The 70972-nt window shown below is 42.8% G+C and overlaps 5 protein-coding genes across 13 annotated transcripts in view; 3 read left to right on the top strand and 2 right to left on the bottom strand.

Moving 5' to 3' along the window:
• LOC112070440 (protein FAM199X) overlaps positions 1 to 7517 on the bottom strand; it is a 10267-nt gene extending 2750 nt beyond the window's left edge. Inside the window, exons 1-6 of one of the 3 annotated variants that reach the window (XM_070438972.1) lie at positions 7322 to 7517; positions 1126 to 1310; positions 791 to 1010; positions 546 to 698; positions 300 to 461; positions 1 to 164 (exon numbers count right to left, since the gene is read on the bottom strand). The exon at positions 1 to 164 is cut by the window's left edge and continues 106 nt beyond it. In XM_070438972.1, coding sequence (XP_070295073.1) covers positions 1 to 164; positions 300 to 461; positions 546 to 698; positions 791 to 1010; positions 1126 to 1310; positions 7322 to 7378 — 941 coding nt within the window. In that variant the 5' untranslated portion in view covers positions 7379 to 7517. The other 2 variants (XM_024137867.2, XM_024137868.1) reach the window with 2 other exon arrangements.
• Positions 7518 to 9339: 1822 nt separating this feature from the next.
• On the top strand, positions 9340 to 16784 carry commd5 (COMM domain containing 5). Its single transcript, XM_024137866.2, has 7 exons — positions 9340 to 9631; positions 9814 to 9974; positions 10109 to 10137; positions 10821 to 10871; positions 15050 to 15145; positions 15413 to 15488; positions 16153 to 16784. Exons 1-7 carry the CDS (start codon positions 9493 to 9495, stop codon positions 16252 to 16254), a joined length of 654 nt encoding a protein of 217 aa, XP_023993634.1. The 5' UTR covers positions 9340 to 9492; the 3' UTR covers positions 16255 to 16784.
• Positions 16785 to 17456: 672 nt separating this feature from the next.
• LOC112070438 (LON peptidase N-terminal domain and RING finger protein 3) lies at positions 17457 to 22380 on the top strand. Its single transcript, XM_024137865.2, has 10 exons — positions 17457 to 18250; positions 18842 to 18960; positions 19069 to 19332; positions 19448 to 19670; positions 19803 to 19893; positions 20236 to 20472; positions 20628 to 20786; positions 21180 to 21342; positions 21456 to 21605; positions 21716 to 22380. The coding sequence occupies exons 1-10, from the start codon at positions 17608 to 17610 to the stop codon at positions 21875 to 21877; spliced, it is 2211 nt and encodes a 736-aa protein (XP_023993633.1). The 5' UTR covers positions 17457 to 17607; the 3' UTR covers positions 21878 to 22380.
• Positions 22381 to 31466: 9086 nt separating this feature from the next.
• Positions 31467 to 59687, bottom strand: LOC112070436 (CRACD-like protein). 6 transcript variants are annotated; one of them, XM_024137860.2, is made up of 13 exons: positions 59582 to 59687; positions 59161 to 59302; positions 48222 to 48304; positions 43484 to 43658; positions 42784 to 42916; positions 41192 to 41332; positions 40621 to 40686; positions 35694 to 35855; positions 35289 to 35379; positions 33497 to 35119; positions 32889 to 33034; positions 32501 to 32588; positions 31467 to 32201 (listed from the first exon to the last, which is right to left on the bottom strand). In XM_024137860.2, the coding sequence occupies exons 3-13, from the start codon at positions 48286 to 48288 to the stop codon at positions 32035 to 32037; spliced, it is 2859 nt and encodes a 952-aa protein (XP_023993628.1). In that variant the 5' UTR covers positions 48289 to 48304; positions 59161 to 59302; positions 59582 to 59687; the 3' UTR covers positions 31467 to 32034. The 6 variants fall into 6 exon arrangements, with proteins under 6 accessions (XP_023993628.1, XP_023993629.1, XP_023993630.1 ...); XM_024137861.2 differs by lacking the exon at positions 59582 to 59687 and having other exon boundaries at positions 59161 to 59501; XM_024137862.2 differs by lacking the exon at positions 59582 to 59687 and having other exon boundaries at positions 48222 to 48301; positions 59161 to 59501.
• Positions 59688 to 62094: 2407 nt separating this feature from the next.
• LOC112070437 (iduronate 2-sulfatase) lies at positions 62095 to 68154 on the top strand. Of its 2 annotated transcripts, XM_024137863.1 has the most exons (9): positions 62096 to 62332; positions 62652 to 62788; positions 62915 to 63092; positions 63597 to 63685; positions 63981 to 64181; positions 64553 to 64723; positions 64979 to 65105; positions 65443 to 65616; positions 66363 to 68154. In XM_024137863.1, exons 1-9 carry the CDS (start codon positions 62257 to 62259, stop codon positions 66890 to 66892), a joined length of 1683 nt encoding a protein of 560 aa, XP_023993631.1. In that variant the 5' UTR covers positions 62096 to 62256; the 3' UTR covers positions 66893 to 68154. The 2 variants fall into 2 exon arrangements, with proteins under 2 accessions (XP_023993632.1, XP_023993631.1); XM_024137864.1 differs by lacking the exon at positions 62652 to 62788 and having other exon boundaries at positions 62095 to 62332.
• The last annotated feature ends 2818 nt before the right edge of the window (positions 68155 to 70972 follow it).

Here is a 70972-nt window from a genome sequence, read left to right as displayed (position 1 = left end):
GTGGATCCGGTGGAGCTGCTGGCACTGCTGACCAAGCTAGCATTACTGCTGCTCACCCCACTCACCCCACTAGTGCTAGCACTGCTGTGGCCACTCCTCTTCCAGCTGTCTCGGGTGCTGCTGGGGCGCTGCCGCGGACTGTGCTCCCGGATGTAGTTCCTCACCTGGAGGATACGAATGTTAAAGCTTCAGGTTCAACAAACATCTGAAAAGTTGTACTATTTCTTTAGATGTGAGTACACTGCATAGCAGTGTTTTTTTTATTTTTAAAGTGTGTACCACGTGTGCTATTCACTCGCCTGTTTCAGTTTCTCATCCGTCAGGCAGTTGAGCTCAATGATGAACTCGCTGTCTGTGGGGGATATCTGTGCACACGGGTCAATGATCTTGATGATGTCCAACTGCTCTCGTAGCCCCATCTCTGTGCTGACCTTTCTGCTTAGATATTCAATATATTCCACCTGACAGAGAGACAAAGCCTATAACATCTGCAACCACTGCTTTACAATTCCTGGCATTGTGAATTTGAGAGCTGGTCTCCATACCTGTTCATCATTGGTCATAGCACTCCAAGGGAGCTCATCCAGATTTCTATGTGGTTTGGTCTTTCTCTTGGAGGAGAGGCATGGGGAGCTGGGAACACTGGGTATGATGTCAGAGAATACATCACTTCCACTGGTTATGTCACTTCCAGGCAACTGTGGATAAACAAAAAACATTAACCCAAATGGAACAACTACCAACATAACTTGACAAAAATATTTATGTTATCACATTGGGGGGCACATACCTGCCACTCAAATTCGCTGTCCGACCAGTCCCAGTAAGTGCTGATAGAGGAAGACACGTCGCTGCAGACGCTGCCCTCCGGGAACAGGTCAAAGGAGGTGAACTCCTGGTCATCCAAAAGGGAGTAGCAGTCCTCCTGGTCTCCCACAGAAACGGAGGAGAACAGCTCCTCACTGCATTCGGAGCTGGCCACACTGGTTCCACAAGAAGTCAGGTTCCATCTGAAAACAGTCAACAAAAGCAACATTTTGGTGTGGTTAGTTTAGCCTGTTCCACTAGTCTTGCATTAAAAAGTAGAATGCAAGTCAAAAACAGGTAGCTAGCCATCAGCCTTACCTGTTACTATGTAAGCGGCGCAGTTGGTCTGTCCGGTGACAAGAGGATAACTGACAGCCAAAGTCACTGACATCCAATGTGCCCGTCTCACTGATGTTCCCTCGCTGAGACAGCAGCCGTGGAAAGGGCTCCTCTGGAGAGAGGAACTTTTCATAAAGAGCTTCAGACATTTTGGTTTTCTCCACCTGAGAAAAACAGTGGGAAATAAGTATAATTAGAAAATATTTTATAGGTAGCTAGCTAGCCAGCCAAATGTTAAACAAGGCTCTTCCCACTTGGATAATTAAGCAGATTAGCTACCTACCTACACTACATGACCAAAACTATGTGGACACCTGCTCGTCAAACATATCATTCCAAAATCACGGGCCTTGATATGGAGTGGGTCCCCCCCTTGCTGTTATAACAGCTTTCACTCTTTTGGGAAGGCTTTCCACTAGATGTTGGAACATTGCTGTGGAGACTTGCTTCCCCAAGCTGTAGTATGCTGTAGCATTAAGATTTCCCTTCAAAGGAACAAAAGTGCCAAGCCCAAAGCATGAAAAACAGCACAAGACTCATCATTCCTCCTCCACAAAACTTTACAGTTGGCACTATGCATTGGGGCAGGTAGCGTTCTCCTGGCATTCTACCAAACCCAGATCCGTCGTACTGCCAGATAGTGAAGCGTGATTCATCATTCCAGAGAACACGTTTCCACTGCTCCAGAGTCCATTAGCGGTGAGTTTACACCACTCCAGCCGACACCTGCCATTGCTCATGGTGATCTTAGCCTTGTGTGCTGGTGCTCGGCCATGGAAACCCATTTCATGAAGCTCCCAATGAACTGTTATTGTGCTGACGTTGCTTCCAAAGGCCGTTTGGAAACCAGCGATTTTTACTCGCTACAAGCTTCAGCGGTCCCGTTCTGTGAGCTTGTGTGACCTACCACTTCTCTGATGAGCCGTTGTTGCTCCTAGAAGTTGCCACTTCACAATAACAGCACTTACAGTTGAAGGGGCAGCAATTTGACAAACTGACTTGTTGGAAAGGTGTCACGTTCTTCTACATTTTACTGCCAATGTTTGTCTATAGAGATTGCATGCCTCGACTTTATACACCTGTCAGCAACGGGTGTGGCTGAAATTGCCGAATCCACTCATTTGAAGCGGTAGCCACATTCTTTTGTACATAGTGTATCTGAGATTGGCTGGCAAGACAAATTAACTGGCAGCGTAGCGACTAGCGGTCTGTTAACAAAACATTGCTAACACCGGCTAACTACCTAGTTAGCTAGCGTCCCCAGCAAGCTTCCGAGTTGGTTAGTCAGTTAACTAACAAGGTACAGTAGATGGCTAACTTGTCCATTTCAAATGTTAACATGTTACATGCTAATGATCTAGCTAGCTAGTTATTTTGGGACAAAAATACATCATTTTGAAGGCAAACAACGAGGCCTCGTTAGCTAAATCCTCCGCGAAATCGAGAAGGCAGAGTTAACGTTAGCTGTCTTGTTCGAGATAATAACCCACTCGCTAATAATATGCCAAACATTATTTGCGACGGAAGACCTTGCCTGGTCGAAAGAAGTTGACCAAACAACAAACCTGCAGTTCAGAGAAAAACAGTTATTTCCTCCTCCATTTGCAAACACTACGCAACTCCGCAATCACACACGTCAATTCGACGCTTTGAAAACGACTGCGCCCCCTTGCAAGTGAAAATAGGAAGTAGATGGCATGTCATGGAAAAGACTAACGTTACTATAAGGACAGATAGATCACCGAACGTATAAATCTGAAGCATCAACTTAGCGTTTACAGAGGAAGCAGAGAGGTCGGCAGTGGGAGAAGATGAAACGAGATGGATTTTGGCCGACATTCTGAAAATGTTCTCATCGATTAAACATTTGATCTCAATACAATTTTCTGTTCTCCAAACTGGAAAACTATTACGAACAGAGTGGACTAAGTTTTGTAGACTTCACCCTTTGCCAAAATACGTTGTTTAGGAGTGCAAAGGCTAATTGCGTTATTTCGCACTATACAGAGTAGGCGTGTCCTAACGGAAATATGCAATTAAATGCTGATCCATACTTAATGAGAGACTGAGTTGGACCCCTTTGACTAATACAAATACAAGGCAGTTAACCCACTGTTCCTAGGCCGTCATTGAAAATAAGAATTTGTTCTAAACTGACTTGCCTAGTTAAATAAAGGTCAAATAAATATATATATTTGCTATAAATCTGGCTATGTGGAGAAGCGCAGCTATAGTGAGTGACAATTTACCGGTTTGGTCAGGGCCATCATGGGAGATGTTTATCCTGTCGATGTAGCTCTTAAATTAAGTTTGAGTATATTAGCAATAAAATGTGTTCTATATAGCTGTGAACATTCTACAAGGAAGACCCATTTAATCAATTAAACTGAACAAAAATATAAACGCAACATTTTCAAAGATTTTACTAAATTACAGAATTGAAATAAATAAATTAGGCCCTAATCTATGGATTTCTCATGACTGTGAATAAAGATATGCATCTTTTGGTCACAGATACCTCTAAAAAAATGTAGGGGCTTGGATCAGAAAACCAGTCACTCAGTATCTGGTGTGACCTCAATTTATCTCATTCAGCGCAACACATCTCCTTCGCAGAGTTGATCATGCTGTTGATTGTGGCCTGTGGAATGTTGTCCCACTGTTCTTCAATGGCTGTGCAAAGTTTCTGGATATTGGCGGGAACTGGAACACGTTGTTGATCCAGAGCATCGCCAATATGATCAATGGGTGACATGTCTTGTGAGTCTGCAGGCCATGGAAGAACTGGGACATTTTCAGCTTCCAGGAATTGTGTACAGATCCTTGCGACATGGGACCATATGGGAATTCTGCAAGCTCCAGCGATGCCTCATGCTTACAGATGTCGGAAAAGGATAAAATGCACTTGTGCTTATCCGAGTAGTGATTGACAAATCCGGTACATAGCACAGAACCATCCTTGCTTCTGATCAACGGAGAGACTTATGGTTAGCTAGTTAGCTTCAAAGGCTAGGGTAATTAGACCATTTTGAGAATTTAAAAAATAACGTAGCTAACGTTAGCTAAGTAATTTTCAAAATGCTAAACAAGAATACACACGAGAAAAACACTATCAATTATTTACACGAGAAACTAAAAAGGCTATAATTTCTACTTGCTAGGTTACTTGTTACTTGTCAATGAGAGTTTGCCTGGAGAAATTTGGAGTTTTTTCCCACCCTGCACATTGAGTGATTACTTCAAAGCTAGCGAAAGGATGTGTAGTTCTGTATGATAGCCACATTAGCTGCAAATTAGCATTTAATTTGAGGAGGGGGGGGGGGTGATTACAGGTGAATATATTGATAAAATTGACATTGTCTGAGAGAGATTTGGGTAGTTATCAAAACGTCACACCAGGGTAAGCCTACATGGAGCACTGACCTTATATGAAGTAGTTCTAAAATCCCCTATGGAAAAATGAATGGTCGAAAAACAATTGGAACCATTTACTGGTTTTATTTGGTATTATGACTCATACTGTGGTACTCAACAGTATCCAGCTGCAGCCCGCAGCTGCAGTATTGTGCAGTTGTCACAGCGGCAGCAAAAGTCTTCCACATCCCTCTTGTGCTGCCCCCAGTAAAAGCCCTGACGGAGGTTTTTGTGACCCCAAAGTGTCCAGTCCCCACCCCCCCATGAGTATTCTGGAGCACAGCCTCCCGCAATGCTTTTGGGACCACCACCTGCCACCTCTCCTCTCCCGTAGCTGACTCCTTCCATGCCCGCTGTAGCACGCCATCAGCCAGCCGCAGTCGCTCAAACTTTGACCACAACCCTTTGGTTGCGAGTGAGAGCGCTGTCACCTCTTCCCATGGTGGCCTCACCTGCGCCTCTACCCACTGTAGCACTGGCTGTAGGTCTGTGTCCCGTCCCTGCTGCTGCCCCCATTCAGCCACATCTGCAGCTCACAGCAGACAGGCCCACTCGCCCGACACACTGTGGTACAGACCCCCTCCTCTGCACACAGCTCTCTCTCCCGTCCCTCTCTCCGCTCACAGTGGCGGCAGCCGTCTGGAGTACAGGGCCGACGGAACATGGCGTTGGAGTGGCGTGCCCCTGCTCTGTGCACCACTGTGAAGTCATAAGGCTGAAGCTCCTCCAACCAGCGTGCCACCTGCCCCTCTGGCTCTCTGAAAGACATGAGCCACTGGAGAGCAGAGTGGTCAGTCCTTACAGTAAAGGGCAGGCCACCCAGGTAGTACTTGAAGTGTTTGACGGAAGCCACAACAGCCAAGAGCTCCCGCTGGGTGACACAGTAGCGGCGCTCATGTTTGTCAAATGTTTTGCTGATGTACGCCACCACTCTCTCCCCCTTTGGCCCCACCTGGGCCAGCACCCCACCTATGCCCACATTGCTCACGTCAGTGTCCAGGATAAAGGGCAAGGTGAGGTCAGGGGGAGCGAGCACGGGGGCCTCGATCAGTGCACGTTTGAGGGTGTTGAATGCCTCCTCACACTCCACTGTCCAAATGAAAGCCTTGTCCTTCGGCAGCAGGCGGTTCAGGGGAGCAGCGACGCTTGATCCTGGTTACCTCATTCAGCCGCCTGTAGTCCGCACAGAATCCCCCTTCTTCGGAACCATGATGACTGGCGCCGCCCAGGGGCTGTCTGAGGGCTCGATGAAGTCTGCCCGCTGCATCTCCAACACAGCCTTATCTGCCGCCTCCTGGCGTGCCAGCGGGATACGGCGGGGACGCATCTTGATGGGTCGAGCATCACCTGTGTCGATCTCATGCTGCACCAGATGAGTCTGACCCACCTCTTCCTCACTCAGCYSAAAGCTGTCTCTGAATTCAAACAGCAACTGCCACAAKCGTTCCTGCTGCTCGGGGTCAAGACCAACACAGTTCCTCCCCCATATCTCCCTCACTGCAGACAGTGTCCTCTCCTCTCCCATCTGGGGTAGCTGGGCTGGGGGGGTGCGGCCCGGGCTCACAGAGGGCTGTGTCGTGGAGGTAGCTGGGGTAATGTAACACACAGCCGTAGGTGACAGGGGGTCTGGGGAAAAGTCACACACAGATGTGGGGGAGGGGGGGCAGGCATGAGTCTCTGCTGCTTTAACTGTTGGAGTAAAGGGTTTGTTGGGTTTAGTGAATGTGACATTAGGGGGGGCCATGGTGACTGCCGGCCCACCCTGGAAGCTCAGTGTGCCCCCATTTAGGTCTAACTGGCAGCCTGTGCTCCTAAGAAAGTCCAACCCCAGTATACAAGGGTCCTGCACAGCCGCCACCCACACAGGATGACGCACAGACCTGCCCCCTACTGTCAGAGTCATTATTTTCTTCCCTTTCATGGGTGCCAGCTCACCTGTGACTGTGCGGAGCTGCACAGTTGTGGGCTTACACTGAGTCCAACCTGGCACAATATCTGGGGTACCAGGGTTACTGTGGACCCAGTGTCCACCAGGGCAGAGCAGGGCACCCCTTCCACAGTGACAGGGACATGACAAAAGTCCCAAACACAGGTCCGGCCCACCACAACAACAGGCTCCACCCGCTTGCCCTCGTCTGCAGACCTTGGGACCAGGGCGTGTGTTTCGTGCCGCCTGTAGCGACACAGCACGAATGAGTTCTGTCATTTCAGCCACCCATGCAGGCTTTTCCGGCTCCGGGCTGCTCTGCCCCCCAGCTCACACAGAGGGTCTGTCTCCCTGCACCCCCACCAAAGCCCCAGGCCACACCAGCTCCCTCTCCAAAGCCATCTACAAGGCTATCTGCAATGACTCAGGATGAGCCAGCTGGGTCTGTATGCGCAGCTCCGTAGGAGAGCGCCTGTATGAACTGGTCCCGTGCTAGCTCGCTCTGCACGGAGGGGGGCATGTGAGCATATGCCCGCCGAGAGAGGCTCTCAATATCATTACCTAGCACCCGTAGAGGCTCTCCAGGATGCCTGCGTCTATTACTCAGTTCGGAGCGCAGTAGCCCGGGCTGTACACACTGTCCATAGTGCCTTCTCAGTGCTCCCACTAAAGCACCATAATCACGTCTGTCCTCGGGGCTAATCAATATCAAACAGGCCAGAGCTTCATCCGTGAGGCATAAAGCCAACTGCAGTGCCCTATCTTCATTCGACCACCCCCTAAAATGAGCTAACAGTTCAAACTGAGCATGAAAAACTTCCCAATCCGCCTTACCGGAATACTTCGGGGTCTTAACAGATACGGACGCAGCCGGGAACTGGGCGCCGCCATGTTTGTTTACATCCTGAGCCCCAGATTCCTCGTCCCACCGCATCGACGAAACCCCTTCGGTCCGCCCACCAGAATCCGCGGGAAGCACAATCGACGAAGGACTCATGCCCGCTTCAGCCGCCATCACTCTAACGTCCTCCCTCAAGCGGCCTCTGGGCTCCGACGCCTTGGCGATCTCCTCAGTCAGATCCTCCGACGTCCATGCACACGCACCTCCTTGGCCATAATTGTCCCCTACCTCCACCTTCACTTTCGGATTTCCTCGAAGCATTTTCAACCCCTGTTCTCACCTACGGTAGCTAACCACAGAAGTCAGCTAGCTAGCTAACTTTTATCAATGTTTTTACTTCTGACACCAATGTAATGACCTGACTAGATCATAAAGGAACAATTGTCCAGACAGAGGGTTGAGTTTACGAATTGACGGTTTATTAACCCAACTTTACACAGGCTACTGTTTGGCCGTAGCCCACGCCAAATAAATGAAAGATACCCCACAAGCCAACCGTGACCTTCTCTTGTGAAGCGCAGACGTAAGAGAGAGAACAATGGCTAAACTTGGTCTTAACTTCCAATGCTCCATCCCCCTCCACGCCACTCCGCTAACTACCAGGATGCCCGGCATCAGAACATTCCAGGCATCCCCGTGATTGGCAGATAGCAGGTTGATTGGCATGTTGGACCCCGCGAACACTGGTAAGTACAATACAACCCACTAATAGCCTACCACATAACACACCGCTGTCTGTGTGGGTCGCTGAATTATATTGGCGAACGCAGAATTTAATGTGCATCCCGCCACCCACTGTGCAGGATGGAAACAGGATTCCCAAAAAACGGAACAAACTACAACAAAAAATAACAACAAAAATACTAAAATCAAACTACTTTTCTGTAAAAAAAATAAAACAGAGCTAGCCTGTTACTAAAACCCGCCTGTCACTAAAACCAATAAGCATTTCGCTACACCCGCAATAACATCTGTTAATTAACAAGTGTATGTGACAAATACAATTTGATTTGATTTGGTTTGATTTAAATATGTGAACGTGACCAATATTTGTATTTTTTTTTTAAATTACTGTCACCATCTACTGACCATGATTAACCCCTACCACATACACGTGAACTCCTTTTATTTAGTACATTCCTTTCCTCTCACCCTTTCCTCCTTTCCAAGCTTCCTTTCTTTCCCTACCTCCCTTTCCGATCTCCCTTTCTTTCACTTTTTTCCTAACTAGGAAAGGAGGAAAGGAAGCTAGACAGGAGGAAAATAAAGGGAACTAGGAAAGGAGTGCAGGTATCTAGGGAATAAAACGGAGGAAAGGAAAGGAAGCTAGGAAAGGAAGTCGGGAAGGATTTTTTTTATAAAGATGTTTTATTGTCACATACACCAGATATGTGCAGGGAAATGTGTGTTTTTTTACAGCGTCAGCCATAGTAGCAAATTAGGGTTAAATGCCTTGCTCACTTCGGGTATTCGAACCAGCTGGCCCAATGCTGTAACGCTAGGTTACCTGCTGCCACATGAAGCTAAGAAAGGAGGAAAGGAAACTAGGAAAGGGAGAGAGGAAAGAAGGAAAGTCATCTAGGAAAGAAAAGGAGGAGTTCACATGTACAGTTTGTGTAAGGGATTAACCACGACCAGTAGATGGCGATAGATAGTATTGGTTTTAGTGACAGGCTAGTGTTAGTCAGAGGCAGGGCTGTAGATGGATGCATCTCGGTTGGGGAAGGTTGGAAGGGATTCTGGAGATACAGGAGGGCTTTATTTTGTTAAAAGTTAGTAGGGCTCTTTTTTTATTTACTTAGTAGTACATGATCAGATAGGAGGGTTTAATTCTTGTTTGTATGTTTGTTTGTTTTCTTTTATTCTAAAGTCTGTGAACTATGCTTGACCACACCCTCCAGTACAGTAGGTGGCGGCAGAGGCACCTCTAATGGTTGTTTGCAGACCGCCATTAGAAGAAGAAGGCATGTCATGTGATCTACCATTACAGAAATCGTCTGGGATAAATAAACCGACAACCTAGTCAGCTCAAACACATCATCATTTGAAAATAAGTTACGCTAATTTAGGTTTGTTCAAGAAGTTTAGTTATATATGAAGTATAATGTCAAGCCATGCCAAAGTCGCGGTTGGTGCATCCAAAGACTCAAGTTTTTTGGGAGGAAGGATACCATCAGAAATTGAAATCATGGCTAAACAGCTGAAGGATTTAGACCAAGAAATGTTTAGAAAAATACTGAAAGGTTTGTTATTAAATTGCATGCCATTAACTTTGGTATATTGTAAAATGTATCCGTTTCCTTTTCCATTTCTTGGTATATTGTTAAATTAATTCGTTTCCATTTCTCTCTCTTCCTTTTGTCCACGCACACACACACACACACGTAAACCATTTTGACATCACTTTTCTTGTGTCTATTCCCAGCGGTGGTGAGTGCTATTGAGGGCAAGGACTGCAGAGAAGCAATGAAGGCTATCGCGGAAAATGCTGCCCTCCCTGAAGAACGGTTGAGTTATGTTGTGGCTGGAATGTACAGACTCCTAAAAGAGGCATTACGTATCCCCACATCATCTTTAAAACAAGAGGTAAAGAACTGGTTATTATGTTGTATTGAAACCATACTCTCATAGACCATGGTCAGGTTGGATTTCTAGATGACGTCTGATTTCATGACTCCTACATAACATCTACAATAAAATATATTTTTTACGTCTTCTAGGTCTTCAAAGAAGATCTAAGGGAACTAAGGTAGGCGTCTTCCATGTGTCACCTTCATCACCTCATCTCAAAGCTGTGAAGCATCAGTTTATCTTGCATGTATCAAGGAATTGAACAACTGATTACAATAGGCCAGAGATCATCAACTAGATTCAGCCAAGGATGGTCGGGGGCCTAATTACAAATCATTTGTAGACCGCAAATTGTCCGCGTGAAGCCCAAATAGATTTGGCCAAAACATAATTTCAAACCTTGCTTGTATTTGTATATGATCAATTCTCTCTCTTTGTGTGGGAGTACCTGGAAACATATTTCCTAAATTAAAATCACTTGAAGCTGAGTTCCTGGTGTTTTTACAGTCTATTATTTGCTCAGAGAACTTAGGGGGCCAAATAAAACCACCTGCGGGCCAAATTCGTCGCACAGGCCGCCAGTTGGGGAAACCTGCAATAGACAATCCAAGATCTCCATAATTTGTTTATCACAGAAGGAGCTGGCGGTATATTAGATCACACACATTATTACAAAATATCATTGTGTAAGTTAACCCCAAAGTTTTTTGTTGTTGCTGTTGCATTTATCGTAATATGAAACACTGACTCTACACTTGGCAGTCTACATTATTCAAAGCAATGATTCATACTGTGCCATCAAAATATTATCTGGAAATTTTTTGAATTGTTTTCAGCTGACATTCCATTCTTTCATTGTAGGATACCTGACGAATTCATCACAGACTTTGCAAGTGTGGTGTTTGGCAATCGGTATGTTGATTGTTATGGATTAACATTAGCCTATATTCCCAAAATTCATTTTGTTGTTATACAGTGCATTCGGTAAGTATTCCAACCCCTTCCCTTTTTACACATTTTGTTACGTTACAGCCTTATTCTAAAATGGACCAAGTAAAACATTTTGCACATCAATCTAAACACAATACCCCATAATGACAATGCGAAAACAGGTTTATGGACATTTTTGCACATGTATTACAAAAAAAACAGAAGTACCTTATTTACATACAGTACCAGTCAAAAGTTTGGACACACCTACTCATTCCAAGGTTTCTTATTTTTACTATTTTCTACATTGTAGAATAATAGTAAAGACATCAAAACTATGAAATAACACATGGGATCATGTAGTAACCAAGAAAGTTTAAACAAATATATTTGAGATTTGAGATTCTTCAAAGTAGCCATGCTTTGCCTTGACAGCTTTGCACACTCTTGGCATTCTGTCAACCAGCTTCATGAGGTAGTCACCTGGAATGCATTTCAATTAACAGGCGTGCCTTGTTAAAAGTTAATTTGTGCAATTTCTTTCCTTAATGTGTTTGAGCCGATCAGTTGTGTTGTGACAAGGTAGGGGTAATATACAGAAGCTAGCCCTATATGGCAAGAACGGCTCAAATAACCAAAAAGAAACGACAGTCCATTACTTTAAGACGTGAAGGTCAGTCAATCCGGAAAATTTCAAGAACTTTGAAAGTTTGGTCAAGTGCAGTCGTAAAAACCATCAAGCACTATGATGAAACTGGCTCTCATGAGGACCGCAACAGGAAAGGAGGACCCAGAGTTACCTCTGCTGCAGATAATAAGTTCATTAGAATTAACTGCACCTCAGACTGTAGCCCAAATAAATGCTTCAGAGTTCAAGTAACAGACACTTCTCACATCAACTGTTCAGAGGAGACTGTGTGAATCAGGCCTTCATGGTCAAATTGCTGCAGAGGAACTACTACAAAAGGACAATAATAATAAGAAGAAGAGACTTGCTTGGGCCAAGGAGCACGAGCAATGGACATGGAGGAGGAGGTGTGGGGCTGCTTTGCTGGTGACACTGTTTGTGATTTATTTTGAATTCAAGGCACAGTTAACCAGCATGGCTACCACAGCATTCTGCAGCGAAATGCCATCCCATCTGGTTTGCGCTTAGTGAGACTATAATTTTGTTTTTGAACAGGACAATGACCCAAAACACACCTCCAGACTGTGTAAGGGCTATTTTACCAAGAAGGAGAGTGATGGAGTGCTACCTCAGATGACCTGGCCTCCACAATCACCCAACCTCAACCCAATTGAGATGGTTTGGGATGAGTTAGACTGCAGAGTGAAGGAAAAGCAGCCAACAAGTGCTCAGCATATGTGGGAACTCCTTCAAGACTGTTGGAAAAGCATTCCTCATGAAGCTGGTTGACAGAATGCCAAGAGTGTGCAAAGCTGTTATCAAGGCAAAGGCGTGGCTGCTTTGAATTTTTTTTAAATTGGTTACTACATGATATTATTTATATTTCATAGTTTTGATGTCTTCACTATTTTACAATGTAGAAAATAGTAAGAATAAAGAAAAACCCTTGAATGAGTAGGTGTGTCAATTTTTGACTGGTACTGTAAGTTTTCAGACCCTTTGCTATGAGACTTGAAGTTAAGCTCAGGTGCATCATGTTTCCATTGATCATCCTTGAAATGTTTCCACAACTTAATTGGAGTCCAACTATATTTAAATTCAATTGATTGGACATGATTTGGAAAGGCACACACCTGTCTATATAAGGTCCCTCAGTTGACAGTGCATGTCAGAGCAAAAACCAAGCCACGAGGTCGAAGGAATTGTCCGTAGCGGTCTGAGACAGGATTGTGTCAAGGCACAGATCTGGGGAAGGGTACCAAAACATTTCTGCAGCTTTGGAGGTTCCCGAAGAACACAGTGGCCTCCATCATTCTTAAATGGAAGAAGTTTGGAACCACCAAGACCCTTCCTAGAGCTGGCCACCCGGCCAAACTGAGCAATTGTGGGAGAAGGGCCTTGTTCGGGGAGGTGACCAAGAACCCGATGGTCCCTCTGACAGAGCTCCAGAGTTCCTCTGTGGAGATGGGAGAAACTTCCAGAAGGTCAACCATCTCTGCAGCACTCCACCAATCAGGCCTTTTATGGTAGAGTGGCCAGACGGAAGCTACTCCTCAGTAAAAGGCACATGTCAGCCCGCTTGGAGTTTTCCAAAAGGCACCTAAAGACTCAGATCATGAGAAACAAGATTCTCTGGTATGATGAAACCAGATTGAACTCTTTGTCCTGAATGCCAAGTGTCACGTCTGGAAGAAAGCAGGCACCATCTCTACAGTGAAGCACTGTGGCAGCATCATGCTGTGGGGATGTTTTTCAGCGGCAAGGACTGGGAGACTAGTCAGGATCGTGGGAAGATGAACGGAGCAAAGTGCAGTGGTCCAGCCAGAGCCCGGACTTGAACCCAATCGAACATCTCTGGAGAGACCTGAAAATAGCTGTGCAGCGACGCTCCCCATCCAACCAGACAGAGCTTGAGAGGATCTGCAGAGAAGAATGGGAGAAACTCCCCAAATACAGGTGTGCCAATCTTGTAGTGTCATACCCAAGAAGACTCTGCTGTAATAGCTGCCAAAGGTGCTTTTACAAAATACTGAGTAAAGGGTCTTTTTAGACTTATGTAAATGTAATATTTAAGTTTGGTGTTTTTTTTTTATACATTTGCAAAAATGTCTAAAAACCTATTTTTGCGTTGTCATTATGGGGTATTGTCAGTGGTTTAAAGTACTTAGGTAAATATACTTGAAAGTACTACTTAAGCAGTTTTTTGGGGGTATAGGTACTTTACTATTTATATTTTTGACTACTTTTACTTCACTAAATTCAACAATGTAAGGAGTAAAAAGTACATTCTCCCTAAGACCCAAAAGTACTTACATTTTTTTAATGCTTAGCAGGACAGGAAAATGGTAAAATTCACGCACTTATTAAGAGAACATCCCTGGCCATCCCTACTGCCTCTGGTCTGGTGGACTCACTAAACACAAATGCTTCATTTGTAAATTATGTAATATATGGATTTCTTTAGATTTTTTTTTAGCAATTACATTTACTTTTGAGACATAAGTATATTTAAAACCAAATACTTTTAGACTTTTACTCAAGTTGTATTTTAGTGGGTGACTTTTACTTGAGTAATTTTCTATTAATACAGGATCGGTGGGTCCCCCGCGGGAGGGTTGAGCTAACGTAGGCTAATGTGATTAGCATGAGGTTGTGAGTAACAAGAATATTTCCCAGGACATAGACATATCTGATATTGGCAGAAAGCTTAAATTCTTGTTATTCTAACTGCACTGTCCAATTTACAGTAGCTATTGTAGTGAAAGAATACCATGCTAGTGTTTGAGTGTGCACAGTTGTGAACTTGGAAATGTATTAATAAACCAATTAGGCACATTTGGGCAGTCTTGATACACCATTTTGAACAGAAATGCAATGGTTCATTGGATCGATCTCAAACTTTGCACATGCACTGCTGCCATCTAGTGGCCAAAATCTAAATTGCGCCTGGGCTGGCATAATACATTATGGCATTTCTCTTGCATTTCAAAGATGATGGTACAAAAAAAACATGTTTTTTTTCTTTGTATTATCTTTCACCAGATCTAATGTGGTGTTCTCCTACATTTAATTTAACATTTTCACAAACTTCAAAGTGTTTCTTTTCAAATGGTATCAAGAATATGCATATCCTTGCTTCAGGTCCTGAGCTACAGGCAGTTAGATTTGGGTGTGTCATTTTAGGAGAAAATTGAAAAAAAGGGGCGGATCCTTAAGAGGTATCTTTACTTTTACTCAAGTATGACTATTGGGTACTTTTTCCACCACTGGGTATTGTGTGTAGATTGTTAAGGGGGGAAAAAACTATCAAATTAATTTCTTAATAAGGCTGTAATGTAACAAAGTTTGGAAAAAATCAAGGGGTCTGTTTACTTTCCGAATGCACAAAATGGCAAACTTAATGAAAAGGTTTGTCTTTCTTAAACTAAAATCCAGTTTTCCAGCACTTAAGTGGTGGGTTCATTGTGCACAGAGACCCCTGTGGTGCTCACTCTGTGATTGTGGATCAGCTTTCTCTGTTTTTTCCCCCCAGACGAACAGCACTGGAGGCAGTGGCTACACAGCAGGGGCCTCGATTACCCTCCCTGAAGGATTTTAGATGGAGAGTGGATGTGGCCATATCAACAAGGTACACTATACTTTGTTCACTATCACATAAGAGGGTCAACTTTTTGAAGGAGAAATAGAACAGAGAATTAAACTGAGATAATATTGTGAGAACTGAAAATGTGCATGAAATGCATGCAGTGTTGTCGTTATATAGTAGTACAATAAATGTTTTGATAAATAGTAAACACATTTCATTGTGTAGTGAGAATCTAAAAAGCAAACAGAATTGCTTAGAAGGCTCTGATTAATAATACATGCATCATATTGTCTGTTATTTTCTTGGAAGCTCCCTAGCTCGTGCCTTGCAGCCCTCCATTTTAATGCAGATGAAGCTCTCAGATGGAAAGGCCCATCGCTTTGAGGTAAAAACACTAACAACTTGCTGGTTATGGCTTTGATATGCACGTCTCCTCACTGGCTTACTAGGGTGAGGGTTGATTTAAGTTTGTCTAATACATGTAAAGATATGCGTAATTATTCAGCCTGTAAATATGTTGGCCTATCACAGTTGCAAGTAGTTTACTATGTAACAGTGTGTCCCTGCTTTATACAACTGTGTACAACATGGTTTAGACTAGAATATGGGCTACATCTGTTTTAGACAATCAACATCTTATGGTGAAAGATTATGGGAACTGTCTGGCATGTCCAACACTTCCCTCAAACATAAATATTGTACTGTGTTCAAACAAGTAATCAGACATTGCATTTATTCCATAGTCCATTTGTATGACAGAGCTTGATATCAGCATTCATAGTGTTAATAATAGTGTTATTTCCTTCAATACAATTGGGTAATTTTAAAGGTAGACTCAGCAAAATGACCTAGATGCAGAAAGAGAACAGCATAGTGGGTCAATTTCCGCAACAACTAAAGACGTTGAAGCACGAGGCTCATCTTCTCCGCTGTTTTGGTTCCGTGGCTCCCACGTTGTAAATGAGTGAAGCGAACCCGGTATGCTGCTCATGGCAATGTCATTCTACCAGTCTACCTTTTAAATTTTTTCTCGTTTTTTTTCTCTCTAGGTGCCTGTTTCCAAGTTTCAAGAACTCCGATACAACGTTGCGCTTATTCTTAAAGAGATGAACGATCTGGAGAAGAGAAGCGTTTTGAAGATTCAAGATTAACCGTCCATGTCAGTAAGGTTATTAGAAGACCAGTAAGTGGTTTCATCAGGCAGGGTTTTTGCCATAAAATGGATTTATATCATTTTGGCATGTCATACTGTAGATATTAAATATGATCAATTGTACTAAAATGGGTGTTGTGTTTTAAATATCAGATATTTTTATTAGCGCTTGACTTAATAACGGTGTTAACAGTAAATGTATTGTTTGTGTTTATAACCATGTGGTTATTTAAAGTACAATTCAAAGTAAAGTTGACCTAGAATTGCTACGGTGACATGGGGGAAAGATATGGGTCAGCCACAGGATTTAGGCTCAACCTCATCCAGGTCTAGACTGACTGGGTTACACTGATGGCCCACTTTCAGAGTCACTGTAAAAGAAGTTTGAACTGTCCCTGGCTGTCTGAAAATGGGATTGAGTTCATTTGCAAGCTCAGATGACCTACCTGTGTGGAGGAATTTGGGTAACCGTGTAACCCACGAACTGTCTTTAGTCCTTGAATGAATAAAAACACATTTTCCATGTAATACTGCCTCTAGCACAGTGCCTAATTAATGTGTCACATTAGTAAAACAAGCTTAAGAATTTGTAATTATAATAGACTATCTATTATGCCACTTTATAGCCTACTGCAACATACTCTCAGAAAGAGTGCTATGTAGAAACTTTTGTCCCTGTAGGAGAACCCTCTGAAAATAAGGTTCCAGATAGAACCCTTTTCAGTTCACATAAAACCTTATTTGGTAGCACATAGAACATCTGCTTTCAAATATCACCCTTGAGGTGGTTCTATGTGGAACCAAAAAGGGTTCTCAGAATCCTATTTTAGAGGGTCCTAGGAACAGTGGGTTAACTGCCTTGTTCAGGGGCAGAACAACAGATTTTTACCATGTCAGCTCAGGGGATTAGATCTAGCAACCTTTCGGGTAACTGGCCCAACGTTAACCACTAGGCAACCTGCCGCGCCATATGCTCTACTGTCCAAGAGACCAGTTATGGAATGCCTTCAGCCTACGTACATCTATACAAGTATTACGCATTAGACCCATTTCAGCACATTGACCGACTTCTATCCTCAGTCCAGACGCTCTCTGTTACAACTGAATTGTTATTAGGTAACCGCGTTAGAAACCTGTCCAATAGAAACAGCTGGCTGTGGTCACATGACAGTTTATGTAACATTTATTAAAAAAAAAAAAAAGTGAGAATATTATTTATGGTGCGCTATCATATCGCCTGAGTAGTGAGCTGAACAGGCGCAAAGACCTCAGAAAATGAGATGGAGAAGGACCTGTTACTTCCAAAAATGAAATATTAATTTCGCGAGACTACTACACAACAGCAGTCATCATGGGAACGGATAGTACAGATTGTATGCTGCTTCTTGCGGTAGAAGCGTTTAAATCTAAAAACTTCGGGCTCGCAGCAGACATATACGAATGTCAAATGCTGCACCTCCGTGACCCTGGTAAGCAGCAAGATCTGTTGGTGAAACGAGCCGATGCCCTGGCATTTGCTGGCAAATTGAACGAAGCTTTCGAAATCTACCGAAAAGCGGCTGAAATCGAGAGACTCCGACCAGTCCATCTGGAGAATCTTATTAAATATCTCTCTAACAGTATTAAAAGAAATGATGGGACAGACAGTCAAAGCAATAGGCAGGAGACGAACTCCTATTGCGTTGGATATGATGCATTTACCTGCAGAATATGTTATAGATTTCTATACGAGCCAGTTACCTTGCCTTGTGGACACTGCTTTTGCAAAAAGTGCCTGGACAGAGAAAAAATGCCTGTCTGCTGCAAAGAGTGCAATGACATGACCAAATTCAATGATGTGGACAATTATAGAGTAAATGTTGTTCTTAGTAACTTGTTATCAAAGTGGTTTCCAGTTCAATTACTTGCTGTTCATCTGAGACGTGAGGGGAATGGACTATATTCAGAGAAAATGGATTCTGCTTTGGAAAAATACAACGAAGCAATACAAATAGGTATGGTATTTTACCTTTTCATTTCAATCAATATTCAAAATGGAATCAAACTCATTCTATATGGAATTAAATTAAATCAGTGGCCTATATCCTATGCAATGTTGCAACAGTATGTAGGGTACTGTTTTCAGTGCCCATGGGCTGATTTAATTGACAGCTGAATCACTGTTTTACTAGGCTATAACCCCTTAATTCGGAGAGAGTCGTGCTTATGTCAGACATGGGCGTGTGAAGGTTAAATAAAATGTTATGTAGGCTAGGCCATGGTTACCAACACTGGGCTAGGCGACCAAACATTGAGTAACATGTGAGCCATGACATTTTGTTGTGATTGTGTAACAAACAGTAAAATAAATGTGGGTCAAGGGTAATTAATGTTCAACAGTAGACACAGGAGTATTGGTTCCACTGTCATTATTGATTAAACATATACTTCTTCAAATGTTGAACAACAATCTCTCTCAACAATAATCCAAAATCCCCACATTTTCACTGTGATCTAAAGAACACTGGTCTTGTGTGACATTCAATGATAGAATGATGGAATAATTAATAGATTATCATTTTCAGTATGTTGTATTTATTTTCCAGCTCCTAGGGACCATGTTCTGTACAGCAACCGATCACAGATCAATTCCAGTCTGAAGAATTACCAGGATGCCCTTCATGATGCAGAGATGGCATGCAAACTCATGCCTCTTTGGTCCATGGTGAGGGTTGGATGTTTTGCCATGTTTAATTTAGATCTATCATCAGAACTTCACAATGCAAAGACATTGTAGGATTGTACTGATTACTAAACATTATTTTTCTTCCAGGGACATATTAGAAAAGCACAAGCTCTTGTCACTCTGGGGAAATGTGAAGAAGCGTTAAGAGAGTACCTGATCGTCATTGCATTAGACCCTGAGAGTAAACTGGCAAAAACAGAGGCGCAAAAGATTCTGAGTGATCTCCTGGCCCCTGTCACTGATCAAGTACACAACAGAATCCTGGACTGCACAAGTCTACTATCTTCCAGAAGTAGATTTAAAGGTGGCGCCCTGAACACCTCAAGCTGCATCATCACCACATCTTACAAGGTAAGAGAAGTCATCTATCTTCTGAGTTTTTCTATATAATACAGTACTATCATATAGTGCCTGAAGTTGAGCTTATGAACTTACTAAAATGTCCTATCATCACCCTTTCTCACAGGAATACAAGAATATCATCGCCTCTGACGAGAAGTTGACGTTGTCGCCCGCGATGAGTGAATCTAAGACAGATGGCTCATTTGAGACATGCAGCGGAAAGAAAAGAGAAAATCAGGTGAATGTCTGCCATCCCAGCGTCACCAACAGGAGCGTCTTCCTCAAACGTAGCTCATCCGAGGACAGCCAAGTGGACAGTAGTGACATCTGCAAGCGTTCAAGATATGGTAAGTTTAAATACCTCTTGTCTCACCCCTTAAATGCTCTTTAATTCAATGGAGCTTTATTGGCATGATGTCTACTGTAAGTGAAGTAGTCGTTGAGATTCACTATCTAACTCAAATGGTTCTCCTTTACAGAAGTGACCCAGAATGAACAAGCAACTTCCTGGAGTACAGTGCTTGCTGGCCTCATAGACCCGACTGACCTGGAGTGTTCTCTGTGTATGAGGTGAGTACTACCATCCATGACAATACTTGTAGCTGAATTGTAGTATTTGCCACTTAAGGCTAAATGGATAGTAATATAGTGTTCTGCTTTTGATTCTGATATTCTAGGATTAAAAGTTATTTTCTCAGCCTGACACAAGATATCAATCTTGCTTTCTGATAGTATTAAGCAATAAAGATGAATAGGTAAACATCTAGCCTTATTTTCACCGTTATAGCTTACATTTCATTATCAAACATTCTAATTGAAATGCTATAGGCTATAAAAAAGAACCTGAAAGTAATCAACAATAGAGTAGTGTGAGACGTTCTGAGCATCCTTTCTCTCCATGGTATACCCTAGGCTCTTTTATGAACCAGTCACCACTCCTTGTGGACACACCTTCTGTCTGAAATGCCTCGAGCGATGTCTGGACTACAATCCCAAGTGTCCTCTCTGCAAGATGGATCTGAAAGAGTATCTGTCAGAAAGTAAATACAACAAGACTGTCTTGGTGGAGAACCTCATCTGCAAGTATCTGCCATCCGAGCTCATGGACAGGCAGAAAGTCAACGCAGAGGAGATTGCAGACTTATCGAAGTAAGAATCACGTCAGCATACAGACACTACCCCATTGATCCAGTACTGTGTAACAGAGACACGTAACATGGCATTTATGTTTCTTCACCTGTAACTTTGGATATATTATTTCCTCAAACGAATCATTTTCTCTACTTTGATTTCTTCTTTTGCAGTCTAAACAAGAACGTGCCTATATTTGTTTGCACCATGGCCTTCCCCACCGTTCCATGCCCTCTTCACGTCTTTGAGCCCTGCTACCGGCTGATGATCCGCAGGTGTATGGAGATGGGTACCAAGCAGTTTGGAATGTGCCTCGATGATAACCTCAAAGGGTGAGTAAAGCCTGTACAAAGCAGAGAGACATTGTGTTGCATGTTCCTCAGTCAGACAGGGGATATCGGCATCATCTGGCAGTTCATGTTAACAACTCAGAAGCCCCATTGGGTCAACTCTCTTGTTTGTCCCCATTGGGTCAACTCTCTTTTTTGGCTCCATTGGGTCAACTGTCTTGTTTGACCCAACTCTCTTGTTTGTCCCCATTGGGTCAACTCTCTTGTTTGGCCTTAGGCTATTATCAGAACTGAGCAGGTCTTGCATGTCATTTTGTATAATCAACTTCAGATAGTTGATATAGCCTACTTTATTGTTTGGTCCCCCTGTGAATGCCTTAAGCACATTTTTGGTGTTATTTGCTTACCATATCTACTTTTTTTCCTTCCCCATAGATTTGCAGATTACGGTTGCCTCCTGGAGATCCGAAACGTGGAATTCTTTGCAGATGGCCGCTCCGTTGTTGACACCATCGGGAAAAGAAGGTTTAAAGTCATTGAGCACCACCAGAGAGATGGGTACAACACAGCAGACATTGAATACCTGGAAGACATTAAGGTCATTGTTATTCACATAAACTCAAGCATTTGCGTGAATGTTCTCTGAACTTGTTTGAACATGTTTAAAGTGTATCTCGTTGTGCTAATAAAGGCTGTTCTTGTTCTGTATAGGTGGAGGGTGTGACAGAGAAGGAGCTGCAGAGTCTCCATGATGCAGTGTACGACCAGGCCTTAACCTGGGTCAACTCCCTCAAAGCAGAACAGATGGAGAGGATCGTGGGTCACTTTGGGCCCATGCCGGAGAAAAACTCTGAACCACAGGTAAATATGTGAACCCTGGATACAGATCGTATATGTGTTAACTCTATTTTGATACGACACAGTTTGTATTGAACAGGTTATGGATGGATTCTTCTCGTTGTCCCCTGTAGGCCAGTCCCAATGGGCCATCCTGGTGCTGGTGGCTGCTGGCAGTCCTTCCTCTGCAGGGTCGAGCCCAGCTGCCCTTCCTTGCCCTGACCTCCCTGAAGGACAGACTCAGTGGCATCCGCAGAGTACTCCTCTTCATGACCCGCAACCGCTCCTCTCGGTGACTCCAACCCTCACACAACCATCCATCTCCTCCATGTGGATGTCTGTTTTGTCAGAAAGACCAAATGTTAACGAAAGCCTTCTGCGTAAATAGGTTATTGGCAAGTGGGCTTTGATTAGATTACCAAAATGTGATGCTGATTATTTCTTCCTTCCAAGGATTAGAAGAGGCTACTTATGGACTGAATCTTTTAATCAGTGTGCTTTAAAGACAATAATGATTGATTTAGTTTTTGTTATTATTTATAAACACAGCGTGTGCATGCAACATGTTTACATCCCTGGGAGGGATGACAAACTCTAAACTATTACATAAATAACTTTTTATTTCCATAGGGTTTATTAACCACCACAAATGACATATCAAAACCAAAACCCCTGAAAATGTAGAAAGTTAGTTAACAAAATGACGATACAGAACAGTACAGGTTCTGCTGCTGCTTTAACTATATCATTCAGATAATGTTTTGGTGTAGAGGAGTGTGATACACCTCCAGTTGAAAGGCGCTATCTCCTACTTACGATGGAATATGTATTGTTATTTATATTACCTACTTTGCAGCAGCAGCATAAGTGATACTCACATGGTGAGCAAAGATGGGTCGTGAGATTTGCCTTTAAGAAAGGAAAACATTTTATTGTTTTGTTGGATGTTACATGATTCGTTGTCTGACTTTTTAAAAATAGTTTTCTACTGTTATTTTTTATGTTATGATGATCACCTTTTTATACAGACAATGTTGAACCAGGATGGTTATGTTGTTCAATCTTGTGGAAATGTGTTAATGAACAACAATTATGTTTTGTATTCCAAGGGCCAATTGGAAGTTATTGTATTTATATAGGGCTGCCTTGTCTCTTATTTGCAACATATATGGTCATAAATTAGAGATGTGACACAAGTGACCAACAAACTCAGAGTGATTGCAATAACGGTTATCACTTGTGCAGCGTGATTCCTGGCTTGTATACAAAAGACAACAACATGAATGTGAACATGCAAATAACTGTAGAGATGGGAATTATCAACTTGTAGAGCGTGCAGGATTTATCAGCCTTGCCACTTTTACCACTTTCCAATATTCTCAGTTTGGTTTTAGAAAAACATTTTGCATTTGGTTGTCCTGACCTAAGCCCAAAACACTCTGAAATTATTCTCCTAACACACATTACAGTCAGATGAAACAGGCAGCAGTCTAACCATTCTAAAAGCTCATGAAGGAGTTGGAATACTTATTTCTGACATTTGAACTGTCATCTTGTCATTCCAGTTATTGTCCACTGGAATCATAAACGGTAGCATCAAGCACTCAGTGATTTCTAATCTTTTTCAACATTTAGTGCCTTAAGTTGGATTTCCTCCATGATGCCAGTACCATAAAGCTCAAACTATGTAGTAGAATTCAGGGTTCAAGGTAGAGTTCCATTGAGGAAGACTAAAGTCCAAACTATTGCTGAGGAGACAAACAGTAATTTTAAACAATTCCAGTCCTGGTTCGTTGTGAGTATTGCTGTTACAAATATTGGTATTATATTGTGTATTTTATCCCAACTAAATTGTGTATTTTATCCCAACTAAAAATGAAAATCATCTCAATGAAAGAACACAATTTGAGTATTTTCAGCTGGACTTTCATATACAACAACAACATTGAACCTTAGTTGAGTGGTTGAATTAAAAAATGTCAGGATAAAAGTTAATTGATTGGCATGTCAATCAATTATTATTTTTTCTCTCCAACATCACATATTTGCATGTATATACATTTGATATGGCTGTTGCATGTAAGCCAAATTCTATGCAAAGATGCATTTTTCTCATTTACATCAGAAAATGCCAAAACAATAGAAATTCAACGGTAGTATCTTCCTGCCTTTTTTGAATTCCACATTGAACCTTGCTCTAATGATTGAAACCTTCTACCTCTGACACACTGACCTGTAGCTCTTCCACCACAGAACATGCTAATTAAAATTGACATGTCATTTGTTTCTATGGAGATGAGGTGACCATGGATGGAGTCTTTTTTTGGGTGATTGTATAACACAGGTATAATTGCCTCTAACTGTATGTGTTTACAAAAAAAATTGAATGTATGTTGTAGGCATCTTATCTGACGTTATATTTCTGTTTTGATGGAAATGTAGTCATTACAATGTTATACAATGTACAGAAAACACACTTCTGAATAAAAAAGGCTCTTAATTAGTGGAATAAGAGCTAAACCGATGGTCTTTCATTTGTCTCGTCCTGTGTTCAACATTTTTCTCCTTTGGTTATGTGTTAGTCTAAAGTAGTATCAATATAGGTCTTTAGAAACGTCTAGAATGTTGAGACATAACAGAAAGCTTATGTAAGGCTGCATTGACTTTACACAACAGTGTGAATGTAGGTCACGGTTTAGGAGGAAGGAAACACTATTCCACTCCCCTTGCCCCACTGCCCCACATTCTGCATCTCTGCCTTTTTGCTGGAGGAGATGACCTTACCCATACCGAACCGCACCTCTCTGACTGGGAGGGATAATGGACTCTGAGGAAGAGGGGACAAGTAGCACCAATGTAATTAGCAGGCTGTCTGTCTGGTGGGAGTGAGGGAGGGAGAAGCCATGGGGATATATTTAATAGGGCTTACATAACGGGGCAGTCAGACGTTACGTAAACTTTGAAATGGGGTTAGCATCTGCAGAGGATCAGGGTATCTTGTTCTGCCTTTGAGAAAGGGCATTTTTCAGCAGTCGGTCCAGGAATAGTGCCAAAATGGCAAGGGACTCTTTTTTTCCCCCCATCTTTGTTATTTTGAATAAGGTGTCATGCTTTGTTTGTTCAGGACAGACAAATGCAGAAACAAACTTTAGTGAGTGACAAATGGGATCTCAAAGGTGTGATGCGACTAAGCCAGATATTATTCAACTGTACTGAGAGCCCCACTGGAAGTAGAGAGTATAAAGATACTCTTTCTCAGCATATGCCTTAAAACAGATCCCTCATCAGCATGCCCTAGCCAGACTGGCCACATAACACTAGTCCTATGTTACACGCCAAGTAAGGTTATGTAACTGAAATGATAAGGTCACTAGAGGGGTTGCTATTGGAACTTGGCTGATACACCTTCCCCCAATTTTATAAAACATGTAGCACACTGACAGAAGTAGGGCAAAGCAGTGCATTGTGGGAAAACTGGTTACCTAACTTACCCAGAAAAGGCATCTGGGAGGTTAAGTGCCTGTCTGTGTACTGATTTGACGACAGAACTCCCACTTAGTGCTAGATCGTCCATTGTAAACAGTGTGAGAAACTGCGTGAGAGAGAGGGCAGTGTGTCAAAGGGCTAGAGTGTGCCCATGTGAGAAGTGTGTGACTGTGTGTGCCACAAGCTCATATGATACAGTGTTAGGTGCTCAATGTATAGCCCTGAGATGCTGCTGCCTGTGGCTGATAGCTCTGAGATGCTGCCAGTGGATGGATGGCACAGAGGGTGGGCTCTGGCTTCGATACTGTCTCCTATCACTTCAATGCTGCCAACACTTCCATGCTGTCACACTGTGCTGGCTGTGCTTGTAATGTGCAGACAGCCTGCCCTCAGCCTTAAGCTGCTGAGAATAAATGCATGCTATTTTAATGTGGCTAATCAAAGTGTTGTATAATGGTTATCATATTGCAGCGGATATTGCAGGGTTTGTCTTTGTATTCCTCAACGCTTTGTCTGTGATGAGGAAGAGTCAAACTAAAGAGTACACATCCTAGTTTACAACACGTGACAACAGTTGTGATACAACAGAGAGTTTGTCCGCGAAAACATTTTTACACAGGCAATGTGGAGACACCACCCAATGATTGTGTAATGATTTTTGTGCAGGCAGACTTGTATCACAACCATTGTGTCAAATGCATTTTACATCAGTTGTACAAGTTGTATTGTGTATGTGGCCATAGTCTTATCTTGCATTACACTTGTCTACTCTAATTAAATTAAATAAATACATATTCTTTAAACACCAGATGAGGGGGCCATTAGATTGCAAAGGATTTTCAAAAGCAACGTTTGAGAGGGCTATCAACACGAGCTGAAACACAGGAAACATCTCTGCCACTGAAACATTCCTGACTCTTGGGAATGTGTGGTCTGTGCCTCCAACAAAACACCTCATGCACACGAGCTTAACCCATGGGCTGAAATGGAAGGTTGTGGAACACAAGAGATTTCATGAGTCAGTGCCTCGGTTATCTCCCCTCTCCGAAACACTTTTGTCATCTGGAAGTATAATGCCATGAAAAAGTATTTGCCATGTCTGATTTTCTCTGTCTTGGCATATTTTTTATACTGAATGTTATCAGATCTTCAACCAAAACTTGGTTGATTAGATAAAGGGAACTTGAGTTTACAAATAACAAAAAAATATACTTATTTTATTTATTTAATTAACAAAGTTATGCAACACCCAATGCCCCTGTGTGTAAAAGTAATTGCCCCCTTACATTCAATAACCGGTTGTGCCACCTTTAGCTGCAATCAAATCAAACTTTATTTGTCACATGCGCCGAATACAACATGTGTAGTTGTTGATCAGTCTCTCACATCGCTGTGGAGGAATTTTTGCCCGCTCTTACATGCAGAACTGCTTTAACTCAGTGATATTTGTGGGGTTTTAAGCATGAATTGCTCGTTTCAAGTCCTGCCACAACATCTCAATTTGGATTAGATCTGCACTTTGAGTAGGCCATTCCAAAACTTCACATTTAGTTTTCGCCAGACATAATGGTGGCGGTAGTGTGATGGTTTGGGGATGCTTTGCTGCCTCAAGACCCGGACAACTTGCCTAAATAGAAGGAATCATGAATTCTGCTCTGTACCAGAGAGTTCTACAGGAGAATGTCAGGCCATCCATCTGTGAGCTGAAGCGCAGCTGGGTCATGCAGCAAGACAATGATCCAAAACACACACTCAAGTCTACATGAAAATGGCTAAAAAGCAACAAATGTGAAGTTTTGAAATGGCTCGGTCAAAGTCCAGACCTGATCACAATTGAGATGTTGTGGCAGGACTTGAAATGAGCAATTCATGATTGAAAACCCACAAATGTCCCTGAGTTACAGCAGTTCTGCATGGAAGAGTGGGCCAAAATTCCTCCACAGCGACGTGAGAGACTGATCAACAACTACAGGAAGTGTTTGGTTGTGGTCATTGCAGCTAAAGGTGGCACAACCAGTTATTGAGTGTAAGGGGGCAATTACTTTTTCACACAGGGGCATTGGGTGTTGCATAACTTTGTTTATGAAATAAGTAAGTCATTGTTGTGTTATTTGTTAACTCAGGTTTCCTTTATCTAATATTAGGTTTTGGTTGAAGATCTGATAACATTCAGTATCAAAAATATACTAAAGTAAAGAAAATTAGAAGGGGGAAAATGCTTTTATGTGCATGATGTAACAAATACCCCCTCTCCAGCCAGGTCACTGTCAGTGGGGTCCAGTAGTCATAAAGTGGACACTATGAACATCAGGAAAACTGTAGAATCACACTTCTTTAGTGAGGTGAAGCTCAATTCACTAAGTTGTCAAAAGTAAATAATACCTTAACATTCTGACCATAGAAGCAAATGTCTGGGCTGACATATCTGCACTTCGACAGCTGCAGCTGAACAGCCTTTATATAACAGTACCTGGCCCGGGCCATCCACTGGGTGTGTAGGTGCCTTATTCACTAGACATAATAAAGCCCTTGATGTGAGTAATGTGCTTGTGTAACACAGCAGAAAATGGCACAGAGGTTTGCAATGGCAGCGCAGCCCAAGAAGGTCAAGCGAGCCAAGCCGTTCCAAGTGTGGTTGTATAACATGTAATTAGGTACAGTAGGCTACTTAGTTATAAATACTAGTCCACAGGAAGGAAGATAGTGTGCCTGCTTAGTCATATCATGTACAATTAAGTTCCATCTAAGTCATTACAAACTAAAGGGTATTTTCAGGTAGTATGTGGAATGTGTACTGTGCAATGCAGGAATGGCTTAATAGCCACAGGCAGTGTTAATACTCTCTCTGACTTCGTTTCCATGCTACTGCAGTTCTAATGAATCAACACGCTATGCTTTGAGTTTTATATACAGTACCAGTCAAAATATTGGACACACCTACTCATTCAAGGCTTTTAAAAATATTTTTATTATTTTCTACATTGTAGAATAATAGTGAAGACATCAAACTATGAAATAACACATATGGAAACATGTAGTAACCAAAAAAGTGTTAAACAAATCAAAACATATTTTATATTTGAGATTCTTCAAAGTAGCCACCCTTTGCCTTGATGACAGCTTTGCACACTCTTGGCATTCTCTCAACCAGCTTCATGAGGTAGTCACCTGGAATGCATTTCAATTAACAGGTGTGCCTTGTTAAAAGTTAATTTGTGGAATTGATTTCCTTCTTAATGCGTTTGAGCCTATCATTTGGGTTGTGACATGGTAGGGGTCATATACAGAAGATAGCCCTATTTGATGAAAGACCAAATCCATATTATGGCAACAACAACTCAAATAATCAAAGAGAAACAACATTCCATCATTACTTTAAGACATGAAGGTCAGTCAATACGGAACATTTCAAGAACTCTGAAAGTTTCTTTAAGTGCAGTCACAAAAACCATCAAGCGGGCTCTCAAGAGGACCGCCACAGGAAAGGAAGACCGAGAGTTACCTCTCCTGCAAGTTCATTAGAGTTAACTGCACCTCAGATTGCAGCCCAAATAAATGTTTCACAGAGTTCAAGTAACAGACATCTCAACATCAACTGTTCAGAGACTGCGTGAATCAGGCCTTCATGGTCGAATTGCTGCAAAGAAACAGCTACTAAAGGACACCAATAAGAAGAGACTTGCTCTGGCAAAGAAACACAAGCAATGAACATTAGACTGGTGGAAATCTGTCCTTTGGTCTGATGACTCCAAATTTGAGATTTTTGGTACCAATCGCCGTGTCTTTGTGAGACGCAGAGTAGGTGAACGGATGATCTCCGCATGTGTCGCTCCCACCATGAAGCATGGAGGAGGTGTGATGGTGCTTTGCTGGTGACACTGTGTGATTTATTTAGAATTCAAGCCACACTTAACCAGCATGGCTACCACAGCATTCTGCAGCGATACGCCATCCCATCTGGTTTGCTCTTAGTGGGAATATAATTTGTTTTTCAACAGAACAATGACCCAACATACACCTCCAGGCTGTGTAAGGGTTATATGACCAAGGAGAGTGATGGAGTGCTGCATCAGATGACCTGGCCTCCACAATCACCCGACCTCAACCCAATTGAGATGGTTTTGGATTAGTTGGACTACAGAGTGAAAGAAAAGCAGTCAACACCTGCTCAGCATATGTGGGAGTGCAGACTGTTGGAAAAGCATTCCACATGAAGCTGGTTGAGAGAATGCCAAGAGTGTGCAAAGCTGTCCTCAAGGCAAAGGGTGGCTACTTTGAGGAATCTGAAATATATTTTGATTTAACACTTTTTTTGGTTGCCAAATGATTCCATGTGTTATTTCATGGTTTTGATGTCGTCACTATTATTCTACAATGTAGAAAATAGTAAAATAAAGAAAAACCCTTGAATGAGTAGGTGTATCCAAACTTTGACTGGTACTGTAGGTCAGTCCAGCTCATCACAGACTCTGCTTTAAATTGAGGTAATAGTATTTAATCAACATTTCTTGGTAATTCAGAAGAATTTTTGTAGTTACATGAAATAATTGTGGGTTGCATAAAATGAATCAAAGCAAGAGTTCGTCACTCTGTGTCTTGAATAGACATTTTCTCAAAACAAAGATTTGTTTATTTTTATTGCAATGCTCAAGCATGTTTTATTGGGTTTTCCCCTTTACTATTTTTGTATTATGTTTACGTTGCAACCTTGGCTGCATCCACATCAAATAGCAAACCTTGCCAGTGACCGTAGATACTGGAGAACGCTTGAGGGTGACAGTTCTGCAGCCGAACAATGACGATGATGATGAAACCCTCACTTAACAGCCTTTTGAAGATGAGGTTGAGCACCAACATATAGTAGAAGAAAGCTAACCACAAGGACAACATCCTCAGAGTGGCAGTAGCTCTGCTGTGTGTGCTAGTGGTCATCCTGCGATGGGAAGGAGAGAGAAGAGTCGCAGTTGCACTAATCTCGATGCTCTGCTGGACCGATATGGATCTAGCAGCAAGTCCTCCAATGCTCTGAGCTGAAACAGTTATTTGGCATTTGTTGATGCTCAGATTCCATCCTTCACCTGGCAGCTCTGTCTCTCTGTCAACCTCTGTATTTTTATCAGCCTGGTGGCCCACATCAGGAGCTGGGTGGGTTCTTAGGTAGGTGTTCAGTCAGTGTTCCATGTCACTGTCTCTTCAATTCTCCCTCAGCACCTGCAATACGTCCCAGCGCCTTCAGTCTGGACTCCACTGGTGGGCAGAGTGATATCACTATAAGTTCCGCTGCCACTGAATCTAGATGGTATCTGAGTCCCAATGATCTGTTCCCTTGTTTCTGAAAAAAGAACAATAATTGATTGCTTAGATTCTCCCTCAACGTCAATGTTTGACAAAGATATGATGACTACAAAACGCATGGGTACATCAACTCTCAAGACACCCTATAATGGAGTCACATCATTTGTGTAAATTTTTATTTTATTTTTTACCTAGAAAGTTAGTGCAAATATATAGATGAAGATGGTGGTAAAGGTAATGGTTGTTGTGGGTACGGTTGTCATGATGGACAGCTCTCGATAATGAAGTGTCAAACTCACAGGGCTATAAATACTCCCAGAGCACTGAAGCATGTGTTGCAGATGCAAAGTGTCCACTGAAGTGTGTGCTGCCAATGCAAAGTGTCCACTCCATGCAAACATCCTTTCTTGGTCCCACAAGGACACAGAAGAGATCGATATGGGAGAGCAGCAGCATTTTAAATGTCTCCAGACCTGAACTTCAATGAAAACCTGTGGTTTGAAATGAAGAGCTCTCGATAAGAACAGACGGATATCAAGGATCTGGAAAGATTCTGTATGGAGGAACGGTCTAAGATCCCTCCCAATGTGTTCTCCAAATTCATAAAACCTTTTTCTAAAAGGCTCAGGTTGCTAGAACACTGAAAACAGGGGAGCCAATCATTCCAAGATTCACTTCGCTTTTGTGTGGTAGTTCGGATTCGGTTAAATCGTGTTGGATCAAATCATGGGTAGTGATTCCTAAATTAAATGATATTTTTTTTAGGTAATGAAAAACAATCTCAAAGATAGYYSRRCTATCTTTGAGATTGTTTTTCATTACCTAAAAAAAATATCATTTAATTTAGGAATCACTACCCATGATTTGATCCAACACGATTTAACCGAATCCGAACTACCACACAAAAGCGAAGTGAATCTTTCGATTCGTCAAAAAGAATAGTTGAAAATAAATCGTTTTTTCTATTTTGGGGGAGGAGGGGGGGGGGGTTAAAATGTGAAGTGGGGCATCAGTTAAACAGTAAAAAAAAGAAGATCTATCTGTGATGCACTATATTTGTCAGCTCGATTGTCAGTAGGTACAAAGAGGAGCAACTGTCAGATGTAACTTCCTTGTATTTTACTGTTCTTGAGTTCAGATGACAAAGAGAAACAGCCTTTGTTCATTACCGCACATTTTATGTACAAGTCATGTACACACGTTTAAAGGTAATACAAAAAATAAAATACATCAAACATGAGAGATTTAATAAATAAAAAGAAGAAACCTTCATCTCTTTCTTTCCATCCATGCTTATCCATCCCCAAATCAAAGATCAAGGCTAGGTTTAAGGTTTTGACACACCTGAACCTCACCTCATACAGACTGACATTGTCAGTTAAGAAATTAAAACAAATAACTAATTTAGTCATTGGTCTGTCTTACTTAAAGACATATCATGTCAACTGAATCCAATTGTATGCCGTATCAATCAATAATTGAAAACCTTTACTCATTTGGCCCAATTCCCAACTCACTCCTTTCACTGCAGCGTGTGATTTGAGGGTTTCAGTGTCTGACCAATCAGAAGCTTGAAGGTATTAGAACAGCAGAAGAAGTAGAAAACAAAAGTTATACTCTGGGTGTGCAAATGCATTCTGATCCATCAGCGGACGGATGGTCTGGCCCATCTTCACTGCACTATCTGGGGCATCTCGCTCCAGGCTTTGGCCTTCTTCTTAGCAAGGGCCAACCACGGGGGCTCGTCCTGAGCCAGGGCTGTAGGGGCTGGGTGAGCCAGGGCTCTCTTCCCTTCCTTCTCAACCACGACAGGCTTGGAGATCTCCAGGGAACACAACACTATGGACAACGAGCAGAGAACATCTTTAAAGATACAATCACTTTTAGCATTGTCCCCAAAAAAGTAGTCCCACCACAAAGTACATTTTTATCAAAATTGCCTATAATATTTTTGTTGTTGTCTTATTTCAGGCATGTACTTGAAGATTAGTAGTAGTCATTATAAATGGGAACATTCTATTTGCAGGTGTGGTCCACAAGGGGGCAGCAGTAGATCAATCACACTTGTGAGAACAATGAAAACACTTAAATTAGAAAGCGATGCATGTGTGGTAGAGTGGGATACTGATGAGTCTAACCTTTAACAGGAGATCCTGGAGGCTTGGCTTGGTCTTTGTTGACAGGCCTTGTCAATGTACGAATGTTTTTTTTTCTGTTAAGCTCCTCCTGGAAATATAGGTTTTGTGAAGAGATTGAATTATGTGCTTATTCATTCCAATATAACAAAGTAAATTGAACCTATACAACTTTATAGCCAGTCATAAAACATCTAGTCATTGCGTCAAAATAAATGATAAAGAGCTGCCCAGTGTGCACAAGATCAAAAATACGTATTTTGCTCAAGTGTGAGGACTGGATGAATAAATTAATGGATGGATTGATTGACGCATCAACTGTTTTCCTCTCTCAAACAGTAGGCTTCTCGGTAAACAAAAGAACACATGAAACAATATGCACCATCCCCACCATCTCTGCAGGGACTTTGTTATCCGTGGTTTCCTCCAATGAGTTCTCTTTTAAGATCCTCTGCTTTTGTCTGGCCACTGAGATCCAGCTTGGCGATTGAGATCCCCCACCAGGTCCCCCACTAGGCTCTCGACCCCCAGACAGATCTGAAACGAAAGAACACAGGAGAAATGTCTTCAACTGGTGTGGAATATATAGGAGCAGCCTGGTAACTTCATTTGGCATAATGAGTGGAAGTGGAAGATAGAGGTGCGAATGAATGAAAGGCAAAATGTAGAAAAGCAATAGAATTCCAGCTAATTTGTTGCTCTAAATAGTCATATGGAGGAATCTCTCCTTGGTGTTAATGAGTCTATGTTTAGATAGCTCTCAATAAGTCGGCTCTCAACAGCACTCATGGAGCTGTTTCAGTATGAATTGTTAGTCCACAGCAGGAGTCCATATTCCTATAACATATACAGGCTAAATGTTTTGTCATCTGAAGTCTTAAGTTCAACATTGTAAAATAGATATAAACAAAGATGACCTTGCAAGTGAAGGATATGCCAACTAGCACACATGTCTGTAAACACTGACTGGTGTGATGGTGACTAAGATGGTTTTAGTACCTGGTATTCTCTTTGGCTTGACCATACCATCCAGCTCTGAGGGCTTTCTAGGCAGGGCAGGTTTGCTGTTTGGCTGTGGTTCAGTGAACGAGCCCCTCTGTGGCTCTATGGGAAGTGAGTGTGCTGGGGATGCAGGGGGAGTTTCACTCTCTGAGCCTAAGCGAAGCATACCCACAGAGGTCTTCCTCAGCCTGACACCAAACAGATTCTCAGGGGTCTCTTCCTCCTGGGCTGCAGGGGGAGTGTCTTCAGGTGACATGATGGGTGCTGTGGTGCTCTGTGTTGGGATGGGACTAGCAAGGACATCAGGGCTAAGTGGCTCCACTCCACTTGGGGGGTCTCTTTTTGCTTCCACAGCCCCAGGCACAGTGACCGAGGGAGATGGAGAAGGGGAGGTTAGCTCTTTGGTAGCCAACCTTTGCCAGGCAGGGGCAATGGTGTACCTGGGTCTATTATGTTCAGAACCACCAGATGGTTTCCCAGGATCCTCGGTGGCAGTTGGTCCCCTGCAGTGCTCCTGGGGGCTCTGCTCTGGGCCGGCGGCTGCACTGGGACTGGTTATACAGGGCTGGTCAGTTGTTACACTAGGCTCTTCCTGGTCCTGTGTGGTGTGTGCAGGGGCCTCAGGCTTGTCCAGGGACTCTGGAGGAGGTGTACTGCTGTTTGGCAGCTGGGGGGGACAGGCTTGGTCTGTGACTGTTTGGTCAGACAGTTCAGTGGTGCACTCAGGGCTCTCACAAGCTCTCTCAGGGTCTCTGTCTGGAACCTGCTGGAAATCATTCTCCACAGAGGTTGGCGTTACATCATTTTCCTCCCCTGGCTCCAATAAGGCTGTCTGCACTGGCACATCTGAGACTGGCTCCATTTTGTCCTCCTCTTCCCTCCTCTCATCTTCCACAACCTCCTCTGTTTCCTTCTCCTCTACCTCTGCCCCCTCCTCCCTCTCCTCTTCCTCCTTTTCCACTGAAGGCATGTCCTGATCTTCTTTGGTTAAGTACTCAGGGTTGATTTCCTCTGCATCTTCCTCTTCCTCCTTTGGATGGAAATGTTCCACCACTAACTCCTCCTCAGATTCATAAGGCTCACCCTCCACCTCCTCTCGGGGCTCTGCTGAGCAGTCCGGTCCATCACTGGGGAGACACACTTCTTCCTGTGGGTTCAATGCCAGCTCATCCACCCCGCTCTCAGCCTCTGACCCCTCCATATTCACCTCCACCTCCAGGAGCACAGCCTCTGTCTCCAGCCCCAGGACAGATGTCAGTGGACCCTTGAGGGAGCTCAACACCTCCTGGAGTAGAGAGCCTCCCTCCACAGCCACCTCACACCCAGGAGGGGCCAGGAGGAAGTCATCTCCAGCAGGGGGCTCTAGAGACTTCAGGGAGCCAAGCAGTGGGGCGGTCTGGAGCCGGGGAGCTGGAACCTCAGCCTGGCCTGAAAGACATTCCTCAGAGTCAGAGTCATTCTGTATGGAGAGGGAGGGGGCATCCTGAGCATGAGACACTTCCTGTTGGACACTCTGCTTATCCTCTTCATCTGGGGCTGACCGCTCGGCCTGCTGGGACACCACGACCCCATCTGTCTGCTCCTCCTCCTCCGCAACACCAGCCTGCTCACGTTTCACATCTGGAGCATACATAACTACGTCAGAGCAGAGCCCAACTAAGTTCCTATATCATTATCCTGTCATCAGTCATTGTATTGGGTAAGAATTATCATCTTTCTGATATTTTACTAATATTTACGCTTTTGTATATCTGTGTAATGTTACTGTGATAAGGATAATTTATATTACCTTCCTCATCATCCTCCTCCACAGATTCTGGAATGATACAATTCTGTCTTTCCTCCTGGATTGATTCTCCCTCAGCCCTGCCATCAACCCTCTGAACAGAGAAGAGTAATTTCATCTTAACAACAATACAGTTCATTTAAAGATCATTAAGCTTTCCAGCTTCAGTCATATGGACATGTTTTACACAGATCTCGTAGACCCATGAGCCACGCACACTGATGGCAGGCTGGTGCGTTGTGTTTGGGCTACATGGGCTGGACTCTCTTGGCTCATTGGATAGATTTTTTGAGGGGTTCTGCTCTAGTGATCAGAGTTAGGCTCGGCATGAAACAGGGGGTGGTGGGGGTGTGTTGGCTAGGGAAGTGGAGCGAATGGTTGTGTTGGAAGGGGATGGGTATATCTTACAGTGGTGGGTTTCCTCGTCTTGGCACAGGCCTTGTGTCGGACAGCCAGGCGGTGGCGAGCGGCAGTGTTGTCCAGGCAGCCCATGGGACTTGCAGGCTGGCTGAAGTCTACAGGCAGGAAGACCAGGGGACTGACCGATCTGGAGCCCGTCTCACAGGACATCTACACATGATACATGATACAGTAAATACAATTATTACAACCTCAATGTCTTCAGACATCTCTGTCTACACACATCACAACTTTCTGCTGATGCCAGATACCAGCTAAACAGATTCAAGAATGCTGTATTGTGGTTCTCCTGATACAGATGAACCCTATCCTGAGACATGGCTCAGTCTCCTACTCAAGACGAAGGAAAAACATTCAGACAAACAGAGGGAGGACTGACTGTCTAAACAGCTGGAGAAACAATGTCAAACAGAGGGAGGACGACTCAGCTAAACAGCTGGAGAACAATCAGTCAACAGAGGGAGGACTGACTGTCTAACAGCTGGAGAAACAATGTCAAACAGAGGGAGGACTGACTCTAACAGCTGGAGAAAACAATGTCAAACAGAGGGAGGACTGACTGTCTAAACAGCTGGAGAAACAATGTCAAACAGAGGGAGGACTGACTGTCTAAAACAGCTGGAGAAACAATGTCAAACAGAGGGAGGACTGACTGTCTAAACAGCTGGAGAAACAATGTCAAACAGAGGGAGGATGACTGTCTAAACAGCTGGAGAAAATGTCAAACAGAGGGAGAACTGACTACTAAACAGCTGGAAACAATGTCAAACAGAGGGGGACTGACTGTCTAAACAGCTGGAGAAACAATGTCAAACAGAGGAGGACTGACTGTCTAAACAGCTGGAGAAACAATGTCAACAGAGGGAGGACTGACTGTCTAAACAGCTGGAGAAACAATGTCAAACAGAGGAGACTGACTTCTAACAGCTGGAGAAACAATGTCAAACAGAGGGAGGACTGACTCACTAAACAGCTGGAGAAACAATGTCAAACAGAGGGAGGACTGACTTCTAAACAGCTGGAGAAACAATGTCAAACAGAGGGAGGACTGACTGTCTAAAAAGCTGGAGAAACAATGTCAAACAGAGGGAGGACTGACTGTCTAAACAGCTGGAGAAACAATGTCAAACAGAGGGAGATTGACTGACTAAACAGCTGGAGAAACAATGTCAAACAGAGGGAGGACTGACTGTCTAAACAGCTGGAGAAACAATGTCAAACAGAGGAGGACTGACTGTCTAACAGCTGGAGAAACAATGTCAAACAGAGGGGGATGACTGTCTAACAGCTGGAACAATGTCAACACGGAGACTGACTTCTAAACAGCTGGAGAAACAATGTCAAACAAGAGGGTGACTGACTGTCTAAACAGCTGGAGAAACAATGTCAAACAGAGGGAGGACTGACTTTCTAAACAGCTGGAGAAACAATGTCAAACAGAGGGAGGACTGACTTTCTAAACAGCGGGAGAACAATGTCAAACGAGGGTGACTGACTTTCTAAACAGCTGGAGAAACAATGTCAAACAGGGGAGGACTGACTGTCTAAACAGCTGAGAAAATGTCAAACAGAGGGAGAACTGACTGTCTAAACAGCTGGAAAACATGTCAAACAGAGGGAGGACTGACTTTCTAAACAGCTGGATAAACAATGTCAGGGACGCCATTATCAAGACCACTCGGCAGCTAAAAATACCCAGCCACTGAAGTCCCAGCGAGACCTACATCCTGGCATTTTTCTGCATGGCTCCCCATACATTAGCTGACAAATACAGGCCTCTGCTCTCAGACCACTGGAATGTAGGTCTAATCTACTGTTTCTGACAGCAATTCCCCTAAAAGGTAAAGAGATGGACGGGAGACAGGAAGGGTGAATGACCCTTCAGTGACACCCTGACTTACTTTAAGTGATCTGATATGACAACCTGTCAATCCGAAAGTGAGGAATAGTGAGCTCAAAAGAAGACCGCCAATGGGCCACCTCTGATCTTGCTTTCATACTAAAAATGGATGCTTAGGATAAATAGCTATCTGGTATATACTATACAGATTAACACAAACATGAACATATTACCAAACAGGATTGCTCCCATTATGGGCATAACAGTGTATTTGCCCTGTGTACCAGCAAGAGTGGGTTAGATCATTAGATACATAGTAAATTAAATGTATCGTGTTGTTATTGTAACCAGCAGAGTGGGTTAGATCATTAGATATATAGTAAATTAAATGTATTGTGTTTTGTTATTGTATCCAGCAGAGTGGGTTAGATCATAGATATATAGTAATTAAATGTATTGTGTTTGTTATTGTATCCAGCAGAGTGGGTTAGATCATTAGATATATAGTAAATTAAATGCATTGTGTTGGGTATTGTATCCAGAGAGTGGGTTAGATCATTAGATATATATGTAAATTAAATGTATTGTGTTTGTTATTGTACCAGCAGAGTGGGTTAGATCATTAGATATATAGTAAATTAAATGTATTGTGTTTGTTATTGTAACCAGCAGAGTGGGTTAGATCATTAGATATATAGTACATTAATGTATCGTGTTTGTTATTGTAACCAGCAGAGTGGGTTAGATCATTAGATTATAGTAAATTAAATGTATTGTGTTTGTTATTGTAACCAGCAGAGTGGGTTAGATCATTAGATATACAGTAAATTAAATGCATTGTGTTGGGTATTGTATCCAGCAGAGTGGGTTAGATCATTAGATATATAGTAAATTGATGTTGTGTTTGTTATTGTAACGCCAGAGTGGGTTAGATCATTAGATTATAGTACATTCATGTATCGTGTTTGTTATTGTAACCAGCAGAGTGGGTTAGATCATTAGATATATAGTAATTAATGCATTGTGTTGGGTATTGTAACCAGCAGAGTGGGTTAGATCATTAGATATATAGTAAATTAAATGCATTGTGTTGGGTATGTGTTCCAGCAGAGTGGGTTAGATCATTAGATATATATGTAAATTAAATGTATTGTGTTTGTTATTGTAACCAGCAGAGTGGGTTAGATCATTAGATATATAGTAAATTAAATGTATTGTGTTTGTTATTGTAACCAGCAGAGTGGGTTAGATCATTAGATATATAGTACATTAATGTATCGTGTTTGTTATTGTAACCAGCAGAGTGAGTTAGATCATTAGATATATAGTAAATTAAATGTATTGTGTTTGTTATTGTAACCAGCAGAGTGGGTTAGATCATTAGATATCAGTAAATTAAATGCATTGTTGTTGGGTATTGTATCCAGCAGAGTGGGTTATGGATCGATTAGAATATATAGTAAATTCATGTTGTGTTTGTTATTGTAACCAGCAGAGTGGATTAGATCATTAGATATATAGTAAATTCATGTTGTGTTTGTTCTATAGCCAGACTATAACCAGAGCTCAACTTGGCAGGGCCTCCTGTGAGAGTTGTGTTATGTCCCCATTTGTAGCAGACATTCTGAATGCAAGATAAAACCATTGGAATGAATTCAGACCACACAGGAGACACAAAATCACCCCCCCACCTTCCTCTCTCCTAGTTAAACAATACATCCTGCAGAAACAGAGCAGTAGAATGACATGCAGCATTATTCCTGTCAGGTCAACATCTTCAACTAAAGATTTGTGCTGGGCTTCTCAGTGGTGCTCACTGCACACAGAGGAGGTCAAACCAACAGCACGCTCCCTCTTATGGCTTGAAAAACCATCTTCTAGCTTGTTACAGCTCTGGGTCAAGCTGAAACATCTCAAACAAGGAAAAACACAAGCACATGACAACTATTTGGAGGTTCAGGCACAAACTACTGCATCTGTGTGTGTGTGTGTGTGTGTTTGTGTGTGTCATTGAGGATGAACAGTCAGCAGCTTCTGAAAATCACACATAGTAAGATAGTAGTCCAGTTTTATGTGCCTATGGGACTATCCCCGATCTTTCTGACATCCCACAAGGCAGCAGTTAAGACTTTATCCCTACCTATATGTCCATAGCTATCTCAACTACCTGATATCCCTGTACATCCATTGGTACTGGTACCATGTGTATATAGCCAATCGTTACTCATTGTGGATTTATTCCTTGTGTTATTATTTTTATATTATTTCTCTCTGCATTGTTGGGAAGGATCTGTTAGCATTTTATTGTTAGTCTACACCGGTTGTTTACAAAGCATGTGACAAACAAAATTTGATTTTAAAATGCTGAATGGAGTCGGGTACTCTCTGGAGGTTTTCCACTCCCTTCTGACCTCCTGTTAAACTCATGGCTATGTGGAAAAGACAGCTGAAGAGAAAAATGGTCTACCATCATTGATAGAAAAATAATAGAAGCTGTGCAATTCTACACATTTTGCCATAGTGTGGAGGCAAAGATTTGCCGTTTTAATATGATAACTGATGATCAATGGGCCCCTGCCCGGTCGGTAATTTGACCATGCTTACTACAACTTTAGATAGCTGGCCGCTAGACTAACGTACCAATCTGACATTTTTTTGCTGACATGGGCTAATTGAGTGACTGGTGATGCACAACCAAACTTCGAAATTGCACCCCGGACCATCAGTTGCCCATCCCTGGTCTACATATTGTGGATGTATGAAGCTCAACAATGTCTCCATCCTGATTCACTCCTATTGCTCAACACCGCATCTGACATGAAAGCTTTCATACCTCATCAAAAGACACACAGCTTTCATACTTTATCAAAAGAAAGATGTGCTCTGAGACATCAACTCATGTAATTCGTCTGGAGGACATTAATTTATTATTCTTAAAATCAAATGACAAAATAACCCACTCATCTTCTGATTGGTCATGGTGATCAAATGATCAGGAGGATTGTTCACCGTGTCCACTGAACAGGAAGCGCATAACAAAGTAGTAAACTAGAGACATGGATAACTGGTTATTACCTGGTCTTCATCACTGTCGGTCCCTTCCAGACTCAGGGAGCTGTTCCTCTGCACCGGTTTGGAAGACTGGAATTAGAGACAGATGGGATGAGAGACAACGCAGTTAGAAAAAGGGTGATTGGCAGTAATAGATCTGTAGACCACATGTGGCTGGGGGCACCTTACCTTAATTGGGGAGGACGGGCTCATTGTAATGGCTGGAACGGAATTCCTGGAATGGTATCAAACACATGGTTTCCATATGTTTTAATACCATTCACCTCATTCCAGGCATTATTATGAGCCATCCTCCCCTCACCAGCCTCCTGTGCTGTATAAGTAAGCATGACTGCATGGAGTCATCCTCTTGGTAGCTTTCATGAAGCATGAATGTGTGGTATGTATTGTATATCTATTGTATGTGCCAGGGATTGTGTGACTGCAGTCACGTAGTACATACCACACAATTATAATAGGGACTGAAGACAGGAATTAGCTACATAGCTAATCTGGTGCAATGATTGCTAACATGAAGTTGACCCCACAGACCCCATGAATACTATGCCAGTCCTGACTGCATAATGATGCGTACCCTGTGGGACACCCCAGCCAGGACAGTGTGCAGGGTGGAGTACTCTGGTGGGCTGCAGGGCAGGCCGTCATCCTCTGAAAGAGTCCCTGCGTCATCCATCTTCTTCACACACAGAGACGGAGGAGAGCCTAGCCTGATGACCTGTTTCAACAGAGAAGGAGGAGACCCTCGCCTGATGACCTGTTTCAACAGAGACGGCGGAGAGCCTCGCCTGATGACCTGTTTCAACAGAGACGGAGGAGAGCCTCGCCTGATGGCCTGTTTCAACAGAGACGGAGGAGAACCTGCCTGTGACCTGTTTTCAACAGAGACGGAGGAGAGCCTCGCCTGATGACCTGTTTCAACAGAGACGGAGGAGAGCCTGCCTGATGACCTGTTTCAACAGAGACGGGGAGAGCCTCGCCTGATGACCTGTTTCAACAGAGACGGAGGAGAGCCTCGCCTGATGGCCTGTTTCAACAGAGACGGAGGAGAACCTAGCCTATGACCTGTTTCAACAGAGACGGAGGAGAGCCTCGCCTGATGACCTGTTTCAACAGAGACGGAGGAGAGCCTAGCCTGATGACCTGTTTCACAGAGACGGAAGAGAGCCTAGCCTGATGACCTGTTTCAACAGAGACGGAGGGAGCCTAGCCTTGATGACCTGTTTCAACAGAGACGGAGGAGAGCCTGATGACCTGTTTCAACAGAGACGGAGAAGATCCTAGCCTGATGACCTGTTTCAACAGAGACGGAGAAGATCCTAGCCTGATGACCTGTTTCAACAGAGACGGAGGCGAGCCTGATGGCCTGTTTCAACAGAGACGGAGGAGAGCCTGATTGTTTCAGCTGGAGCTGCAGGGGAATAACATACTTATCAGCCCCTCCTATCAGCTATTTTCAAGTTTTTTCAGTATTTTTATGTGTTCATAGGGAGTGGCTGTCATGATGTGTTTTACAGGATTAGTGTACTAAGCATAGTGGCTTTTCCTGTCAGACCAAGTGTTCTCCAAGACCATGCTATCCAACCCAGTGGTAGAGAACTCTTCTCAAAGTGGAATGATAAGTGAAAGTGAGTTAAAGAAGTAATAGGTTCACTCTAGCTGAGAAATAGACTGTGTGTGGTGAAAGAAAGCGGTACCACAGACACACAAACTGAAAAAAACTCTATTAGTATGAGCTCAGCTGCTCCCTAGGACACAGTCTCAGGTCTGTTTCCTCCAAGGCTTTAGAATCCCTATCCTTCTCCAAAATGACTGAACAACACCAGCCAAGTCTCTCTCTCGATTATCTCCTCCTTGTTCTAGCATGTTGTTGTGCCTAGCCAACACTAGCTGTATTGTGTTTCTGTACGTACACTCTGACCTTCGGTGGGATGCTGTCTAGAACAGGTGACAACTAAGGAGGAGCCTTGGCTAGCTAGCGCCCAATCTAACCGGCTTATGACCAGACGGGCTAATTTTATCCCCAGGTCCTACAGACGGAGTGGCAACGCTAATACCGATGAAGACACCTGAATGTCGGAGATAGTAAAGTATAGGACCATAGCTACAATAGGTCATATTGCAGCCAGTCCCAGTATGGAGGAATAGGACAGAGGCTCTACTACCCACCTGTAGAGACTTGACTTTCCCATGGATGCTGTCCTGAGAGACTCCCAGACCCCCAGTCACCTCTGACAAAGGAGATTCAGAGACAAAGACACTGTCATGTGACAGAGCCTTATTACCCATATTTATTTTTGACCTTTGAAAGAAAGAAATAGAAAAGATGACAGATCAGAACATTTACGCCTCTAGGCAGTGGCAGTTAGGCAGTGGCTGGGTCATCTCCATTCAATCATGTAGGACTAAGTCTAATAAAGTTTGTAGAAAAACCTAAGGAGCAGAAATGACAAGTCCCTAGCCCTGCCTGTGTACCAAATGGCACGCTACTCCCTGTATGGTGCACTACATTTGACCAGAACCATATGGACCCTGGTCAAACGTAGTGCACCAAATAGGGAGCCATTTGGGACGCACCCCCTGGGGAAGAAATCTGCAGCAGGTAGCCTATAAGGCTGCATGCTTAATGAATAAAAATTCACTAAGATCTAGAATGAGCGGAGAAGACTGGGTTTATTATTCAGGTGACTAAGTGGTAGGCAGAACGTTAATTTCCAGCAGTCCACTCTAAATTAGGACAAATATGTACCTTTAAAGTTGTAAACGTATGTAGAGGAGACTTCACACTACTCGGTAGAAATTCAATGACGCATTTGTTCCTTGGGAATAAAATTAAATTGCCTGTATTGTGAAAAGAAAAGCATCTTACCCAGAGCCCTCGTCTTTCTCAGAGAGGATGAGAAGTGCAGGTTCGGGGGCGTTGACATTGTCACTAGACTGGCTACACTTCAACCCACTGTCCCCTCCGGCAGGAGCAGCGGCCTCCTTTCTCTTCTTCTTAGAAAATAAGTTCTTGAAGGTCTGGAACTTGGACTTCTTCTTGCCTACATTGAAGATCACATCAAGAATAGAGCATGGCAGAGGTTATTCATCTCCAGTTAACAAATGGGACCTATTCCTTCACAACCAGTTTTCACCAGTTTTTAATCATATTCTTTTTCACCATTTTCCTTCACATCTTTCCACCACTGAACAAATAAGACCACCTAACTGAAAGCTTTGTAACGAACCTCAATCATTATTTGAAATGTAACTATTCCCTCATGTGAACTCAAGTGAGAGTAGTTACCCTGCTGGTCATAAACCCAGGTAGCATTAATGAGATAGTAAAAATACTCCCACTGTTCCATTGATATTAGCACCACAGTGGAAATTCTCAACACCTCTTTTTAACTACTTCAAGTGTTTTTTGTGTGAGTGTAAACTCCCTCTCCCTTTGTTGAGAATAATAGCAGGCCAAGATCTGAGACATTTGCTGGGTGATACGGGTGGTGCCTACAGCTCATGAATACAACACATCAAGCTATTTTAGAAACAATATGTTGATTACGCCAAAGTAGCAGCATAACCAGAAACAAAGCAGAATGGCCAATTCTTAAAAGAGAAGGTCAAGTTAGTTGGATCCATAGAAATGTAGCCAATATTTGGGAGGGGATGACTGCAACGTGAACAATCCTCGGATGGAGACCTTCAACAGCCAGGAATGCAATCGTCTGATTAAAGAGTGAGTGCTGCTTGGAGGATTGAAGCTTGCTAGTGAGAGACTATTTATATATAAAGCCACACTATCCCGTGACTGGCTCACATGCTCTGGAAAACACTTGAGATCCAACTGTAGACAAGGCCTAGAGCTGGTATGATCACACACTTTAAACTGGCCCACTCAGTATGGCTGGAAAAGTTCATGGAAAAGTTCATCCCAATAGGAGAAGTACTAGATATTTTGGATGCATACTGTACATATAGCTGAAAATGTAAACATGAAGACATTTTGTCCAGAGAGGGTATTTTTGTCAAACAGGCAACATGTAGGCCTAGATGGGACACATGAAGGAGATGCATGACCAGGAGATAAACAGTCTGAAACAGAAACTTTCTGACCCACTGAATTTCCTTGTTGATCTGGAGAGCAATGCCGTACCCAACCACAACTTACTCCCCTTGAGCTGATGTTAAACCTATTACAAACTGTTATCCCAGGTAAACGTGGTCCTTTGTAGCTCAGTTGGTATAGCATGGCGCTTGTAACGCCAGGGTAGGTGGTCTATTCCCGGGACCACCCATACGGAAAATGTATGCACACATGACTAAGTCACTTTGGATAAAGGCGTCTGCAAGTTGACATATTACTATAATATACACTCACTGCTCAGTTTATTGTTAGGTACACCACCCCGTTCATGAAAATGAAAAACGAGTGACCTAAGCAACTGAGCGTGGTATGATCGTCGGTGCCTGGACTTTTCAAGCACGAAAGTGTCTAGTGTTTACCGAGCAGGTGAAACAAAAAAAAGCTTGTTGATGAGAGAGGTGGAAGGAGAATGGAAAGAATCATGCAAGCTAACAGGCAGACCACAAACAAACAAATAATGATGCAGTACAACAGTGGTGTGTAGAACGGCATCTCGGAACGCACAATTCGTCAGTCCTTGTCACGGATGGGCTATTACCCGAGGACGACCACACTAGGTTCCACTCCTATCAGCTAAAAACAAGAAGTGTCTCCAGTGGGTACGCAATCACCAACACTGGACAATTGAGGAGTGGAAAAACATTGCCTGGTTCGACAAAATTCCGGTTCCTGTTGCGTCATGCTGATGGCAGAGTCAGGATTTGGTGTAAGCAGCATGAGTCCATGGACCCATCCTGCCTCGTACAGGCTGGTGGCGGTGGTATACTGGTGTGGGGAATATTTTCCTGGGACACGTTAGGTCCCTTGATACCAATTCAGCAACTAACGTTTCCGACACCTTATAGAATTTATTCCCTGAAGAATTCAGCCTGTTCTGGAGGCAAAGTGGGGTCCGACGCGGAACTTTTATGAAAAAAATATTTTATTTATTGAACCTTTATTTAACTAGGCAAGTCAGTTAAACACCTCTCTAGGATAGCTGGGACGGTAGCGTCCCACTTGGCCAAAATCCAGAAAAAATGTAGCGCACCAAATTCAAATATATTACTATAAAAATCAATCTTTCATGAAATCACACATGAAAGACACCAAATTAAAGCTACACATGTTGTGAATCCAGCCAACATGATTTCAAAAAGGATTTAAGGGGAAAGCACACCAAACAATTATGTTAGCTCAGTACATAGCCACAGAAAAACATAGCCATGTTCCCAGCAATAGATAGTAGTAACAAAAAACAGAAATAGAGATAAAATTAATCACTAACCTTTGAACATCTTTATCAGATGACACTCATATGACATCATGTTATACAATACATTTATGTTTTGTTCGATAATGTGCATATTTATATCCACAAATCTCGGTTTACATTGGCGCCATGTTCAGAAATGCCTCCAAAATATCCGGAGTAATTACAGAGAGCCACGTCAAATAACAGAAATACTCATCATAAACTTTGATGAAAGATACATGTTTTACATATGATTAAAGATACACTTGTTCCTAATGCAACCGCTGTGTCAGATTTTTTTTTTTTTTTTTAAATGTACGTAAAAAGCACACCATGCAATAATCTGAGGCGGCGCTCAGACAGTAACAACATTTCTCCGCCATGTTGGAGTCAACAGAAATACGAAATTACATCATAGATATTCCCTTACCTTTGATTATCTTCATCAGAATGCAGTGCCAGGAATCCTAGTTCCACAATAAATCATTGTTTTGTTCGATAATGTCCATTACTTATGTCCAATTAGCTAATTTTACTAGCATGTGTAGTGCACGTGTCCAAACGCTTGCGCAGATGCAGGCAAACGTCAGACAAAAACTTCAAAAAGTTATATTCCAGGTCGAATAAACTGGTCAAAGTAAGTAGAGAATCAATCTTCAGGATGTTGTTATCATTTATATCCAATAAGGTTCCAACTGGAGAATTCTTTCCAGTCTCTATAAGTAATGGAACGTAAGACGATATAATGAGGAAAGCGAAAGCGCGCGACCAAGAACTGGCAAATCTGCCAGACCACTGACTCATTCCCCTCCCATCCGGTCCCACAACACAGCATAAGCTTCATTCCACGTTCTACTGACTGTTGACATCTAGTGGAAGGCGTATGAAGTGCAAACAGATCCATATATTACAGGGAATTGAATAGGCGATGACTTTAACAACGAGCACTCTCAGATTTTTCACTTCCTGTTTGGATTTTTTCTCAGGTTTTTGCCTGCCATATGAGTTCTGTTATACTCACAGACATCATTCAAACAGTTTTAGAAACTGCAGAGTGTTTTCTATCCAATAGTAATAATACTATGCATATATTAGCATGTGGGACAGAGTAGGAGGCAGTTCCCTATGGGCACGAAATTCATCCAAAAGTTAAAATGCTGCCACCTATACCAAAGAATTTAAGAACAAATTCTTATTTACAATGACGGCCTACACCGGCCAAACCTGGACGACGCTGGGCCAATTGTGCGCCACCCTATGGGACTCCCAATCACAGCCGGTTGTGATACAGCCTGGATTTGAATCAGGGTGTCAGTAGTGACGACTCAAGCACCGAGAGGCAGTACCGTAGACCGCTGAGCCACTCGGGAGTATTAGATGGTTGTACCTAAAAAACGTTGTATTATAAATCTAAAAATCTTGGGAAGAGTCATGACCAAGACCTAGTCTGTAGTACACAAAGAACTACTATCTTGATTGAAGATTAACTCCTTGGAATATTCACCCCTGTCCCCCACTACCCTCCCAGGTCACCACGAGGATACTGCCATGGGGCAGCCACCCATCAGGGTATTCCAAATTATCCCCAGGCCCACCGCCAGCCAGCACACCACCAGCCATTGACAAATTATTTATTTTAATGGACTTCGCCCTCCGTGCTCCGCTTTAGAAATTCAATCTGATAGAGTAGATTATTCCCCTTGTCAGTGGGAGCTATTCCTGAAGAGACGGTTCCCAGCCTGACCTTGCAGATCCTGACTTCCTTGTTCCCAGAGCGCATCACAGCAGGGGGGAGGGTTGGCAGACAGAGAGTGGGAAGATATGTTCTTATGGGAGCTGATGAGATATATTTTTTGTACTTCATTTCCTGCCAATAAAACTGTAAGAAAATCTCCTTCTTAAGCTTGACCTGATCCTCCCTGAAGCCCAGTGCTCTCTGCAATAAAGAGATAATAGCACACTGGTCTAGAAGAAACACTGATACTTTAGCATGGATCTTGTGGAGGGATTCTCATCATGATAAAATCATCTCACTTCAACTTGCATTGAACCACAAGGCTTCTCAGACACAAATCTTCAGGGGAGGCATAGATCCACAGATTAGATACTGTAAATCTGATCAGATAGGATCTGCTGTCACACATTGACCATAGCACTACCACAGACAGACAGAGTTCCATGACCAGAGAAAAGTGAAGAGCCCCTTTAAAGGGCTAGCAATCAGTTAAAGTATGGGTTTACCTGTGCACTCTTCGGTGGTGTCTGCTGGATCCTGGTTGGTCAACACATCTGATGGTCCAGAGGCCATGATACTGCAGTCACTGCTGGGAGGGAGAGAGTAATTGACTAAGGAGCAGAGGGAGAGAGTCATTTTTTTTAACCTTTATTTAACTAGGCAAGTCAGTTGAGAACAAATTCTTATTTACAATGACGGCCTAGAACAGTGTAACCCACTGCCTTGTTCAGGAGGAGAACGACAGATTTGTACCTTGTCAGTACCTTGTCAGCTCAGGGTACAAATCATAGCCATTGACTATGGAGCAGAGGGAGAGAGCCATTGACTATGGAGCAGAGGGAGAGAGCCATTGACTATGGAGCAGAGGGAGAGAGCCATTGACTATGGTAGCAGAGGGAGAAGGAGCCATTACTATGGAGAGAAGGAGAGAAGCCATTGTATGGGAGAGAGCCATTGACTATGGAGCAGAGGGAGAGAGCCATTGACTATGGAGCAGAGGGAGAGAGCCATTGACTATGGAGCAAAGGGAGAGAGCCATTGACTATGGAGCAGAGGGAGAGAGCCATTGACTATGGAGCAAAGGGAGAGAGCCATTGACTATGGAGCAAAGGGAGAGATAATTAACTATCTTATAGAGGGAAGCCTTCCAGGGATTTGGACACCACAGTCAGTTTGGGCTGAGTACAATGTAGATTCAATCAGGGACTGTATTTCATTCATCCCTATTTACTGTAACTCAGCTGTGTGCGTCTCCACTGAGGGCAACAACCACATCCATAACCCTGCTCTCTATATAAGGAGAGATCAGGGATGGTCTCAGCCTACCAATCTCTCTCTACTACAATGCCCTCAGTGACACCGCCCTGTCATGTCACAGGATGAGGCTGAGATAAGCAGCCTGTGCCTGGGGCAGATTACTGGAGGGGGCTGCCTGGGGCTGGAGCTAGCGCTGGTCTGGAGCTCCCAGCAGGATAGCCTCAGACACGCCATGACGACCCAGCAGGAGGAAGCCATCAGCGGTCAGTGACAGCTAGTCTCAACCTCTGGCCCCACGGAATGGCTAAACAGGATGTGGAGGCAATTTGGATTTCGACCGCACATGCAAAACGAGTTACTCCGTTAATAAGGTAATTACCTCCTCTGCCTATATGGCTTCCTGCCAACTCTGTCAAGAACCTGATGTGCTCAGAGCGGCTATGTTTGTCAAAATCTATATCCATGTCTCGGGGGCGGTCATAATGAAGAATTCTCAAATATAATATCTTAGGATTGACTTGTTTATTTCCACATTATCTTAAGTCTGGATGTGATGATTATAAGAACAAGGAACACCCAACAGAAACAGTGAACGAAAGGATTAGAAGTTACAATACTAAAACGTGTAATCTTTACACCCAGCAGTATAGTACAAATACCTGAGGCAGTCAGAGAATAAATATAAACCCAGCTGAGAAAATTCAAAGGCAGTACTGTCTCATGGGAATAAGCAGCTGCAGTGCGTACTGGACTCCGCTTCCTGGTGTGACATAAGCTGCTGGGAGCCTCCTGTGTCTGCTGTTACGTAACATCTACAGTTCCATCCCTGCTGAAGTCCAAGGCCCTGTCCCAATATCTTGAAGCTATTCAACTCAGCCTGAGACTACCTCATCCACGTCATTGTTGTTGAATAAGAACAGAATGTTCCTTGTGTGAGATAAAACATGTGCCTTCTGTATCTGAAATATTCTTCAATAATCAATAAACACATGGCAACTTCATTATTCCAGCTGTGAGAATATCATATGTTGAACTCCTAACTGCAGGTCTTTCTCAGTGCCACAAAAACATTTGATTACATTAGTTTAATTTGTTTATTTCAACCATTTACAAACCCTTGACAGTTATAAATAAACATACATTCCAACTGGCTTCCCTGTTCCCCTGACAACGCGTGTACCAAACAGTACAACAGACAGGCCCACTCCAGACTAGCTAAAGTTACTACTAGACAACACATTGTCTGAGAAACTGACGCTTCTCTCAGGTGTTTTCTGTTAGAATGGTTTTCATAACAGTTTTCATAACTACTCTAACAGAAAGCACCCGAGAAAAAGTTCAGTTTCTCAGACAATGTGTTGTCTAGTAGTAACTTTACTGACATAAATATATTATATAAACATTGTAAGTATTATTTTAGTGAGTTGAAACATTCCACAATGTTTGTCAGCCCTTTGAATTGAGAGAGAAAGAGATCCAATCTGCCTCTTCATTTCCTCTGTATCTCTGAGTAAATGTTACCTGCTTCACAGAGAAACAACACTTCAGAGATACAGACTGAAAACCCCCACCACCAATACCAAGGGAGACAATGTGTGACTGAAAACCCCCACTACCAATACCAAGGGTGACATTGTGTGACTGAAACCCCCCACTACCAATACCAAGGGTGACATTGTGTGACTGAAACCCCCCACCACCAAATACCAAGGGAGACAATGTGTGACTGAAAACCCCCCACCACCAATACCAAGGGAGACAATGTGTGACTGAACCCCCACCACCAATACCAAGGGAGCATTGTGTGACTGAACCCCCCACCACCAATACCAAGGGAGACAATGTGTGACTGAAACCCCCACCACCAATACCAAGGGAGACAATTGTGACTGAAACCCCCCACCAATACCAAGGGAGACAATGTGTGACTGAAACCCACCACCAATACCAAGGGGACAATGTGTGACTGAAACCCCCCACCACCAATACCAAGGGGACAATGTGTGACTGAAACCCCCCACCACCAATACCAAGGGAGACAATGTGTGACTGAAACCCCACCACCAATACCAAGGAGACAATGTGTGACTGAAACCCCCCACCACCAATACCAAGGGAGACAATGTGTGACTGAAACCCCCCCACCACCAATACCAAGGGAGACAATGTGTGACTGAAACCCCCACCACCAATACCAAGGGAGACAATGTGTGACTGAAACCCCCACCACCAATACCAGGGAGACAATGTGTGACTGAAACCCCACCACCAACCAAGGGAGACAAATGTGTGACTGAAAACCCCCCACTACCAATACCCAAGGGAGACAATGTGTGACTGAAACCCCCCACCTCCACCACCAATACAAAGACATCTACAACACAAACACACAGACACATCACACACAGTCGATTAAGACTAGGGGATAATAAGAGAGAGACTGGGGATCTGTATAGAGTAGACCATGGGAAGGAGTACTACTTGTTCTTGTGACCAACAGAGAGCATTCTGGGGAGAATGCAGCCTGGGGTTGTTGTCACAGCTAGCCTATGAACCATAACCTCCCAGGGTCTGACCATGTGACCAACCCCAGTCACACAGCTCTGCTTCCACAGAGGAACATCCTCTAGAAAAGGAGAGAACACAACTGAGTACGCACGACGCAGTGGGGCAACATGGTTCAGGGGCAGGAGGGTTCAGCTGGACTAATGGACTGACCTTGGACTGACTCCAATACTGACCAGCAGCGATGACGGCCTCTGTTTCATGTCTTAACTTTTCAGGGGTTGAAAGGGAAGAGAGTTGGTGGGAAGGAGCAGTATTACATTATGAGAACAAAAGAGCTTGTTAGATAAACAAAACCATTATTTAGAAGATGAGAAAGTATTTGATCACAGGGAGTTCAACAGTTGAGTCGGCCAGTTCCAAGACACAGCCAGGTTTGAGTATTGTTTTTGTACTGGGCGATCCCCTTTTTCAGTACTGGGCGATCCCCTTTTTCAGTACTGGGCGATCCCCTTTTTCAGTACTGGGCGATCCCCTTTTTCAGTACTGGGCGATCCCCTATTTCAGTACTGGGCGATCCCCTATTTCAGTACTGGGCGATCCCCTATTTCAGAGCCAGATGCGAGGAGTCACCTATGTTATGCAATCAAGCAACTAGCAAGGTGTACGAGACAGACAACACCTTGATTCTAATGTTCACACACTCTTCAGCAGTCAGTAGACTGCCTTCTGGTCTAAGTCTCCATAAATCCACCTATGCTGTGCAGAACATATAGTGTGATTGAAGCTTCACAGTGTCCTCGGAGACCGTATTCTTCTCAACATCCAGGATACTTCTAATATTTGTGGAAAAGGAAATAGGGAGTTTGTAGGAGTTCACATTATTTTATATCAAACCATATCTAAAGTCAATCCAATATAGACTAATATGCCTGTAACAGTGCAAACCATCAACTGGGTTAAATAAGCAATTACATTATCTTAAGTAGGGACGGTACACAACACATCCCACTCAGTTATGTTGAACACAAATATTCTCAGAAACGCCAAGGTTTTTATGCATGTTTTTTAAGGGTAAAAAATAAAACGCTCCATGTGAATATTGTTAGCAGTAGTGCCAAGCAATGATACTGGCCATTCTGTTTGGTAGTTTATACAGGCATGCCTTTAAATTTTAACTGGCGCAAGAGTCCTCTGGCAGTCTAAATTATACACATAGCCTGTGGAGCATGGAACACTGAGGACAGATATACAGTGCATTCAGAAAGTATTCAGACCCCTTGACTTTTTCCATATTTTCTTACGTTACAGCCTTCCTCATTAATCTACACACAATACCCAATAATGACAAAGCGAGCTGCCCGCCCGGCCAAACTGAGCAATCGTGGGAGAAGGGCCTTGGTCAGGGAGGTGACCAAGAACCCGATGTTCCTTTGTGGAGATGGGAGAAACTTCCAGAAGGACAACCATCTCTGCAGCACTCCACCAATCAAGCCTTTATGGTAGAGTGGCCAGACGGAAGCCACTCCTCCGTAAAAGGCACATGACAGCCCACTTGGAGTTTGCCAAAAGGCACCTAAAGACTCTCAGACCATGAGAAATAAGATTCTCTGGTCTGATGAAACCAAGATTGAACTCTTTGGCCTGCATATTTGGCATGTCTGGAGGAAACCTGGCACCATCCCTACGATGAAGCATGGTGGGGGCAGCATCATGCTCTGGGGATGTTTTTCAGCGGCAGGGACTGGGAGGCTAGTCAGGATCGAGGGGAAGATGAAAGGAGCAAAGAGAGATCCTTGATGAAAACCTGCTTCAGAGCGCTCAGAACCTCAGACTGGGGTGAAGGTTCACCTTCCAACAGGACAACGACCCTAAGCACACAGCCAAGACAACGCAGGAGTGGCTTCGGGACAAGTCTCTGAATGTCCTTGAGTGGCCAGCCAGAGCCCGAACTTGAACCCAATCAAACATCTCTGGAGAGACCTGAAAATAGCTGCGCAGAGAAGCTCCCCATCCAACCTGACAAAGCTTGAGAGGATCTGCAGAGAAGAATGGGAGAAACTCCTCAAATACAGGTGTGCCAAGCTTGTAGTGTCATACCCAAGAAGACTTGAGGCTGTAATCACTGCCAAAGGTGCTTCAAAGTATTTAGTAAAGGGTCAGAATACTTATGTAAATGTAAGATTTCAGGGTTTAATAATGTTTTTGCTTTGTCATTATGGGGTATTGTGTATAGATTGATGAGTGAATAAAAAAATATATATTTTAGAATAAGGCTGTAACGTAACAAAATGTGGACAAAGTCAAGGGGTCTGAATACTTTCCGAAGGCACCGTAGATGATGTGCAGTGTAGTTCGTTAGTAGTGGGTGTAGTAGGCCAGTAGCCCTACATAAAGATGAATGCAATCTGGGTAAACCATCGATTCCCCAGAACATACGAGATGATCACAGCAACCAAACAGGAGCTCCAATGAAACTTAACAGGAGAAGCACAGTACCCAGGACAAAGCTACTGCAGGGCACAGCTGCCTGGAAGGAAGGACTCCTAGAGTAGTTACAATGGGCGGACTTTCAGGATATCAAGGAAGGATGTGCTGTCTTTTTTATTGGAGGTTCAACCCACCATTCTCTGCTATGCCGAGTTAACACTTTTCATTGGGTGGAGCCCCCATATATGAGGCTGCATATCCAAAGTGGATGGTCTGCTCAACTCATCACAGCACAGTTTTTAGTTTTCAACGTTTTTTTCAGCTGTTGAGTAAAACCTCACATACCTTAATGTTTGTGTTGAACCAGAGCCACAAACCCATGGAATTTCCTCTCCTCACTCCTTCTAAATGAGAGGAGTGACTAAGTCTGACTTTGGAAAAAAAGCTTATTGAATTTACAAGTTGTATCAAGGGTGCATTCAGTACGGAAGGGTTAGGCTACACATCTGTCCCAAATACGAGTTGTGTGTAGCAAGAAAGACATTCTGTGTGTTGCGCTCACATTATGTTGTGTGCAACAGGGCTTAACATGCGTGAATGCATTAATCTCACTTGAACATATTAATCCAACAAGAGGAAAAATAAACATTTTGGTGTTAGTAGTATAGCATAGCTCAACGCAGCCTTCCTTACCCCTGTTCTGTAGGACAAGAAGGATTAAACCAGATCAGACAAGTTCCATCTGGAAAAAGTGAGGCTTTACGGTCCAATATCAAGGAAGGATGAGTATTTAAACAAGAACCATGTGAAACGGTGCAGGTGTTCCACACATCTGAGCCAAGCTGTTTACACTAGCATGTTATGTTTTGTACTCATCCATACTGCATATCATACGTTCTCCATTTCTAACTCAGTCTGTGTACAAGATGTCACATGAAAGCCATTACTTAGCCAGACTGCTGCTAAGAGGAACTTAGTTGGGACAGCTGACAGACACAAACCATGAAATGGATGTTTGGGATGTGGATGGATGTGAATAAACCGTGGCAGTCAGTTACTCACTCTGGGGGAGAAGAGCTGATCCCTTTCAGGCTGACTTACTGTTAAGTGGGTCAGTTCACAGTTTAAAAAAAGGCTGCCTGGCTCTCTTTCTCACATTTTATCAATGAATTGAGTGAGGGGTCAATAAAGCTTTTATTGTCTTTTTAATGTCTTGAGACGGAGGGATAAAGGGGAGATGGTTCTTTAACACTGCGAATTAACAGCCCCTATACAGTGCATTTACAATCTAGTCCACGAGGCTACAACAGTGGTCTTAGTTACAAATTAACTATTTATTCATATATTATGACTTGCAAAATCAATGCGGCCCTACTGTGTCCTAATATTAGGGTTCAGAATCAGAACATAACTATTGCCCTTCTCTAAAGACAGACATGTACACACCATGTACATTAAGAAGACTGCCAGGGACAAATAACATACATGACTATGTTCACTTCAGATAAATGCTCTGGCGATACATGTATTTCCTCTGTCTTCATACCTTGCCAGGATATCAAACAAGTCGAACCAGAAAAGCAGAGAGAACAGACTTACTTCTTTCCCTGCAAGCAGCCGTAAAATCCAGCCATGGTTTCTAGTTGGGAATGTTCAAGAGATACAGCAGGCTGTACATCCTTTCCCAGCTTGTCTGAGTGATGGCGACAAGTGGAAGAGTCCCTGTGCAAGCCCCTACTGCAACGTTAAAGGCCACCAGTCCACTACACACAAACACCCCTCTTCTTCATGTACATGAATTAAGACAGAACGGCAGAAAGACAACAATAAAGACACAGAGCTAACTTTGAGGCTACCTGCCCGCCCTCCCTCCCAGTGACCTGCCTACAGATGGAGGACGCTAGTGTGAACTAACAGCCCGCCCCAAGCTACTTTTCCCACCCATCTCCACCTCCCTCCTCCCACTCCCTCCCCCGTCATTAGCCTAATCCCGAGCGGCAGCCTGCAGCTATTGTCTCAACCAGGCAACTTACTTCCGGCCGATCTGACCCGTGTCTCTGTGATAATTAGATAGGGGGTGTCGTGAGGAGACGTGAGGATTCTCCTGGCTAGGAACTCTATCCTATCCCCATCAGAAAAACAAAACAGCCCAACCAAGAGTACCACCCTGCCATATAGTCTGAGTCAACACAGACAACAGATGTCTAAATCTTAACCTCTAACTATGGCTACCTATGATTCAACCTTTGTGTCATTCATGTTGGGATGTCAATTCATATGGACGACTAAGTAGAAAATCAATATGGGCTACTGATCCACAGGTTGGATAATAAGGCCTAATTATCAGATAAACAGCACAAACCGTCATTCTGTTACCAAACTTTGCATCTGCACTGTTCAAGTAAAATGTGTTTTTGTAACCTTTTCTGTGGGAATTGTTAACAGTTGTCCTTGTGCATAGAGTTGTATGGTTTGTTTAACTTTCCAATCAGTGGTTTTTGTTTGACATTTTAAAGTGAAAAGTCTCAGCATCATTCTGTCACCATGGAATTGCCCAGAAGTATGTTATGGCAGAATGCTAACTTGTGCAAAACAATAAACCTTTTACTACAACAATATTCAAATGAAACTAATGCAACATTTTACTCATGTAAAGTAAAGTCAGTCTGAAAGTTTTTAACTGAACATCTCTATGTGAGATCAGGGTCTGTGAAGGATTTGGTAAAGCTGGATCAGAATACAACCAAAATGGCCAGATCTGCTTGGAATCTATCCAAGTGGAGACATGTTTCTGGGAATAAAGAATGTGTTCACGTAAACAATCCACTCAAACTCTATTAGCTCCAGACCTCTGAGACTCCATTTCAAAATGAAATATTTCCCTCATCCTGAAAGTGTAAACACATTAGAAGCCTGTGTCACAGAGAGTAACCACAGCGTTTACAGTACCATAGCGTTTACTCTACTTATTGGCATTCCAAAGGAATATGACTTGAGTGATAACAAATAATTGATCAAATACATCATTAGAATCAATAGACTTAGCTTAGACTCAACTCAATGTATACAATCTGGTGTCTTCTATACACCGACAGCAATCACAAGCAGCCATCATCTTAGTATTGAAACATCCAGGCAGACTACCAAACACAGAGTAGATTATCACACATGGGAAATCTCAATTCATACAAACTATATGTGGACTAATTTCAAAAACACATATATCCCTCTGTTTTAAAACTAAGAGCAATGTCTGTCAGTTTTACTCCTTGATTTTTTTGTGGTATTTCCTGAACCATTTTAAACTGCCCCCTCAGAAACCCACGTTTGCTCAGAACGGAGAAAGTAAAGCAGCTAACGATGGTGAGAAGGACAGTATGTAAATTGGAGTTAGTTCAGGAGATCATTTCTCAGTGCAAATGCAAATATCAAGCATTGTGATTGTCCTCAATTTTGTGGTTTACCAAGATACTGTAGTTTAAATTCAGAGTAAAATAACATACTGTTTTCAACTATAGTTACTTATATAAAGTTGAATTCTGAAGAATAAAATATTTGCCCATGATTGAGCAGGAGGCCCTTTTCCCCCTGTTCTCCTGAATCCCTCATCCCCTCAACAGTTTGCTCTGACTCAGGTTTCTTTAGTTAACCCCTGCAGAGTGCTGTTTCTTTTCTTTACAAAGCACTCGGAATTCCTGCTCACATCTGGAACACATCTTCAACGAGCAGCGATCTCTCTGGCTCTAATCAACTCTAATTAAGGCCATGTATGCAGCAGAACTGTAAATAACAAAAACATACTGTAGAACTGAGCTGGGGAGCTAGCCATGCTGGGTGGGAGGCTGAGGCTGAATGTGTCACGGACAGACAGGGATGTCTATACAGCAGCAACAACAACACACAGTTCTCCTCTCTGTCTGGCCTGGTTATCTTCTCATGGTGCTGGAAACCTTTTAGAGCTGACCCTTGAAGCGACCCACTCTGCTCTCCCACTCTCCACATGAAAAGGGATCCTGCTGGGTTTTACTGCTAGAGGCCCTCTAGTCTGCCTTTAACCTACGGTTGTTACTGTTTTCACAAGGCATTCCTTCCATTCCAAATCATTTGCTGCACAGCATGTGTGGGCCTTAAGGGCACATGAGAAGGTATTTATCTGAAGGGTTTAATTGCATGGTGATAATCAACTAATTGTGCTTTAAAAAAAATGTTTTAAGTGTTGTGCTCTTAGTGTATCCTCTATTGAAAACATGGAATTAGTGCCATGGCTCAATCTGGTTGGTCCTACTGGTCGAATGGGTGTGGTTGAGAACTGACCCCTATTAAAAACGTTGTGGGTCAGCTGCCAAAGCCAATAGGCTTTCTTCATGCCATTATGGTCAGAAATAATGCCATATATCATTGTTAGAAAAACTAATGGTAATCAAAACGTCACGCCAGGGTAAGCCTACATGAGACACAGACCTTATTTTAAGTGTTTCTAAAAATCCCCTATCGGAAAAATGAATGGTGGAAAAACGATTGGAACCATTTATTTTTCTTGCTTAGTCGGGGGTTGTGTTTGATTAAGGTTTTATTCAAAAGTATGGATTTCAGCAAACAAAGGCATGCAACAACAGAGGTCAAACATAGGTACATGGTAAGGGTTTAAAATGTACATTTAAGTATCATGTAAAGGGACTCAGTCAGAGGTTCATTTAAAAAAAACTTTTTTTTAAAACTCTAGTAGCCTATGCGCTCAACTCTGTGGAGGAGTTGAGGTACTTGGCAATAGTGAACAGCATTTTATATCCCTTAAATGATGGGGCGTTATTATTTGTATTCTAATAAGGAATATAAAGTTATTAATGGACAGATCATACCAGATAGCTATTGGCAATAAGCAACTGGACTAAATTGTATTGACCACAGCCTATTGAAACAGCAAAAACACTCATCACCATTATCCTTCTGTGTTGCAATAATAAGATATTGTAAAAAAAAAAAAAAAAAAAAAAAATTGTTTAAAATCAATTTAAGAGGATAATGAGTCGCAAACTAAAGATAACATCGAATTATGTCCCAGGAGATTATTCAAATGAGGTATAATTCAATAACAACGCTTCGGTAAAGTTGAAGAACCATCAACTAAATTCAACAGGCTTTTTGCGAATCTAACACAAAGCAAAATAGAAAACTGGAGCGAACCATATGGAAGCTTCGCCTATCAATCAAACAATTGTCTCTAAGTTCGTCTTGAAAGAAAATGGTACTTACAAACTGAGTTATATATTTCAGAGTACGCAGTCATCCATCAAAGTCAAGAAGACATCGGTGATTTGTGATGATTAGATCTGGCCCATTGAGGTCTCGTGTCTTCAACTAGCCTGCAGAAGCACTGGAGTACCGCCCATGCCGTCTGCGAGAAAGTCGACAAATTGTATGCACCAGATGACTTACTGGGAATTTTCTTTAGATAAATATCAACTGTAAAATTAACCAAACAATTTACCCCAAACAATAATTTAACATTTTAGGCCTACAGTATCAGTCAAAGATGCAACATTTTCAAGTGTACTGTCCCCTAGCGTCCCTAGCTATTGCTTTTTCTATGACTTGTGTCTCAATAACATCTGTATAAAAAAAAAAAAAATCTTTACGGATTTTCTGGTCAAATAATTGTATGTCCAGTGTTTACTTCGGACTGAAATAGTTGAGGGTACTCAATTTGGGTGCTGGTACTGTTTCTATAGGTGCAGGAGCTCGACAATACTTTTGAGCTAATATTCAAAAATGGTACAGGTACTCAGCTCCAGTGAGCTCCTGCCCAAATCAAACACAAACACTGTGTATAATCTGTGCTGGGGAACTAGGAGAATTGATGGGAAAATATATGGCCAGCAATGCTCTCTAGTGGTAGTTTTTTGTATAGACCTTAAAGGATTCTGGCAGAAAATTTGACAAATCTATGCATTATACAAGTTGACCACACACCATTTCCATTATGATTTTATTCGGAAACTAGATAGAATACCTGTATTCTACATTTAGATGTTAGCAATTTGGCATAGTATTTTATCCAAAGAGACTAACATGCAGTTAAACTAAGTCCAACTAAACAACCACACATCAGTCATTACAGTCAAAAACTCAGCAGTGCTAGAAAGAGATGGAGATATTTTCACCATAGGCAGACTCAAAGACAGGTGGTAAAGGGCTAAAGTAGGGAGAAAAGTACTAGGAAGTGGTAGGAAGTAGGATTTGGCAACATCATTGGAATAGTCACCCCCAGACTCTTCAATAACCCTGGCTTTTGAACAATTGAGATCTGGCAACAACTCATTGGAATAGTCACCCCCAGTGGTGCCCATGTCCATTATCTCATAGGTGCAAACATTTTTGTCCCTGGCATTGTAGGCTGAAATCCCACCTGAAAAGACACAGACAATATATTTTTGCCATGATATGCATGCCTTTGCATACATAACAAACATGCAACTCGTCACTTCTATCCAGTGGTGTAAAGTACTTAAGTAGTTTTTTGGGGGTATCTGTACATTATTATTTATATTTTTCCAACTTTTACTTCACTACATTCCCAAAGAAAATACAATTTTCCCTGACACCCAAAAGTACCTTTTACATGTTGACAGGAAAATTGTCTAAATTCACACACGTATCAAGATAACATCCCTGGGATCCCTACTGCCTCTGATCTGGCGGACTCACTAAACACAAATGCTTCGTTTGTAAATTATGTCTGAGTGATGGAGTGTGACCCTGGCTATCCGTCAATTAAAAATTAAAAATACAATTGTGCCGTCTGGCTTGCTAAATATAAGACATTTGAAATGGGTTATACTTTTACTTTTGATACTTAAATACATTTGAGCAATTCCATTTAGTTTTGATACTTAAGTAGGCCTATATTTAAAACCAAATACTTTTAGACTTTTACTTGAGTCACTTTCTATTAAGGTATCTTTACTTTTACTCAAGTATGACAATTGAGTACTTTTTCCAGCACTGCTTCTATCAAACTATAGAGTAGAGTTGTGGGTGAGACAATGGGGTCCTTTCAGCTGGTGCTCCTTGGGCCATGCTGGGAATTTCGCCTGGATCCTACGGAAAGAAAATATTTATAAATCAATCAAACCACTTTTTAATGCTTTCCTAAAATACAATTCAAGCCACTGATTATAGCTTCACTGCTATTCAAAATCATGAAATGTTATTTTTATAGCTCCATGGAGCAATTATCAAATGCAATGTAATATGAATGAATAGCCTATCGAAAAGAAGAATAGGAAGATGCTATTAAAACCTGTCAGATTTAAACAGAAATCCCCTTGGTAAATTCTGCTTCCTCATTCTCACACAATCAACAACATATGCACACAAATCAACCTACATCAGCCCAAAGCCGTTCCCATTGTCTTCCCAGCCATGGTCCAAATTAATTATGTGGTAAATGGAGGTGAAAACGCCCTTCGCGCAAAAATTTACACAATAACCATCATATCGACGTTAATTTTGGAGTCTCGTGATGATATGGTGTGTGGTCCTCCCACTACAACCCGGGAAACCATGCAGTTTATTAGGCTACAGATAAAATCAATTATGATGAACTTCACAGGGTGGTGAAAGTGCACGATGATGTGCTTGATGTGACATGATCATCGATGCGTGACTGCCGTTTGACAAATACAAAAATTATCCGCTTTATCAATAATAATCTCTTAATGTAGAAGAGCCTACATGAAGAACCTAGAAGAGCACTGCATCTGCGAGCTGTTGACACATTTGCTATGTGTTTTTGTGACAAAACTATCGGTAGAGTTAAATGCGATGGAAACACATTGAATTTTAGATTTTTATTCGGTACATGAAAATTTAAGCGATAAAGTACATTGCGTGCATTACGTCATCATTCACTGATTTGTAACTGCAACAAGTCCATTTTGTGGAAACATACCACTGGTGGGAAAATGCAAAATTTGTTATGCGGATTCTAGAATATTGGCATGAAAATCTGTCGCCAATTGGATGGAAAGGTAGCTACTCACTGATTTCATTTGTATAGAATAAGTTTGTGCATATTGAAAATTATAGGATTACCTGTCAACTACATAAATAAAGGCGGGCGTCTAGGTTTCAGAGCATGACGTGGACTTTCCAACGACCAATGGAAATAGAGAGAGGGAAGGTCCTTTCAGCCAGGAAGGTATTTCAGTACACACGACGCGATCAATGTTTTGACACAGTCATTAGTAGTCCCGTGTGTGTATATGTCCATGCAATACCCTTATAGACCATGCACGAGCTTCATTAGCTTAACATTTTCTTAGCTTTGAGAAGCTGCGTTGCCTCACGATGTCTCTGTCTGTCCAGAAATGGGTTTGCGTCCTGATTCTGTGTATGTTCTCTCATGACGTTGTTGCAAAAACAGGTAACTCACTTTTCAAAAACATTTATAGTAAATCGCTTCTTGTTGATGTTGAGTTTTGAAAGGCGTCTGTGAGAACGTATTATTGATCAGTAACATTGTTACAACTTTAGTCATGTTGCCCAATGTATGGTCTTCGTTCAAAGCTTGCTACGTTGTAGCTGATTTTTAATGCGGGGAAATGATGGCTGCCAAATTCTGATCTTTTGCGAAATACATGATCTGATTGGTCAAAAGACCAATTTTAGTAGCGAGGGAATCAGAATTGGGCTGCCTGTGTGAACGCAGCCATTGTAACATTGACTAATTTGTCTTTCTTTAGTTAGGCGCAACGTTCTCTTCATCATTGCTGACGATTTGAGACCAACATTAGGATGCTACGGGGATCCTATTGTAAAGTCCCCAAACATTGATCAACTTGCCTCTAAAAGTAACGTCTTTCTCAACGCATATGCCCAGGTAGTCCTACAACAAAGTGATTTAACGCTGTAGCGCAAGCCTACTTTAGTTGGTAATTCATTTTCTACCAGTGATTGTAACTATATAAATTAATGTCCCATTTTGTCTCTCTCATTCAATTTGTAGCAAGCAGTGTGTGGACCAAGTCGAACCTCCTTGTTAACAAGTCGTAGACCTGACACAACCCGGTTATATGACTTTAACTCCTACTGGAGAGTGCATGCGGGGAACTACACCACTCTCCCTCAGTACTTCAAGTCAAAGGGCTACACCACCATGTCGGTTGGAAAGGTTTTTCACCCAGGTAAAAGGATCCCAGACATTTTGTTTTTCAGGTTGACATTTTATTGGGATGAATCTATTCCTGAAGGCTGAGTGGTTTCTGCTAGATGGGCCAGCCGCAAAGTCAAAATTGGTTATAATAGTAAAAAATGCATAAACAAATGTTTGTTTTGGTCCTAATTGAAAGTTGGGTGTAAGGTTAGCAGTGTGTTTAGGTTTCAAATCTGACTTTGTGTCTAGTGACCAACCAGCAGAGCTGCCGCCAGGACAAGATTCATCCCAATAAATGCCAACCTGCCGTTTGTCTTAGACCTACTTAAAATGTTAGTGGTTGGTGATTTCTTATAAGTCTACATTGAAAAATTTGTAACAATTATCTTGTGTGCTCCTCAGTGTTCAATGTTGTAAAACCCCTTATTGCACAAAATAACCAAGATCTCTTGTCATGTGACGTGAATCTATCAAATTGCCAGAGGCTGTTTCCCATGTCGTCTTAATACTAATATCGCTGTGTTTTGTGCTGAAGGCATAGCCTCTAATCACTCGGATGATTACCCGTACAGCTGGTCTGTACCTCCTTATCATCCTCCCTCTTTCAAGTATGAAAATATGAAGGTCAGTGTTTGTCTTGACTGCTGCCATAACTCCCTCGTCTACAGATGCTTTAGCCATATATGGCTTAAATGATGTCGGTATACTGAATAGTCTATTTACTTTAGTGAATGGATTCCATTCTGTATACAGACATTCATTTTAAGATAAATGGCTACAGATGCTTATGCATGTCTGATTTGAGCCCTCTGTGTATTATGTCTAGTTTAATTGCCTAATATAAGATGTTTCTCATGCATTTTAACAAATTCCGACAGGTTTAATGTTTAGCATGAATGAAATGTACTGCTTTGTTTAGGTTTGCAAGGGCAGTGATGGCAAACTGCATGCCAACCTGCTGTGCTCAGTTAATGTGTCTGAAACCCCTCTTGGGACACTGCCAGACATGGAGAGCACAGAGGAGGCCATCAGGCTGCTCAAGTCCACAAGGGATTCTGGCAAGAATTTCTTTCTGGCTGTTGGATTCCACAAACCTCACATTCCCTTCAGAATCCCACAGGTACTGCAGCTGCCTGGCTTACTTCATCATAACACCAGGTGCAGTTAAACCAGAGTTTCCCGTACTCGGTCCTCAGGTTCCAAAGGGTGCACGTTTTGATTTTTGCTCTACACCGCTGACTCAAATATCAACTAATCAAGCTTTGATCATTTGGATCTGCTGTGTAGTGTTAAGGTAAAAAAACTAAACGTTCACTCCTTGGAGTCCCGAGGACCGAGTTTGGAATACGCTGGGTTAAACCATGACGTAGATGAGCAATAAATACAAATCTCTCAATAAATGTAGATGGTATGATTTGTAACCTACTGATGAAACTGCCTTTGCTCTTGTAAACTGTAATTTTGTTCTTAAATTGCGTAACTCTGTATTAGGACTTCTTGACACTCTATCCCCTGGATAAGATGAGCCTGGCTCCAGACCCTGACGTTCCTAAAGGCCTCCCCAGCGTGGCCTACAATCCCTGGACTGATATCAGGAAAAGGGAAGATGTCCAAGCTCTAAACATCAGCTTCCCATACGGGCCAATCCCAAAGGTTTTCCAGGTTGGTTAGGTGTACTTTCATTATTTGCAGGAACAAAGTATCTTTTCTAATTAGTTTTTAATGTGGCTATAGATGGTTGAAGCACAACTGGTGGAGTTCTTTACTTCCAATCTGTTACATGAGGTGATATGATGCAGATAAATGTTGAACTATTTAAACATTTTTACAAAAATCTACAGGTAGAAGCAGCATATTATACTACAGCAGGTTGCATACTGTTATGTATTATTGATATACCATAAATGTTGGATTCAGCTCCAGATTCAACAGCACTATTATGCGTCTGTGTCATACATGGACTCCCAAGTGGGTCGGTTGTTGAATACTCTGGATTATCTTGGCCTGGCTGAAGACACTGTTGTGGTCTTTACATCTGACCATGGTAAGTTGACTCTTCCTTCTGTTTCAATACATTATGTACTGTAGAGATGGGAAATCTGCTGCATACATCAAACTGCTGTCTAGCCTATAATAGATTGTCAACAGGTAAATTGCTTGTGTAGTTTGTCCACTAGATGGGGCTGTGACAACACAAATTCTGCCTTTACGCTTCTGAGTTGACAGACTTCACCAGCCTCAAGCTTGGATCCCTTCAAACCTTATGTTGACTTGACCACGAACTGTTTATGCATGTTGTATAGCGATAATTAAATGTTAGTCTTGTTTAAATACGTTGGTGTTTAGGTATGTATTTGTAATATTAGTCATTTCTCTTACAGGCTGGTCACTTGGGGAGCATGGAGAATGGGCCAAATACAGCAACTTTGACGTGGCCACTCGCGTTCCACTAATGTTCTACGTAGCAGGTATGACTGCAGTCCGTCCTTGGCCAGAGGACGAGACCTTCCCCTACATGGATGTGTTTGGCCCAACACCGCATCGCTTCACACAAGGTATACTATACACTCCTATAGTCAATAACTAGTTTTCATTCCTCGTGCACTTTATCACTGATCTGGCAAGACGTGATGATGGAGGCAGTATGGTGGAAACCGATCCAGTTTATTCTTCCCATCAGTGGTAGTGAAGGAGAGGAAGCCATTAGGAAGATTGAATTGCATACTCCTCGCGTCTTCTCTCCTCTTCTCTACCCATTGGCAGAGGGGAGGGACCTCTGGCCTTCTCATGCAATGGGTTCTGAGAAGGATAGGACGTGAGGCGTACGCAATTGAGTAAATGTGCTGCGTCTAGACGGGTATCTCAATTCTGCTTTTTTCAGGTATTTGTATTTTGGCTTATCAGATCAGCTCTGGAAAAAGAGCTGATGTGAAAAGACCTATTGTGTTTGGTCAGAAGACCTATTAGTGAAAACGATATCAGAATTGGGCTGGCTGTGTAAATGCAACCTTTGAGACACTATTCTGCTTTCTTCTAGTCATTCTCCCAGGACAGATTATTGCAGGAAGTTTGTGCTCCGCTATGGCTGCGTTTACACAATACTGATATTTTTTCCACTAATTGGGCTTTTGATCAATCACTACTTTTTCAGAGCTGATCTCATTGGTCAAAATGGTAATTGGTGAAAATATCAGCATTAGGCTGCATTTAGACAGGTAGCCTATGTAACATTGTTATTCCCCATATAATTTCGTAGACTATCGGTTGTGGGGCTGTGACTCACACTACCTCTTCTCCACAGGAGGAACAGTGAGCAACGTGAACGAGCTGCTAGACGTCTTCCCCACTGTGTCTGTCCTGGCTGGGCTGAAGCCCCTGCTCCCCTGTCCCGACAACTCCTTCGACGTGGAGCTCTGCACCGAGGGACACGACTTGACCAACACCTTCAACAACGACAACAACAGAAAGAAGTCTGATGGCATTGCCTTCAGCCAGTACCCCCGGCCCGCCGACACCCCCCAGGAGAACTCAGACCTGCCCGACCTGAAGGACATCCGGATAATGGGCTATTCTCTGCGCTCCTGGGACTATCGCTTCACCGTGTGGGCAGGCTTCGACCCAGCTAGCTTCCATGCTAACCTGTCAGACGTGCACGGTGGGGAGCTGTACCTCCTGGAGGAAGACCCAGGCCAGGACCACAACCTGTACAACAGCTCTGAGTACAGCCTGCTGCTCTGCAAGCTGGGCCTGGGCCAGCAGCCCTGGGCACAGACCCTCAAACAACACCTCCTATACCTCACTGCAGGGACTAAATCTAAAGGGATGGCATGATGCTTTGTGTAATGAACTATTTAGGAGGGAAGATCTTTATTTTTGCTCTGTTCATAAGGGATGTTTCCATTCTAGGCAAGTGCCTATTACTAGATTGTTTCAGCTTCTATTGGCACTAGGTAGTTGACCATTAGCGTATGGTTAACCTACAATACAGGGTTTTTAGGTGTAGTCATTCTCTTAGCAGTTCAGGTTTCTGAATGTCGATGGTGAATTTCAATGGCAAGAATTTGACACCAGCTCTAAATCGAACATAACCAGTGAACAGGGATCTATTGGAGTTATCAGTAGGCTAGGTTTGAGATCAGTAGACTTATTTTTCAAGCATAAGGTATGTTTTCCTAATGAACTGTAACAAACTGTGATGGTGAAATGTGTATAATATAGGGAAAGATCATTAGGGTCAACATGGAGGTGTTGGTGAACATGCTGTACTGTAAAACTATCCACGTTCATACTTTGCACACAGATACTTTTTTGAAACATGTACAAGTATGAATTTCTAAAATGTATTCAATCCAAATAATCATGTCTCTTTTTTGGGCGGTGATATTCTTGTCAATGTACAGTAGAAGGAAAATACTGAGGTGCATCCTTGGGGAGCACCCATGTGTTCAGCACCAGCAGACAGGCTTCATTGTGAGCTGGGCTGGAAAATTCCAGTCTTGTTTTTTGCAGTCTGAAAGTGAGGTCAGGCCAGTTGGAGATGGATCCATGGGCTGATTGAAGCTTATTTTAATTGCTCGCGCCAAAGGGGATTTTCATTTGTGCTCCAACTTTATCTGTGATTTTAATTCTCTTTCAACTCCTGTTTCCAAGTTCTGCTAGAGAATGTTCCCCAGTTAGGTTTCTTCCCCTGTGAATGAGGCAGTGTCTTTCAGCTCCCAGACAGTGCTATCTGGAGAGAATGTGCAACTCCTCAAACATATTGTCCAAAAGTAATTATTCTTCCTACTAAACTAGTCCTATATACAAATGTGTAATCTTCACTACTTATTTTGTAAGAGTGGGTCTACTGAAGTAATTTAAGGTAGCGCATACACTAAAATAGGTTTATTTGACTTTAATCTGTCAGGCACTGGCACTCAACCTTGAGTTGCACCACCATCCCGATGTGAAATGACAGGGGAGAGCTTCACTCACACAGGAATGTTATTACCCTTAAGTAGTCAATGTGACCTAACACTGATAGACAATGGGCATTAACCATGCAAACCTGTTAATATGATTAAACAAGGAATCAATGTGGATGTGGTAATGGATCACTGCTTAAGATAATTATTACTTTGCTACAACCAAGTGATGTGTGTGGTGAATATCTGTTACATCCAGGGTTGGTTTTGAAAGTCACATGCAGATTGGTTGGTTGTGTTTAGGAATCAAGCCCCATTTGTTGGTATTTAACAAATCCATATCAAATTAGTGTCACTTTGTCTTGTTGATTCAGATGCACCTTATTAGGGTAGCAGGTAATGGCAATTTATTCATGAAAAACATGCTTGATGACGATTAATGAATTGAGAGAAAGTTGCTGAAAACCAAATCTTTGTTTTGGAAACGACTCCCAAGTTGCAACAGCTGGAGGAGGGAGAGTAAAGATTTATTTTTCAGCCTAATGTCAAACCCACAAAAGACAGCTAGACTGTTAGGAACTAGTCTGACAACTATTACACTGGCAATCAGAGCGACTTGGCGATCATGAGCAAGCTTTCTCTCATGAAGTGCTCATTCTTTTGAACGCTGTCTGTCTCCATAGTCTGGTATTGAGATTGGTTATGGCTCACAGCAACTATTCAAAACAACTGGCCTACACCAGTAATTCAATATGAACTCAGATTTGCAAAAATGCCCAATGTTATGTTTTATCATTGATTTAGTGTATATTTTTTGTCTGCCCTTGCCTGCAGAATATGGTAATTAGAAAGTATATTATTCTTCAAACTCAAAACTGCATTATATGTACAGTATGTATGTTTGCATGAAATGCACTATGTCTCGAGGGCAAATGTGCCTAGTCCTTGTAGCTTGGCTGAGAGGAGCAGCTGGTAGACAGTGTTTCTCTCCAGAGGGTGTTGTACTGTAGGATATGGCTGGTAGACAGTGTTTCTCTCCAGAGGGTGTTGTACTGTAGGATATATGGCTGGTAGATACATGTGTTTTCTCTCAGAGGGTGTTGTACTGTGGGATAGGGGTGGTAGGGAGCAGTGTTTTCTCTCTAGAGGGTGTTGTATCTGTAGTATGTGGGTAGCATGTGTTTTCTCTCCAGAGGGTGTTTGTACTGTAGGTATATGGCTCCTGGATGATGGCTAGGGTGAGTGGTGTCTCTCCATATGAGGGTGGTTTTGTACGCTTGTAGGAATACGGGATGCTGGTTAGACAGCAGTGTCACGCAGTGAATTGCTGTAGAGGATTATTAAGCCCAGGAATCTGATGCCTCCATCTGGCCTACCAAGATGCAGGCAAGTAGGCTAGCCATGGCACAGTAGATGTTTCTCAGCGGCCCTCTCCTGCCCTCCTTTTTGTGCTCTACCCCTCTTCTTCGTGCTAACACTGTGTTAAAACTGAGGGGATGTTAGTCGCCCAGTCTTGCCCAGAAGCAGTAGGACTATCCTAGTAGTGGAACATGTTTCTGCATACGCTCGTGGGTTCTGACACAGGAGCGTTGAGAGAGGGTACGAGGAGGGAGACGGATAACGAGGTGGCTCAGGTGCTAAATGCCACTTATAATCAGTAGAGTGACGAATCAGGGGATCTTCAGTGTTTGATAGATTGGAGAATAGCCCTTATAGTATTCAAAGAATACATATATTTGTGTTTTGTAAGATTTATATATTATATTTTTATAGGGATACATTTAGCTTATACAAAGAGTAATAAAAGGACGGAAACAAAAAGCTTTAACACGAACAAGTAACCTCTCACGTCATATCATAACTTACTGTGAAATCAAACGATCCACATAGGAGAGCATATCACTAGATATAGAACAAGTAAACTATTCACATGCTGTTGTGGCAAATGGAAATGAGAAAAGGTGGAAATTATTAGGAACGACTAACTCAAAGCAAGAACGCAACTCCAAAAAAGGAGATTTTATCTGCAGGTGGTCGACGACAAAGACGCAACTTATTCGTTCTATGCTTCGCTGGCTGATGTTTTGGTCACTTTTGAATGGGCTTGCGTGCTGCTCACTCTAGTGGGTAAGCATGAAAGACGAGAGTATAACAACCAATCCACAAGTGGGCTCAGGTAGTGTGCTGTTTCAGTCCAGGATGGCACATAACATCGAGCGCGCTGTGGGCAAAAAGGGCTTTGCATGTGTCCTGTCAGCGTAGTGTACACAGATAGGAGGACGCTACACACATGAGACAAGGCAGTACATCAGGAGACGTGAGGAGGCCGTAGGAGGGCAAACCCAGCAGCAGGACCGCTACCTCCGCCTTTGTGCAAGGAGGTGCACTGCAGAGCTCTGCAAAATGACTCCTCCAGCAGGCCACAAATGTGCATGTGTCTGCTCAAACGGTCGAGACAGACTCCATGAGGGTGGTATGAGGGCCGACGTCCACAGGTGGGGGTTGTGCTTACAGCCCAGCACCGTGCAGGACGTTTGGCATTTGCCAGAGAACACCAAGATTGGCAAATTCGCCACTGGGCCTGTGCTCTTCACAGATGAAAGCAGGTTCACACTGAGCACATGAGCACATGTGACCGACGTGACAGAGTCTGGAGACGCCGTGAGAATGTTCTGCTGCCTGCAACATCCTCCAGCGCATGACCGGTTTGGCGGTGGTCAGTCATGGTGTGGGGTGGCATTTCTTTGTGGGGCCGCACAGCCCTCCAAGTGCCGCCAGAGGTAGCCTGACTGCCATTAGGTACCGAGATGAGATCCTCAGACCCTTGTGAGACCATATGCTGACATATGCACATTTGTGGCCTGCTGGAGGTCATTTTGCAGGGCTCTGGCAGTGCACCTCCTTGCACAAAGGCGGAGGTAGCGGTCCTGCTGCTGGGTTGTTGCCCTCCTACGGCCTCCTCCACGTCTCCTGATGTACTGGCCTGTCTCCTGGTAGCGCCTCCATG

This window comes from Salvelinus sp. IW2-2015, unplaced genomic scaffold (assembly GCF_002910315.2).
Source record: "Salvelinus sp. IW2-2015 unplaced genomic scaffold, ASM291031v2 Un_scaffold1324, whole genome shotgun sequence".
NCBI classification, from domain to species: domain Eukaryota; kingdom Metazoa; phylum Chordata; class Actinopteri; order Salmoniformes; family Salmonidae; genus Salvelinus; species Salvelinus sp. IW2-2015.
Note: the sequence above shows the minus strand (reverse complement) of the source record. Positions and strands in the feature narration are given on the sequence as shown.

Coding starts and splice junctions, on each gene's coding strand:
- LOC112070438 (XM_024137865.2), top strand. CDS start 17,608: ATGGGAACGGATAGTACAGATTGTATGCTGCTTCTTGCGGTAGAAGCG. Junction 19,333..19,447: donor TCATCACCACATCTTACAAG/GTAAGAGAAGTC, acceptor CCTTTCTCACAG/GAATACAAGAATATCATCGC. Junction 19,671..19,802: donor CTGCAAGCGTTCAAGATATG/GTAAGTTTAAAT, acceptor TCTCCTTTACAG/AAGTGACCCAGAATGAACAA.
- commd5 (XM_024137866.2), top strand. CDS start 9,493: ATGTCAAGCCATGCCAAAGTCGCGGTTGGTGCATCCAAAGACTCAAGT. Junction 10,138..10,820: donor GAAGATCTAAGGGAACTAAG/GTAGGCGTCTTC, acceptor CTTTCATTGTAG/GATACCTGACGAATTCATCA. Junction 15,146..15,412: donor GATGTGGCCATATCAACAAG/GTACACTATACT, acceptor TTTTCTTGGAAG/CTCCCTAGCTCGTGCCTTGC.
- LOC112070437 (XM_024137863.1), top strand. CDS start 62,257: ATGTCTCTGTCTGTCCAGAAATGGGTTTGCGTCCTGATTCTGTGTATG. Junction 62,333..62,651: donor TGACGTTGTTGCAAAAACAG/GTAACTCACTTT, acceptor GTCTTTCTTTAG/TTAGGCGCAACGTTCTCTTC. Junction 62,789..62,914: donor TTCTCAACGCATATGCCCAG/GTAGTCCTACAA, acceptor TTCAATTTGTAG/CAAGCAGTGTGTGGACCAAG.
- LOC112070436 (XM_024137858.2), bottom strand. CDS start 55,541: ATGGCTGGATTTTACGGCTGCTTGCAGGGAAAGAA. Junction 42,917..43,483: donor GAGAAAGACGAGGGCTCTGG/GTAAGATGCTTT, acceptor TTTCTTTCAAAG/GTCAAAAATAAATATGGGTA. Junction 32,589..32,888: donor ACAAAGTCCCTGCAGAGATG/GTGGGGATGGTG, acceptor CTATATTTCCAG/GAGGAGCTTAACAGAAAAAA.